The sequence below is a fragment of the Acipenser ruthenus genome, chromosome 18 (genome assembly GCF_902713425.1).
Source record: "Acipenser ruthenus chromosome 18, fAciRut3.2 maternal haplotype, whole genome shotgun sequence".
Taxonomy (NCBI): domain Eukaryota; kingdom Metazoa; phylum Chordata; class Actinopteri; order Acipenseriformes; family Acipenseridae; genus Acipenser; species Acipenser ruthenus.
In genome coordinates, this window is record NC_081206.1 from 3,285,639 (window position 1) to 3,346,586 (window position 60,948).

A 60,948-nucleotide genomic window follows, 5' to 3' on the forward strand; every position below is an offset into this window, starting at 1 on the left:
GTCCAGAGATCAATCTGTCATCTCAAGAAAGATAATTGATTATGCTGTACTACCACAAGGTATGGAAAGAGAAATGGGATGCTTACTTCAAAACTGAATGAATGCCAGTCAATTTTAATCCCTGACTATGGATGTTATTTAAAAAAAAATAAATAAATAAATGAAAAAAGAGTAACAAATAGATTTCTTCCAGACTTTGAAATAAATCTCACAAATCTACTGCCTGGTTTTCATAAAGGAGAATCTTAAGTGTCTGAAGCATAAGAAAGCTGACATGAACATGTCAGCCAGTGTTGGCTGATGGGCTGAACTAAATTATTAATTTGCTTTGCAATCATAGCAGCAGATATTTTCTCTTAATTGGGTAGGCTGTTTTAATACAAGTCCCCATTGTCTGTGCAGCTGCTTACAGATCTACCATGACTGTACTTAAATAAGTGCAGAAATAAAGTGTATAAAACTGACATAGATGTTGAATACAAATATATACGATATAAGCACATTGTGAAGTAACTGTTAATGGTTAAAAATAATTATAAGAGACTCCTAACTAAATCTAAAGGAATAATGAAATGTAATAGAAAAGTGCAAGGAGAAAATTGCAACAAATTCTTCCAATATTTCAAACCCGTGATGTGTATCCATAAAGACAGGCAGATAACAGGTAGACTTCATTTCAACTTCCAAATGTGCAGTATGCATTTTTGACTATGTGGATGAGCTATTCAGACACATTGAGTTTTTTTTTTAAAAATCTGCTTTATTATTTCCTTATGGGGACCATTTTATAACACTGACATCAGAGCATATTGCCAAACGCCACAGCCTGGAGTGATGATGATGCCTTACAGCATCGTAAAGCAGTGCTCAGTTGCAGACATATTAAACAGCACTCTTTCAGTTCAGCTTTGTGGCAGCCAAACATTTGTAATAAGCACAACATCGTTTTTTACTGAAAGTGCCTTTGTCTGGCTGCATTGATGCATGTTGCCTCTGGAAGCGTTTCATTTATGCCAGGTGTACTTGCAGCCCATGCTGCAAGACTGCGCAAATGATGGAAGGCGACCTGAAAATATATTATCACAATTCATCCCCATTTGGGAAATGACCAAGGCTGAATGTCGGAAGAAGGCGGTGGAGAATGTGAAGACTTACAACTCAGCAGTCATTAAAGTGTCATTAAACCTGATACCGTCTGGTAATGCACACAAAGAAGTGGTAGAAGTTGACATTCTTCACATGCTAGATTAGGTTTCATAGGGGCTAGTGTAACAGGGAGGAGGCTGGGCGTGAACCGGCGACCCGGCACACTGCAAGCGAGTGTCTCACACACAATGTAGAAGAGCCTGTGTGCATTTGTGGCTCTAGAGCTTTTAACCTCTTCTCATCTCACCGACAGGGGACAGGATCCACAGCGGCATTGTATCACACAACACTAGCAACTCAGCTTAGAAAGCCTAACAGTAAGTCCTTTAGCTGGTGGAAAACGAATTGATAACTGCTAACTAAAGTCAGAAATAGAAACCCTCTTCAGCTCTAAGAAAGTAAAAGTTCAGCCACTTGAAGAAGAGTGTAAACAGAGAGAGAGATTGGAGAAGTAGCGTCTTAATTGGGAGTGTGTGGAAAGAAGGAGGCGGATTAAAAATAAAAAAAAAACAAGTGAAAGGGAGACGTGATGGCAGGAGCAAGTGGATGAGACGGCTGTCACTTGGACACAGAAACGCTTGAGGCAGAGCAGAACCTATTGCTCTACAAAAGCAGAAGTGAACGGTGCTGATGACGTTGTTAATCCAGCTCTGTTCTATCTTCATTTGCTCACAAAAAAAAGCGTGTAAGTATGAGGCCTGGCTTCCCTTGGTTTAGAGCTCTTGCTGGACAAGATTGCATTTCAACAATACAAATCACAGTGAAAATAATTATATTAAATAATGGCTGCTCTGAGATGTCACCTTTTCTCTGACCACTATGCTACTATCTGACCTTGCCTATATGCCTTTAGTCTATCGCCTAACTCCAACTACCATCACCAGCTATTTCATGCCAGCCTGTTTAATGCCAGGCAAACTATTTCCAAGAAACTGTAACTTGTGACCTTTCTGTTGGTGTGCTTGCGAGAGTCAGCAAGGACGTCTGTCCTTTTTGAAAAGTACAAGTTATTTGTAGTTGCAATTACTCACATAGTACTCCCTGGCCTGTCACTGTTGATTTCTGTCGAAGGATTTATTGTTCTGTAAACAATATATCTTATGGATAGGAGCAGTCGGTGCTGAAGACGTTTTGTAATAAACCTGTCTCACTGATCAATCAGTGAGTGTTGGGGCGAGCGACAAGCACATTTTTTACACTTCTCCCAGCTGCAGGTATATTTGATTTTCATCAGGCTTGTCAGGACCTGTGTAAAATGCTTTCAAGTGTAAAGGAAGGACAAACATTAACAACATTACATACACAATGTCCCTATTCCTGTAGAGCAACACGAGCCACTGGAGCTTTAAAAATATGTATTTATTTTAATAATGCTCATTCTCTTTTCATATTAAAGTGTTTCCATTTGAATGTGAAGTTGTAATGGATTTAAATTCAGATTTAAATCCATTAAACAATCTCTGTGACAGAACCACTGCAGACCGCTTTTTGTCTTCTACTCCAAAAATGGGAATTCATTGGCACCACCAGTTGCCTAGCAACATCCAACATCGGTGTAGATTCCCCAGTAGAAACAATGTAATTGCTAACTTATTACTTCTGGATTGTAGTGGGAACATTGGGTTTCAAGCAGAGCTGCTATTTGTCATAATTATTTCTTTCAAATCAGGCTCAGTGGTGTGGGTGCTGAGCAGCATTTCACAATCAAATTGCTCTTGTACAGCTTCCTACTGGAAACATTTTTATGCTCTACCGTATTCATGAAATATAAAGGTCAGTGGCTGCAGTCAGGCACGCTGCTAGCATAGGCACAGTGAGAGCTTGCCTACTCTGCTTACCGTAGTACTGTACAATACACCACCTGACACTCATTCCCAGGCTTTCCTCAAGCAGAGGCTCTGTGATGAATTGTCAGGAAATGTGGAATAATGTCCAACTGAGACAACCACACTTATTTAACCTGCAGCTTAAACTGGATTAAAACCCATTCCTTCAGAGAGGAAAGGCCTGGAAGGATAGCTAGCCTGCTACCGTTATGTTTTAAGTACATGCATTGCAGTTTATTTACATTGCACATGGTTACTGCACCATTTCAGCATTACGGTAACATGGTACATTAAATGTCTCTAATTTCTGTGTATTTACATAGTAGTTACTTAGTAAATACATGTGTGCTACTACTTACATATAATGACAAGGTCATTATGCATACTTACACTGTATTTAATATGTACATATTTTTGCATACCCTTAACCCTTAACCCTAACTGTTTTCTGATACAATTACATATTGACGTACTTACATATATTGTGCAAAAAGATGTACACATTAAGTACAGTGTAACTATGCATAATAACAATGCAATTATGTGTAAGTGCACATATATTTACAAAGTAGCTACTATGTGAATGCACAGTAATTAGAGACACTTAATGTAAAGTGTGACCCACATTACTATATCTGTATAACAGTTTAACTAGAAAAGGTTTTACCAAAACATATTCTCTGTTCACACATTCAGTAACAACAATACTGGTACATTAATGTCAAATCCACCCTATTCTTCAGTTGCAGGTTTTTCTAAATGGGAGCAGAGGCTGCGTCAATATTTCAGATGAAAAACCTAGTCCAGAGATAAGCCCTAGAAACAGCACGTTTGAAGATTGCTCATAAAAAAGTGACTTTTTTCATACCATTTTAATTTCACATTAGATGTAATGACAAAAGCTAGAAATGATATCAAGAAAATGGACAATATTAAAATGCTTTTTTTGTGCTCTAAGAGTTCTAATAGAGAGAGAGAATGGCATGACATGTTTTATCAGACTGCAACCTGAATACGACTGTAGCAAAATTGCTAATCGTAGTGCCCCCCTACATACACACACAAGGACTTGCTATTCCTGATGCTGTAGCTGTCTGTGTGATGGAGGGTTTTCAGTGTGTGTGTTGATAATGTACAAGCCTGGTTCAGAGGAACGGATGTACCTCATCTGTCAAATACAGCCATTACAAGGAGACTAGGCCCTCAAGTACACTTTCAGAAAGCAAACTGATTTCTAAGAGAGACAGATGAATCGGGACTTATCAGGTAATATATGTTTTATACGTGTGTCCTTTGATGGTCATCATTTCAAGAAGACCAGCACTTTTTAATAGTTAAATTAGACAAATTCAGAAGAGCATCTTTTAAGTAAGTTCATCAATGAAGTGGTAATAAGTACACCAGAATTAGCAGGACATGTTTCCATCTGTATAAATCACAAGCGTTTACAGCCTTATTTTTTACAATTGTCATGCAGCCCCTGTAAAATGACAAGACTGTGCTTACCGTCTGTAGTTAATAAAAATATACCGGTAAGTCTTCACTGACTTTGCCTTGGAACAAACCAACCGTTAAAATAAGCAGATCAAAATGACATCCACATTTCAAATTATTTTGAAATATGAAGAGGAAGAAAAAAAACAAACCTACTGCATATGTAAGATATACAGATATAATACAAATGTCAGAAGCCGGAAAACTAGAGGTCAATGTCAAGAACTTATATAAGACCATGTCAAAATGCAATTCTGTTTATTAGGGTACGAATGGGTGAATGTGGACAGTCTTTATCGAATTCCATTGTAAACTGCCTGCTAGAGAATAACAAGTTTGAACCAGTCTGAATAACGCTGCCCTTGCAAATGTGACCCCACAAAAAAATATTATTATTATTACAAACCATATATTTATCTACGCCTGAACAAAAGTGTTGAACGATGTAGCATTGTTTAGTCTTTGATCCTGTGCACCAGTAGAATACACAAATCTGATTGCTTCTGTGCCTTACACTGGTAAATGAAATGACGTTTTTTTCATGAGGCTGACAAATGTATTCTTGTTAACAGCATTCCGTGGTTCAAGATATGATGCAGAAAAAGCCTTGCTGTCCGCCCCACTGGTATTATCAGCAATCTGCTTGCAAATTGAGCATTGCAGCTGCAAAGCGACCCGAAAATGACAACTAAGGGATAGCTACATTATGTGTGCTCGTCCTCCTGGGCCTCATGGGTGACAGGTTTTATACAGGACAGTGGCTCTGAAAATTATCTGTTAAAGTTCCGCTAAACTGCTCCAACCTACCTGTGCTAGAATATAAATAAGGAGAAAAGCAACCCTATCCCTTAAGAAATGCAATTTCCATTGCTTCAGGGAGTTCAAAGAGAACGCAGTGTGCCTTGCCTGTCGATGCAGCTTATTGTCCAGCAAGGTGTGGGTTAGTTGACTGTAAAATATATAGATGCAAACTACTGATTGCCTATGTGAGGCAAAGGCGTACTGTAAGTATTTTCTTAGCCGGAGAATAAAGGGATCGGCACCTGGTAGTCCACTTTCTGCTCAGCTATCTTAAGCCTTCACATTTCTATACCCTCTCCCACTCAGCCAGACTCCTTTTCTCACTCTACACACAGTGTAATATTGTGCGGGGCAGGCCAGAGGACACTGCTATTCTCCTAGAGGTGCAGATAGTTCATCATACTTATACTATGCATTTAGCACATTGATTTACCGTACTTACTGGTATGTGATTTATCATACTTGACTGAGTGCTTTCACATTGTTTTTGCAATGCTTTGCAACACTTTTCTGCGCCTTCAAATGGCGTACCACAGATTGTGCAAAGGAATAATGGTAGTCGTGAGCAAGCAGTAACAACCAGCATGCAAGGCGTTAAGCATGCTGTGTGAAAATATGCCATTTCCTAGACAGCATATCTCCCGGTTTAAGCAGTTACTGTAAGTAATGATCCTGTGCACAGTGTCCTCCACTGCTTTTAACAGGCAGTGAGGAACAGCAAATCCTCTACCGTCTGAAGAAGACTGGAGGCACACAATATTGCAGAATGATATCAAAGGTGATTTTATAGGAGTGTTATTGCTTCAACCCTTCCTCAGCTTGTAAGCAGTTTTTTTTTATTACATTCTATTTTCCTATTCTTTCGAAGCCTGGGCCTATTAGATGAGCAGGGGGTGATTAAATTACTGCCTGGAAGACAGTGACACCTCAAAGTAAGGGCTACAATGGCAAAGTGTATTACAGCATAGCAAAAGCGTAGGTAAGCATGGGAAAGCCTAAAGAAGTATGGTAAAGCATATTAAAAAGCATACATAGCACAACCATCTAAAAAGCATGGGGGAAAATGCAATATTACTGTGCAGAGGGGTAGTTCAGTATCTCTCATAAAACAGGGAATTTCTGGGGAAGTACAACAGCAAACAAGGGAATTTGCCAGACCAAGTTTTGAAAAGGCCAATTTAATTGCCCTTCTGGAGTCAGTGTGGGTTCTGGGTGGCGAGGGGGCTCAGCATCTTCACAGCAGCAGACAGATTTCTTGAATCAGGCCCCCCTCTGTCGCAGACCTTCTTGGCTCCCAGAAGGCACTGTAACCTTTATCACACACTGACAAGGGCTCATTAACACCTGCTCACTAATGAGTACCCTTATTGTACCAGGGCTGGACACCTTCACAGAAAGGCCAAGGAGAGATGAAATCTAATTACCCTTACTGGGAAAGGCTAGGTTCTCCATGGCCTGGTGTAATATCACAGAGAGAGAGAGAGAGAGAGAGAGAGAGAGAGAGAGAGAGAGAGAGAGAGAGAGAGAGAGAGAGAGAGAGAGAGAGAGAGAGAGAGAGAGAGAGAGAGAGAGAGAGAGAGAGAGAGAGAGAGAGAGAGAGAGAGAGAGAGAGAGAGAGATCATCTCTGCTAAGGGAGGTGACATTTGAATCAGGCATTGGGGTGAAAATTAATTAAAATTAAGGGTCAAGTAATTGAACACTAAGGCTGGGACCAAATCAAAACTTTGACAACCTGCTAATCGCACTTAAAAAAAACTGTATTTAATAGCGTTTTCTTTTTATGACTAAAAGAAATAAGATACTTACAAAAAAAAGAAAACGTGATTAAATACAGTTTTGTTAAGTGCAATTAGCGGGTTGTCAAAGTTTTGATTTGGTCCGGGCCTAAATTAAAAAAATATATTTACCTTGTGCTATACCGTTCTGTTTTGTGTGTTTTATTTTGAATTATCTGACAGTAACAGCTGTAGGGCACAAACCTTAAAATATGTATTCCTGTGCATTTATACACATTCTGATGTATGATTAGTCAGTATCTGCTGTATCACAGTAGAGTGAAACAATACACATAGGCAATGGATGGCACCATATCAGTTTTTGTATCAGGACACCTTTTTTATTCATATCCAGTGTTTTGCCATTGCTGCTAATTCGTAAAGCTGCCTGTGGCAATGTTATAACTTTATCATTTTAGAAAACTATTACTCAACTAATAAAATATCAGAGTGTCATTACAGTAGCTCCCATCTGAAACTACGGATCATAATATCTTTTATTAGAAATGAAATTCACTGTCTGCATAATAAAGTGTACTGTGACACTGAAGCTAGCTGCACTTAATCATTTTAATAAGGAACATTTTAAAGTTTTTATTTTTTTTTATTTAACATAGAAATCACATTTTCACTCAGGCTGAGGATGTCCCCTCGGGGCTACATGGCCCCCAGTCAGCAAAATGCTTTCTTGAGAGCTGATTGAAAGTGAAACAGGGAATATACAGTATAGGGCTGTGCTCTGCAGCTGGTCAGTCTTTGAGCAGATTGAAAAGGAATTAAAGACACCAGTTGCTCTGCAGCCTTGAGGATTGGTGGCTGAATGCTAATGTGTCACATGGTTTAGTTCCAAACAGCTTCCCCTCATGCTGGTGGTAGAAGCCACTGTTTGCGTAGTATTACGATAATGGATTACAAATACAGTATGAGCCTATAATCCTGTTTTTGGTATATCATAATAACTAAGAAGCTCCATTCCACTGGTTGCCACGATTTGAACTCAGAATTCAAGACAGAAGGCCTCATCCCTCCCCTATCCCAGCTAGCTCCTCTGCTCCGAGTTTTCAAACTAAATGACAGTTATGACCGGGAGCACGCTATCTGCAGCACAATTATTCATTCTCCTTACCAGGTTTCTTCTGGTGGCATGAATTATTAACTTCAATAATGTTTAAGGAGGGAGGCTGAGCTTGCATGTTCATCAGTTTCATTCCATTCTGCAGATTTGCTTCACTTTTAGTGACTGACATTTTGGGAAGCAGCAGTCTTTTAATATTTAATAACTGCTGGAGAGCTGAGTCTAATTGATGCTTTTAATTTCAAAAGCGATTCGACTGCTTTACAGTTTCCCAGCAGGGGGGCTGTTTCTTTTCTACATGTTGCATTCTTCTCAAGATGAAAGTTCTACTTCCACATCTGTGATTTGTGCAGTCTTGCATATCCTACCAACTAAATATCCGCTATAAGCCTTCAAATTGATCTAAACTGACCACAGCATGTTTTGCGTTAAAATAAATATGTCTTGATATTCCATTTACACAATAGTGCTACAGCTTTTTTATATCACAATTCCAGTTGTATGCCTGCTGTTTTGTCCTAATTTTCTCGCTTTGCCCTCTTATGCAAAAAGCCTTATGCAAATTTTAATTTACTGTCCACTTTTTTTAGTTTATTAACCCACTAGTTTATAATTATAAAATGTTGTTGATTTTTAAACCCCATTCCAGTGCTATGATCAACCTGGAATTGATAATTAGGGTGTATAATTCACCAGCTAAACATAACAAAAAAAAAAAATGAACATCATCATTTAGGCCAGATTAATCGTTATCCCCGCTCCCCCCGGCTCCCCGCTCATCAGCGACGAATAGTCTGGATCCGCATTCCAGTTGATGAAATGTGTATTGGAAAACTGTGTATTGGAAACAGACAGGAGATAGAAATAGATGATTCCAGATGAAAACGGAGGAATAAGGATTGGGATCAGGTTGGGTCAATGAAGTGGGCTCTACAGTGGTGTACTTGGAAATTACATTTCCTCGCCAGATGTGAGCAGAGCACTTGAATTGCCACGCTGATAAAATTATAGTCAGCGAGCACTGGAAATGACTTCAAAAGAAATTAAATTGCATCCGTGCAGTCCATCTTTTTAGAGAAACAAACCACTTGAATGCGGAGGTGGGGGCAATGGCAAAACAAATTATCCTGCTGCTATCTTGCGCAAATTTTCCTCTGTCAACAGACGTGACATAAAGAGGTTTTAAACAGCGCCTCTAAACCATAAAAATGACACAACTGACATCCGTCACAAAACAAACAAACAAAAATCAATTTTTCATTTGAATTATTTGATTTTTAGCGTGATTAGCGTGAGGCAGAAGTGCATAGCCTATGTGGTTTTTCTTTTGTTTGTTTTTGACGCTCGTCTCAAATTTGGGGCCTTTGGTGCTGGCACTTTCAGTCTTGTCTGCAGTTCCAGCGATCAGAAGCAGTGGAGAACAAACAACATCAAACTTGTTTATTTCATTCTGTTTTCAGGATTATGTGCTCTCTTTCAAAGGTAACCTAATATGAAGTTTCTAGCTGTGCGGCCCGCTCTCCTATATGGAATTAATGTGTGTTCTTGTCATACAAGCCACATTACAAAGCATCCTTACTGTCATTTCTGTTTTTTATTTTTTAGAGTAGTACACAATCCTATATTCAAGTTACATATTCAATAATAAAGTTATTATTATGGAAGGAATATTTACACATGCATTTTAGAAAATAGTGGTAACACTTTAAAATAATGGCTGCAAATTCGCAATGAATTCTGGCCCAATACACATCCTCTGAGTTCTGAACTAATTCATTTTGAATTCAGCCCTGTTTATTGACATGGATTTAATTACCTACATTCATTCAATTTCTTTGTAACAAATGATGTTCAAATAATAAGTTTTTTTTATTCAAACATTTTAAACTCCCCCTTTCCATGCTAGCGTGTTGTCAAACATCAATTCGCAGGTTGTCACTGTACTAATACAGGGAGCCCGGAGGTACTTATGATGTAATCAATATTTGCTTGTTAAATATACAGATAAGTGTCTCATATCCCTCTCCATTCTCAGAAAGATTTCCATGGTGTCTGCAGAATCTTCAATATTTCTGACTCATAGCAACAGGAATAACTAGGCGATAACCAATTTTAAAAAATCTATAGCGTAGTTCTTTCATTTTTAATCTCTTAACAGAGAGAAGATCTCGACTTTTCTACACCCCTGACAAGATCTGGAAGGAAGCATTCCAAACAGAGACATGTTTTTTAAGTTACCTGGGAGTCAACAGCGCTGTTGTACTGCACATTGTTAACACCTCAGTATCAATATGTACTCAAGCACTGTATGCTGTTGTGGCTGTTGATTTAATAGATGTCAGGACTGCCCAGTCCCTGACCACATTCCGGCGCCTCCTTAAGACTCACCTCTTCAAAGAGCACCTGTAGAACTCCTCTGTTTGTATCCTGGGACACTATCACCCTTCATGTAAATGTGCTTTATTTTGCTCTTATCTGCCCCCTATTTTACTGCATTTAATCCTGTACTTCAGAATACTGTAATCTGCCAAGTTTTTAACCTGTAGTACTTTGTATTTAATCACATCCTGATGTAACTATCACTATTTAATCTTATTCTGATGTAAGTATCACTATTACCTGCTGTATTATTGAATTGTGGTTTGTCAAACTTGTACTTTACTTGATCAAAAGTTATTGTATTTCTTGCTCTTATTGTATTTGTGATTGTGATTGTAAGTCGCCCTGGATAAGGGCGTCTGCTAAGAAATAAATAATAATAATAATAATAGTATATGCTTCAAAGATATTCCTATGATGTTTAACCTTGACGCTCCAAAGTGATTGCACATTTTTACTGGCGTGGATGTCGTGGGTGGTATTTGATGTAGCTGCACATTATTCAGTTATTAATATTATTTTACCAAGAATACCTGGTGTGATTCATCACTCTTGTAAGTGTTTGATTTCCATTGGCCAGGACTGCTGGTCAGAGAGACGACATAGCCTAGTCCACAGAGCCACCCTGCCTCTCTGATTCTGGCGTGTCTAATGCCAAGGCTGACCTTGTCACCATTAAAAAGCTATCAAGGAGATAAGGAACGGCAGTCATGGGTGCCGCTGTTGCTGTGTGATTTACTCATTGCCCGCTAAAAGGAACACACATTTTTCTTAATCTAAATTGAAAACTGCTCGAGTAGAAAATAATTTTATGGCTCCATCTACAGAAATGTCAGTGGCGGAATAATTTCCAAAGGCTTCGGTGTGATAGCGTACGAACCCGTCAGAGATAAACGACTGCCTCTATTACAATGAAACAGTGGCAAATAAAAAGAAAAAAGAAAGAGAGAAATCCATCCCCTTCCAAACTTATTAAAGTCTTGTATATTGATTAGGAGTCAGGTTACATGATGCAGTTACACATTGTGAGGTGTGCAGGGAGGGATTATGGGAAACACAGGAGCAGTGTGGGAGCTATCTGACAGAAGAACATCAAGTTCACCACGGGGTCACTTAGTTACCTTTTCTACAGAGGTATTACCTTGAACCTTAGTTTACAATGGTAGAGATCATTTTCAAAGCAATTTCTCCAGAGCAAAGTATGCAACAGAAAACAAAAACACAACAAGTGCATTAAAAAGCCTATTATGTTAAGTTAGTCATTCTGATATGAACCATTTCTAGTCCAGATTACCAAAAACAAAAGTATCGGCTTGTAAGTGTTTCCTGTAAAATGTTACCTTTGTTAAAAAAATCAGTAGATCAACATGTGGCACGAAGCCATCAGGGAGACAGAACGCAGCTTTAAGGAACGCAAATAACCATGAACCCAAAGAGGTCTGTTTTTGATGAGTGCGAAGAATGATCATCTATAGAAATTGCTGAATAATATTGTGCCATTAAATTGATAACAGCATAGTGGATCATTTCAGATTAGGTGATGACTGTAGGAAGTGGACATTTTTGTTTTGAATAACTTAAATAATGGCCAAAGATTCACATGCAATCAAAAAGAATAACTTCCCATGAACAGCGTTTTCTAATGAATTAGTATAGGCAGGGACTATGAAATGCTGTTTCAGCTTTCAAAAAGCATACACCGACTACTATATCAGCTCATTTCTTTCTTAGCTTGTGTTTTCTTTTCTGTATATTGGAAGACACGAACTTCTGTCATCAGGGGGATCATTCAAAGACAGGATCCATTTCAGTGAAGAATATTTTCATTTTCTTCATTCGGGTTTGAAATGGTTTTAGCTTTAGAGGTCTCTCTCGACTGTGTATTCTTCTTGCTTCCTTGCATTCAGTTTGCTATCTCTGAATTCCCTGGACCAATCTGCGCTGAATAGACTGTCTCTATTATACCATGAGTTATCTGCATTGGAGCCGCTGTCTCTAAAGACCCTGCATTGTGTTCTCTACATTTGCAAACTCAGAGAGCACTCTGCATTCGGCTCATGGAGACTGAGAACAGTAATAATGATTCTCTTGGGGATCCTGGTTTGACACTGCACCCTCTCTGTGGTCTGAGGAATTCAATGTAATCATTTAGTGTAATAGAGCTGACTTTCGTTACCTTATAACAATAACAGTGATTTCCATAGCTCCTGTACAGCTCTGCTGTGTAATCATTGTTAATGCACTGATTTGCAGGTGTATGTCATACTAAGGTACCCCTAGAAATGCAGCCACTATCAGAGCTCTCATCATCTTCAGCGCAACTAGGTTTCCATATGTAATTACTTTTATTTGTATACTTGGTAGTTACATAGTAATAATATTGTTATTTCTGCACAATGACACCAGCTCCAATGGAAACTGATCTACACAACAACTAGATGCAAACAGCAACAGATTTTTTTAAGGAATTTTTCTTTTTCTTTTTTTTTTTTTTTTTTGACCAAGAAAACTTTTGGAGATGTTTGGCTACAAAGATTCGGTATAAAGGTTTTAGGTTTTGAATGAGAAAGCTCATCAAATAAAGCATAGCTGTAATTCAATCATTTAATGCTTATACAAACTGAGGTAATATGCCTGCCTGGCCACTTTATTAGGACCTGTCTGCCTGATTGGATTTGGCATCGCCCTCATGTGTGGTCATGTTCTCTGGTATACCCTGGGTGCCTCTGGATGGCCCATCAAAATGCTGACATCTAGCCAACAATGCTGGACTTGTACCCTGATGGTGATGGCTGCTCAAGACTATGCCAGAATGACAGAGACTTCAGGCTTCTTTCATCTTCTGAGCATGTGTGGGATGAACTTGATAGATGCATTCCTCATCACGGTCCTCTGTCTACCTCTCTGCACCAATTGTGTGAGATATTAAAGGCGGAATGGGTTAAAATTCCATGAGACACCTTCCTGCACATTGTGGAGTCTGTGCTTTTTACTTGTTAGTCTTGTAAGCATGTGAATACCAAATGTCTGAATGCACCAGATTTAACTGCCAAACTAATAACTAGCATTTTAACCTTAAATTCAATTTTTCAAATGGAAGCTGTCCTTTTGAAATTGGATATGTACCAGTTTTATTTCTAGTTTGAAAATGTCACTATGTAACTGCATTCAAAGCATAAGAGTTTGTGTGTAACAGAGTGTAACAAACAGCTGGCCACACTTGATGATTTTAAAACGACAAGTGCCTTTAAAAGCCTTAGAAATCGCAAGATAAATGTTAGAATCCCAGACAAGAACAAGAGACTGCAAGAGCATAAGGGATTACACTAAACCAGCTACCTCATTATGCTTTTTTTTTGTCCAAAATCAGATGCAGCTCAGGCAAATGAAAAACAAGCATTTCCTTTGTTCTCCTCTGTGAAGCAACAAAGGTAGCATCAGTCAATGTCCTACAGCAGGCAAGGAGGCAGCTCTCTGATGCGCCTCCCTCGGAGGTCTGCAGTGGAATGGAAGCTTGTGCCTGTCCAGGAACATGTAGGGAAACTGGGTTATTCTACAGCTCTTAAAATTCATTCTAGTGAGGTGAGTTTGATATACCACACCAAATGTGACCATTCACAGAAGCTCGTACAGATAGAATGAATTACACTTGACTGTGAATTGCCGTTCAGGTCATTGAAGCAGGTTGCGATGACATGACCATGAGAGCAGAGCTTAAATCACGAGCCCGAACTGTGATATGTTTGTTTTTTATGGGCTGTGCGTGACTTTTATGTGAGGCTAACCACATCAAATAATACAGTAACTTAAAAGATGTGAAAGCATAGACGAATCCTCTTTCTGTTTGTCAAACAATAGGTGTCCTCTAACCTTGGCCGTATCTCTACACTGCACTGGGAGCTGTGCTTTAAAATCACTCCAATCAGATGGCTGGTACTAATAGCCCAGCTAATGACAGATAACCCTTTTAGAATTAATGTTTGTGTGTTTTCCTTTAATGTACATCTCCATTTACTACCTGAAAAGGGTGTTTGTTTGCGATGATTTATATGTAGATTTCTAACGTCAAATACAACATCCTGTCTCATTGGATCAAATGGACAATTTAAAATAATGGCTGAAAATTACTACGATTTCAAATGGAAGGGCATAGGAATTTCATCTGAACAGTTTATAAATCCCAAGCAGATTTTCTTGGTAGACAATTTAAATTGATACAGTCACAATACTGTATTCCAATCGAAATTCCAGTGGATTACAGGCAGTTATTTAAACGGCTGTTTCCACTGGTGGTGGCAGTTCCAACGCATTCTCAGGAAGATAAGCAGGATGAGACAACCCAATAGACAGGCGCGATCCCAGTAGCTTAACTGATCTTAAACACGGTCCTGAAGAGCCAGGCTCGCCTGCGGGATCAGTTACAGGCCTGGTATATTTCCCTCACAAAAGATTTTAAAGGGGCAATTTCCAGTTTTCTCCATTTGGGGTCCAAGCATTCAGAGTAAAGATGTACAGTAGGGTCATGGAATCTGTGAGGGCAACAGAAGAAAACACCAAGATCAACTCTTGATTCCAACCACAACGAAAATAGGAGAGAGAGCTGGTCATGTACTCAAATTCCTACAACCTTTCCTAAACTGTCTGCGTCAGGCTTCTTAAATATGAAATCAAAGCCCCCTGCCATCACTTCAGCCCCTCCACTAAGCGAATCAAGCGGCAAATAATCTTCCATGAAATAAAAACTGTCAGCAGGGAAGCAGCTGCCGTGTTAAAAGCAACCTTGTTATTGTAGCCCGGAGGAAATGGACTTCTGGATTATTATTGTTTTGCTTTTGTTCATTTGCAAAAGAACATTTTGTATGTAATGGACAGAGAAGAGAGCAGTACATCAGTGAAATGGAAGCTGACAGCTCATTCGGCGGCTGTGAATGTGTTTACTCTGAACCGTGCTCCTCTCATACTTCAGCAGGCTCGGAGGGGGCGGGGGTATTTTGGGTGAGCGTCGCTGCCGGACTGCTGTGCTGGTGTGTGTTCTACAAGGCAGCATCGTGTGAAATGAGCTTGAAGAAGGGCAATCGATGAGTTAGCTGGCGTTTCCTTGTGCAGGGATGTTCAGGGGCTGGAAATCACTCCAGTGTGTCTAGAGCAACGCATGATGACAGTTATTCAGGTCCTTGTTACAGCCTTTGAAATATTTGTCATGGTAACGGATGCATTGGACGCCATGTCCATCAAGGTTTTTTTTTTCTTTGAGTGGGTGGGGGGTGTGTGTGGTTGGAGTGAAAAATGAAAGTAGATTGGTAAAAAATAGATGAATAATAACCATTGATGCCGGTCTACAGATCTTTTCTGAGCGTGTTTGGCAATCAGGCCATATGACTTTAATAGAAAAACAATAACAAAATGTGGGCCAAATAGCTTTGGAGAACTGGGGTGCATTTTCACAGGGCTCTGGAGACAGATGACAACAAGCAGCAAAAAGAGGTGTATTATAGCACCCTTCAAATGTGTGAACTCACAGGAGATTGGAAGATAATGCATCAAGTGAAATTAGGACTAGTAGTAGACTACTAGTGGACGTGTTGCACCTTAAGTGTCCAAGTGGCAAAGCAATAGTAGAAAAGTACTGTAATTATCAGAATATAACATGCATGACATCTGTTGTATAATGTGAATCTCTTTAGTATTGTGCTTCCCTATCAAAAACACCATACAATACTGAATGCACGTTATAGAAAAAAAATTGTAAAAAGGGTTTGTGTTATATTCATAAAAATATGGTACTCGTTATAAAAGCCATTAAAAAGTTGTAAATGGCTGACAGCAATAAACTGCAATTTGTTAAATGAAAACTTCTATAGGTGTAAAACACACTGCTCTACTTTTACACACGCAATCCCTATCCAACGTGGTTTCAAGCTTTTGCTTGTGTGCATCTATGCTTTAATTTCATTTTGCTATCTGATTATCCGTTAATCAGTGCGACTTAAAGACAAATCACAAATGAATTGATGCTCTGTGATAATGAAGCTATTTCTCTGGCAATCAAGTTCTGTACCTTGGGACCAGCCTGGCTCAAAGATAAACCTCCCTGCTGTGCCTCTTGACCTCAGGCAATTCCGAGATTAAAAAGTCTCCAGTATTCTCGTGTTTCAGGACTGTGCCAGAGGCCGATCTGGCACTATCCAGTATTTAATATCTGCCAATGGAGGCTCTCCCAGAACAGCAGGAGGAAATTCATATTTAAAGTGTAACAATATGAACATCACTGCTATTCTGTCTGATCAGAAGTCTGCAGTCTTACAAATACAAGGAGATGTATGTCGTTCTTAGAAGCCGAGGAAGGTTTGATCTGGTCAGTGTTTGGATCGGCACACTCCAAGGAAAGCCAGACACACAGTAGAGGTTTTAGGTGCATGCAACCCATGCAATCACATGGGGCCCCGAGGCAGCAAGCGGCCCCCTGTTGTCGTGGCACAGCTACTACAAAGAAAACCTTATATTCACCTCAAGTCTGCCCCAGAATGAATGACTTGTAAGGGTTTAAAGCTTTGCACAAGTTTATTTCAGTATGTGCCTAAGAATGATGTAACCCACGATTTAAGCTAAAGACATTTAAAAATGAACTCATTTCGACAAACTACAAACAAATAAATGCGTTTCCAGCCAATGCTTAGTCCTCGCCTCTTGCAATGCTCGACCACATCTACTAGCACAAGGGAAATTTGCTGGGCTGCCCTAACATCAGTATTGCCTGTCACTGTAGCGTCTTGCCTGAACATGAAATTAATAAAAAAATTAAAAAAAACTATTTACTTTCTACATTGTCACAGGAACGTTTGACTGGACTAGGGCAGATATCAATGGTGCACCACATTTGCCGAAAACTGGATTATTCAGGTATAATTGCAGACTTTGGTATCGTAGCATTGCTGATAAGAACAGGGAATAGGAGCCCCAGAATTGAGCTTTGCATTGGGCCACCGCGGGACCAACGCCGCCACTGGACACGGTGAAGTAGTGTTGGAGGCTCTGGAAGAGGGCATTCATACAGGAGTCTTTTCATTTTTTTAAGTTTAGTGTCAACTACTGGGTTTCTGAATATCTCCCAATTACGTGTCTGGACTCTATACTACCCTCTTGACTGGATAAAGGCCAGTAGTTGACGATAGTGATGAGCCGTCACAATTGCAGCATAAAACTGCTTCTCGGTCACCTTTAAACACAGCCATGCTGACTTTTCAGGGTCTGATTATTTTAATTACAGATTTATAGCCGTGCTTTGAACATAACAGACAGACAGAACGGGTTCAAATAAACCTTGTCTGTCATCCCAGCTGTGGCGAATCATTGAAATATGACCTGATTGTACCCAAAGTGTTTTAATGTTTTTTTTCTATCGCCTTTGTATCTCTCTCTTTCTCTCTCTTCACATATCAATCATGGACTGTGCAGAGGACACTTCCATTTCACAGGTCAATTCATTTTAATTAGCAGGAGCCCTAATTTTATCACTGTTTAAATTGTGAGAGTGAAGGTTTATAAAAATGTCATTAACCTTACCATTTATTGTGCATCTCTCCTCTTCATCTGTGTTATTTTTGGGCAGGAAGCTTCTGACAAACAGATGGCACAGTATTTTAGGGGCTAAATAAAAGATAAAAAAACAAGGGATAGTTTGACCGTAGCTATCTGTCTAGAAAACGGGCACTACTTATAGGCCTGAGACAATAATTTGTCAGCAAGTTTTGGTTGTTTATTTCCATGTAAACGAACGCTGTTGAAGCAGACTGCCCATTTAGACTTTGCAGACAATGCCAGGGGCTATCCATCAATCACACCAGGAAAGTGAGCTTCTCCCTGCTGCTGGAGTTGATGAAGTGGGAAGCCTGCTGGAGTCAGGTCTGGGGGCTTTCTGAGGAGAAGTCATGCTGAAAAACTCACTGCTGATAGAAATGACTTGTATACGACTGGGAGGCTTTTCTTATGTCTAACCTTCATACCCATTTCCACTGCATTTCACTGCTCAACTCTTGACATTTCTAATACATTGTCTTAACTTTGACAAGGACTGAATCTAAACACCACAGAGCAGTCCTTGATGTTGGTCCACACCTGTGATGCCAACATGGTTTCATAGCATGGTTAAAGATAACCAACAGAGGATTTTAAAATCTTCAAGTAAGAGCCCATTTGAAGCTAGTAAAGATGTAACAACACCTGAGGCCTTCTGCATCCCATGGTCTCCATGGCAACCTCCTTAAAGAAACAGGAAGTTCTCTATGACGAATGCGTTTCTGTAACTGTGAACTTGTAACTTGTCTTGTTTTGTGGCTTCTGTCCTAAGCCAGCCTATAATATAATATAATATAACATGGAAGTACAAAAGCAAATCATTTGGAAATATAGTTAGACATTCAAGAAAAAATAAACACATACACATTGACTACATACTTAAACCTATTAATTAGATGCAAACCACCTGATAAAGCCACTTTCACTCTCTATCAAGCTATCCATCGCTTCCTCCCATCCCCAGACTGATCTTAATAAGCGTACTGGAGCCCTGGCTTTGCTTAGCTTGCGTAACAGAACTCCATCTGCCATGACATCTAACGAGTGTGTCTGACTGACCTCTTCTTCAGTTGCCATGCCCTCCGGCGATCTTTAATGGCTTTGCAGCATGGATGAGCCCATTTAGCTAATTAGGAATACATTTTGACCCCATTAGTGAGCCAAGCAGACTTTTGTAAAAAGGAGAGTTTCAAGATTAACAAAAGGCAATTGCGCTAAATCCTCCTCTTGCTAGATTCGTTTGCAGTTGGCATTTTAATCCAGAGTTCCAGTTCCTTGTGGATCACTGCGAAGGGAAAATTTTATACCAAAGTCGCTCTGCATATTACCAGTCAAGGATCTTGCCTTTATAAATGTGTGTGCCAATCGATGCTGTTCCTGTTGTTGATCTTTGTATATCTGAAATGCAGCACAAATACAGCAAATATACAATACTGCCCCAAGGTTTTGTTACCCTCCTATCCTTCTCAGTGTAAAATGCTCTGATTCACATTGAAATGATTTTTGTCCTACTAATGTGGATTTGATGTACTATATATAGAAATTATTCTCATAACATATTATCAGTTAAGCTGAGAACATCTGAATTTGAAATTATAAGGCAATAGTTAGAAAATGAAGAAATATAATATTCTAACAATCTTTCATTTAATGCTTAATGTTGTTGTTTATAGCTATAAAACCTTAATAATAAAAAAAGAACACTTTTGCTTGGGATCCAAGCATATGCAATTTTTATCCACATGCATTATTTTAACTATGCATTAATCAAGCCATGTACATTTCGAAAATAGTCCAACAAACAATATCGCTCTTAAAATATTTTTTTCAAAAGCAATATAGAAAAATCTTCTTCTTCTTCTTCTTCTTCTTCTTCTTCTTCTTCTTCTTCTTCTTCTTCGGTGTTAACTAGTTAACACTACTGAATTAATTCAAATAGCAAAGATTTCTCTGCTTTATGGTCATCGATCATTTCCCTCTCAGTATGCGAGCAGTATACCGTGAGCCTAATGCATTTCTCTTTAGAGAATACATAAGCATGCCTCTGGCTCCTGATTTTGATTATTTATGACTGCTCCCACACCATGCACTGTGGCTCTTCCGTTCCTCAGCAATCTCCCTCAGTGACCTCCCTACACCCTGTATTACCTGCGCTGATTAACCTGGCTGCGTCTGCCAGCCTGTATTTGATGGAATTGGAGGGGGGGGGGGGGGGGGGGGGGGGGGTTGTGAAGAGCTTGTTAAAATGGATTGGTTTTATCACTTCTAGTTTGTCCCAGTTTGTCACTGTCACGTGACGGGCATTTCAAGCTTATCTTGGTAAATGTGCACAGGAATTTAGAGACAAGAGGGAAAGAAGGAACAGAGAGTAGACCTGAACAGAGAGTAGACTGGAGCTGATAGACACAGTCACTCAGGACCACCGAATATGAAAAAGTGATTCGATGCAAGATTTCTCAATGTTAGTTTTTTTTTTATTGCATATTTAAAATGGATGTTTTCTCAATTTGTTTCTGCTTGTGAGAAGAAAAACACACAGTTTCACCTGCGTCAATGTGCAAATCGAATCCAGCCCTTACAGAACAGTAGCTACTGCATGCAGCATTTTCTTCTCAGGCTGTTCATACATTTAGCTTTCTCTGTATCATTTGGGCATTTATTACACACCCTCATTGGTTAGGACCACAGTCTTATGTCTAATAAAGCTTCTCAAACATGCCTGTGAAAAACTCAAGCCTGCATTTGAAATCACTGAGCTCTAATTTGATATAATCATCAGTGCCCTTTGTGGATTACTGCAATCAGCTCTCTATTCTCGTGTGAAATGATATTGCTCTATTTGAAAAGAAAGCCGCAGAATTAAATTAAATCATTTTGTGCACAGCCAAATACAATCAGGGTGGAATATTATTAAATAAGAACAGGGTCTGGTAGGATAATTACCTTTAGGGATTTCTGAACAAGTCAATAATTCTGTTGAACGGATCAGATTTATAGCGGCAGCAAAAAACCTTAATACCGTTTACTCCATTTCTGTTAGTGACATACAGACGACATATGCACACTATTACTTTAAACAGTGGACAAAGAATGCTACATAATGTGGCCAGGTTCATAGCATACATATTTAAAAGAATGTCATTCTTGCTGTAAATGAGCCCTTGAAAAATGTAGTGTATGTTAAAATCCTGATTAGAACTTGCAGGATGGGGGCCAGTGCACACTCATCGAATGGAGGAGTCATTTTTATAAGACTGGGATTGGGATTGGTTGGCACAGTGTGGCAATGCACTTGTTCCAGAGGCCTGGTTTTATCTTACAAGTAAAATGAGTTTGGTGAATATAATTGGAGACTTGATACAATTGTCAGTCTCTGCTAAAGGTCCAGAAATGACAGAAAGGGAGGCGGGGAAGATTAGGAAACATTCAGCTAAATTCTGTTGCAGTCCAATTTGGATTAATTGTAAACAAATAGCTTAACTGCTTGCTGAGTCAGAAAGTCACATATTTTTGTGAGCTGTATTTGGCTATGGAACACATGCGGCAAATAGCTTGATGCATACTGAATACAATTGCTCATTATATTCTGAATCAGATGTGAAGAGCCTTTGAAGGGTAAGCGGAAAGTGAAAATGCATGGGCTGCCGATTGGCACTGCACAACTATATCTGTTCATCAAACAAAATTCTCCTTTTGTGCAGTGCTCTAATGCGGGACGCCCAGGAGACGCCATTTAGATTCCTTAAAATCCGTCTCTCATTAACATTCAGAGGGACTAAAGGCTAATACAGAAGCAGCAGCCTAATTTAATTTTGGTTCAATCAGTGTTTTAGTGAATCACCTGGGGGGCTGAGGTTATTTAGGAATAAATTACCCCTGTAACAACACAAGTATATCCAGCAGAGTATTCACAAGAGTTTAGCATTTGAAATACTTCAACAGAATGTGTGGAAGGGTGAGCTGGGAAACAGCAAAGCAGCACTGTATTTGTATTGTAATAAAATACAGGGACGGTGTGCCATGCTTCTTACTTGGCCTCCACTAGGGGTAAATGGTCTAGGGGGCGATACCCTCCAGTGTTGTCAATCCAGTACATTTACCATTAACAAATTAATTCCCAGGTTTCAGCGAAGGTTGGGTGATAGAGGAAAGGTGGATTATTCTGTCGTCATGTGATTTTTTTTTCGCCAATAATATTTAGCAAAGGTGCCTGATCCTCGTCCCTAGAATTGGCACATGTGTAACAGGGAATGTTATGAGGTTAAAAGCGCTAGAACCACAAAGGGTCTTTTGCACAGTGGTTAAGATGCTTGCTTGTGGTGTGCGGGATTGCTGGTTCTCGTCCAACCTCCGTCCAGTTATACAATTGTTTTGATTCAGTTTTGAAAATAGAAAATCGACCACAAAACATCAGTGGATGCTTACTTTGGACTTTGCATCTAAAGCAGCACACCACAGCTCACCCCTTTGAACCCTTGTCTTGTTTTAACCTGCTGTTCATTCTGCATATGTTTTTTTCTTTGTGCTTTATTACTGGACTATACAGCCTCAGTGAGTTCCATCAATATGTCTTGAGTGTGATAGATATTGTTTACCTGCTTCTAAATAATTAAGACGCATGTAAGCTGTCCATACATATTTAATTGTAATAAATATTTACTATGTTTCTCTATGGAACACACTGACTGCATCAGTCACAGCAGCACACACAATCTTGTGTTTCAGAATCTAAGGCAGGGCTGTGTGTGAGTGGCTTTGGGGCTCTTTTTCTTCTGTGCTAATGCAGCGTTGGAGAGCTAAGGAGGAGGGGTAAAATCGGAGGGGTTGATCAGGTTCTGTGAGAATGTGTGATGACTAGTTTATCCTGAAACAAGACCCCACATAAAATGCAAGATGAGTCCTGCAATCAGGAGCATGCTAGTTTGAATCCTGGCCATGCCGATTTTGGCTGGGGTCCCATTGGGAGTGCTGCATCGGCAAAACTGGACTAGGGTCAAGAGATCGCGCCACAGAGAGAAGTCACTACTGACAACTCTGTCCTCCAGGGTACAGCCGTTTGGCAACTTCCTCCACAATGGGAATTCTGTATCAAATACAGAGTGTGAAATCAAGCCTTGCTATTGTGTTTAACAAGTGAGGTCAGTGATCTGTGCTGGAAGTTAATCACAGTAGTGTAATCGGGATGGAATGAAAGCTGTAGGGCAATGTTGCCATTAACTGGGAGGGTTAAACGCAGACCTGAATAATCTTACAAAGAGGATAGAATGCACATCCGTTATATAAATATGTATAGGATACATCTATTATTAATATCAGTGAATTTCCCTGGCGTGGAAGCCAAATAGGAAGCCAACGGCATCTTCTTTTCTCCCAGGTTTCAATGACACACTGCTATTGGATGCTGTCAACTCTTGCTTTCGTAACTGTGCCAAGTGCATATGTTGTCTGTGAGTTTGTTCATGTTTGATATACACCTAACATTTTCAACATGTGCTTGTGAGGTAACTTAAAGAGCAACTTGGTAGAAATATTACAGTTATCTTAACTCATGTATTCTTGTTGTAAAGAATGAGTTTGCATATAATTTTCCGTTTCAGTAATCATATCCAGGTAACTCAGGTGGCCAAGCACCCCTGTCTCCCCAACAGATCTCTTAGAAATATTTCGTTTCTAAGTACAACCATTAACAAGTCCCCCTGCAACACATACACTGAGGACACTGAGGAGGCTGTGTGGTCCAGTGGTTAAAGAAACAGGCTTGTAACCAGAAGGTCCCCGGTTCAAATCCCACCTCAGCCACTGACTCATTGTGTGACCCTGAGCAAGTCACTTAACCTCCTTGTGCTCCGTCTTTCGGGTGAGACGTAGTTGTAAGTGACTCTGCAGCTGATGCATAGTTCACACACCCTAGTCTCTGTAAGTCGCCTTGGATAAATAAATAAACAAATAATAATAATAATAATACACTTTGGTGTACCAGCTGTACTTGTGTTTGAGAGCTCTATTAGACCACAAGGGTGCTTTAAAAGGGCAATGAATCACCATCTGGATTGGTATATATTGTTAATCTTTAATCTTAAATTATATTAAAGTTGAACAAAAGTGTTATGCTGATATGTCTGGCAAACAGCTTCTATTAGAAACATGTTTAAAATATTTTAAGCACAACTTTAAACCTGAACACATTAATGTCTGCTGTCAAAAAACATGAAAAGGTATGAAGATTTGGAAGAAATTAAGATTCTAGTACAGTATCCCATAATCTCCCTAAGAAATCCATTATTATTATTATTATTATTATTATTATTATTATTATTATTATTATTATTATTATCATTTCATCACCCCATCCCGCTTTTATTATGTATGACATAACTAAGTCAGTGCTTGCTCTTTCTTTGTGAAAGCTTCAATGGTATCAACATCTCCAGCACAGTTCACAGCTGTTTTTACTGTCAGTAATGGCCTCCTTAGCCCTGTGTTCAGAAAGCTAGTGCATGAACACTTTACAATCTCATCCTGTTTGCGTGCGTGAGCCAGGCACTGCTGTCAAGAGTTCCCAGCTGTTGACACTGTGACAGGTCCACTGTATCTGCCCGACAAAGCTTATCAATTCAGAATGACACAGTTTAAGTAGGATTTTCTGTTTGTCAGACATGGCGTTCTACAAATAACTTCAAAACAGGGTGATGGGGTAGTGATGTCAGAGGCTTATTAAAATAATTTCTAACAGCGCAAGGATTTGGGATCAAGCTGAGGAACGGCATTTAAAACTTAAATTAACTTAAATTATTATGACATTTTTTAAAAGTTCCCTTGTGTAATAAAATGTAGGAGGAAAAACGATGAGGTCAATTCAACTAATCAAAACAGTGGCAGATATAAATGAGGGTGCTTTGGGTCACAAGCCTATGAACATCTCTAACAGTGTCTCTTTGGAGCTAGAGAGTGTCCATGTAATTTATTTAAATGCAAGTGTTTTACGATACAGTGTCTCTTAGATCAATTGCATTTACCCCCAATCGATCTTATTCATGACATTTTTATTGATTTGTTGCACGCTTATACCACAGCGACCCCACTATTTGGAATGTGTTATTAGGAATAACTGTGACTTCTTATTTTTTTAGTACCAATACATCTAGATATATGTTCCCTGGGCTCCTTTCCTTGGTTCTAAGGTGTATGAGGGACATTTTGGGAGTACTCATGGATGGCCAGAAGGAACAAAGAACATAAGAACTGTACTGCTGTTGCTGGCAGAAGGCAAACGAGCCATTTTGATTCTGTCGGACCAGCACCTGCCAGTTCTTGTATAAACTGCTCTGCTTTCCGCAATGTGCATTGCCATTTCTATTTTAACTTCCCCTCCAGAGGACCCTCATAAAATGCATATGTCTGTTATGTGCAAATGTTGGGTGGGATCAAGACGAATTAAAAAAGGCAACTGTTATTCTGCCTGTCGGTCAAAGCGTTTATTCCCTAGGTAGTACCTGTAGATAATTGTTCACAGCGACATGTTAAGTGTCCCTGGCAGAATTCTAGGGCACTCTAAAGAAAGACAAGGTCAGTTACCTCTAGTAATATCGGGTATGTTATGAAATGAAATATTATTTTTGTGCATAAGGTTGCTTGAAATATTCTGCAGTTACAGTCAGACTTGGATTAAATCTAAACTGTGGTGGCTAACACCCATAGCAGCTATAATGACTCCATAAACTCAGATTGAATTCAGGATTAGACTGTCACAGGTGAATTGAACAGGACACAATGAGCAGATGAGGCTCTGGGAGTTTCTTCAGTTTGTCACACTGTATAAACACAGACTGTCTGAGCAGTGACTGCAGTAGCCTCACTTTGTGAGGGGTATGTTGTTGTGGTGTGTGTGACCATCTTGGATGAATTCGTTATCGCTACACTGGCACTCATTGCTCCCAAGAGAAGGCCATTTGTATTCCCACATAATTAAACTGCCAGCACTCTCCATTTTTACAGCACAGTTTAGGAGCGTGCAAAGGTATCAAAATTACACTTGAAAATACCATCACCTAAGCCTTCAGGCTATTGTTTCTGACAACGTTTCCCAGGGGAAGCTGGCATCAGTTCTTGCACTTCAATATTTACCAAGGCTCCTGGAAGAAACAAAGACATTCAGAATGGTTTTCAATGCCTTGCTGTATATATAAAACCTAATGACATTTCAATATGGACGTTATCTAAATACAGTACAGTACAAAATGGTATATCATATGCTTCTGGAGTAAGCTTCCCTTCTTTCTGCTGCTGTTTCATCTCAATTTTCAGAAGCTAAACCCTCTATTTGAACCTAATTGTCCTTGGAAATGACAGTACAATCCTTTTCCAAAAGGTATTTTCAAGAGTACTCTCTGGAAATGTGCCCAGTTCCATTCTTCCTGTTTAAGAAGCAATTGGCTTGTATCGAAAGAGTAGTTCTTTCCAGTCCCCTTCCCCTCACCTTCATTAATAATGTATTTGCTTGCCTCTCCCTATAATCATTAGACTCAGTCTTGGGTTCCATAAGTGCTGTCCATCCTTCTTCCCTGCTGACTAAGAAAGGTCAGCGTTTTCTTAAGAACTGTCAATCTTCCCCTGCCTCAATTCTGTATTTTTTATTTAACTCTACATGGTAGCCTATAAGGTAAAAAAAACCCAACAACAACAACAACAACAACACATCATTGGAGAAATCTAGTTTTTAATTGCCAAAGTCGACAAGCCCACAGTGTTCCAGTTTACAGTGCAGTGCTGAGTACTTGTGTGATTAGGGATCCCCAGAAGAACTCTCACAGTACCACAGTCTTGTTGCAGATTTATTATCCCAGCATATATTGTGTTAATAGTCAAGAACAAAGCAAAACAAACGTGTTATGTGAGGAGAACCCAATTATAGACGGACACATCTATAGCAAGAACAGTGTCTCAATGATGTGCCCTGCTTTCCCCTTTGGTTATATCTGTTCTCGCTCCATTGTAAAATATAAAACTCCTGCACTGTAAATGAAGTATAATGCACTGTAGTTGCAGCTGACTATAGGAGCTTTTTAATGGTGATTTCCATGTACGGCAGCTCTTCTCACTGCAATAAACAAAGCTCTTTCCTCTCGACAGCTGTGTTGCAGCTTTATAGGTGTCAAGGCACGTTAAGATCAATATCATTTCCTCTGCATTATTTACGATAATAAAGACTTAATAAGAATCTCTACTACAGTGAAGTACAGACTTTAATAGATAAAATCAAAAAGGGGTGGAGGAAGAAATCAATTAGCTTATGTAAAGCCAAGGACAGATTATGCAGCAATGTGTTTTGAAAATATTCAAATCCCCTTTTAGCAGAACAGGGCAAAAATCCAACAACAATTATCAGTTGGTGCTGAAATAATTACTGTTTACATCCATTAATAATAATAATAATAATAATAATAATAATAATAATAATAATAATAATAATAATAATGAACACATAATGGTCTATCATAATGATGCAATTTAATCAAGGGATACTGGAAACAAGGTAAACCACGAGAACCAAACTTTAGTAGTTGTAATGTCACCTGACCTTTTAATGATTTTCTCAGACCTCTGGAGACAATTGTTGTTTACTTTGTTGACCTGTCTTCGATGGTGTCATAGTGTACATATCTTCCACTAGTGTCTGAATGTTATAATAATATATTTAATTGAAATTAAGTTATTTATGTATTTGAAGGTCAGTTTGCGCGTTTTTAAATAATAAAAACATTGAAATCCTAGTCAATTCTATTTTTAATTCTTTATGAATATTTTTTTTAAAACCACTGAGAATCTGAAATTGCAGATTGCTCTAAACTTGTTAGTGTGTATATACAGTACCGTGAACCACATATTACCTGAAATAGGTTGACTGCGACGTGCATGGAACTTCGTTGTACGCTGTTTGGGTGTGTGGTAGATTTGCGACAATAGGACGTTTTAATTTACAGCAGTGTGGCAGCTCGTTGATTCAATCTGCCTGCGGGAGCTAAAATCTGTACATTTTGGAACACAGACTTTTCATTTATTTATCTGTCATGGATGTTGGGGAACTGCTGAACTATCAGGTAGATATGAACGCCGTGTATCTGTGTAGTTTGTTCCTGTGTTTTCCACAACGTCTAATGGAAAATTCTTCCCAAATGCCGAGTAGGCCTCCGAGTCCTCGGGTTTGATTAGGTACTGTTTCCCACAGTAGAAACACTTCCTTTGTGGAAGTAGTTTCATTTGGTCGCATGCTGTGTAAACCGTATGTTTAAACTTTAGTATTTTTTCTTTCTAATTCAACAGTATAAGGTAATATTTTAAAACTAGAACCAGTAAACAAATGGGAGAAATTTGCATGCCGATACATCGGTCTTAACTGGGATAAGATATATTTTGAATGAAACGCTTTAGGCCCACCGTTTCATTAAGAAATAAAGTTATACTGTGACTATAGGGATTTAACTGGGGTTCTACCGGATAGATTTACAGTGTGGGTCTATAAAGTGCATACATTCTATAAATATATTACTGTAGTACATTATTAACAAATTCCACATGCATGATGAACCAGTATCCAGGACTGCACAAAAAGCGATGTATGAGAAAATATCGCAAGAGTGATGACTCAAGAGCTGTACTGGAGAACGCATATCCGAAGGAATTAGAATGGTCAGGTCAGAACAATTTAATGTAAACACCCTGAACACGAGTTGCATACAATCCGTGCATCCTGGCTGCCCATGGTTGCATCCCTAGAGTGTGTTTGTTGATGCAACGCATATATTCAGCAGATCGCTGGAGCTAGTGCTGTACTTGAGCAATGGTGTGGGTCTAAATAACTACAGCGGTGCAGATCTGCCGACAGAACACGCTGTACAAGAAAGCACCCCGTGTGATATGTCAGATTTCGTTATGTGTCAGGATTGCATTGTTGCTTGTCCACAAAAAACAATGTCTACGTTAATTTGTTTAGGATTACTGTGTTTTAAAACAATATTAACAATATTAAGAATAACAACACAACAAAACATCTGTAGAAAGATGGCAGATAGCAACATGTTTCATGTTGGGGGGTGTGTAGTGGGAGTTTTTCTACTGGGATATAGACACCCAATTGTTCACATTAGGGATGTTAATAGCATAAACATTTGACCATTTCCCCCAAGATGTGCATGCCAAATCTAGGTCTGGTCTTTGAAATCAGTTGTTGACAAGCCTCAACTGAAGTGCAGAAACTACTAAAATAAAAAATAAAATCCAGTCTGCCAGCCCACCCTTAATGATGCCTTTGGTAAGCTCTGTAAATCGGCTTAATGTCTGAATGATTATGGAATCGTGAATGTCACTGCTACGACATTGTCAAGTTTCTCACTGGTACATTGACTATCAAAGTTAAACCCAAGCTGTGGGATGCCTACAGTTGTATAGTAACCCTCCTGCGGGGCCCAGGTTTAATTTAATTTTCGTAATGTTAGTAATGAATCGAAGAGGACCCTCGTAGATACTGAGCAGGAGTGCAGACAGATTTCAGGGACAGCTTTCTTTTTTGAGGGAACAATACCTTTCCGTCATCAATGCAATCTCAATCCCTACTGCCTTGTGAGAAGTTCCACTTTGGGTCGATGAAGGTTTGTGTCGTGATTTGCCTGCTACAGGAGCGAGTGCTTGCTGGTTGGAGGGTGTTGTGAAACTAGCCGCTGCAGCTGGTCTATAGAATGCTCATGTCTTGTTGGAGCCACATTGCACTGAATAGGGCATAGAGTGGCAGTACTAATGTGGATTAAAGTTAAGGGTTTAAATAGAGCATGTTGGGAGGTGGTTAATGCCTTCCCACTATATGCTAGAACAGCCTTTAGGGATTTGGAGCTTGCCAGCATTGTGCAGTATCTTTATCCTCATAAATAAATTAGTTTAAGACGGATGGCAATTGCTGGCTATGCAAATGCAATATTTTCTCCCCCCTGCAAAACACTCTATATATAAATTACTCTCCTGGGGGGTGGCATATTATTCAATAAGCCAGTTTAAGAAAACTAAGTCATGTTATTGGTGTTTTCTAAGTAATGCCAGCAATCGTGAGCTTGCTATCTTGAGCCTCCAGGCTTCAAACTGAACAGCAATCCCACTTGGAAATGAAACTGTGATTGCACTGTTTGTAGATACATTAAACTGAAAATTGGATATAAAATTGGTTTCTAATGAGCTGGCAACTTGCTCCCTAACTTTATGACTTCACTGCGTTTTCTGTTTATCGGTACTTTTTCCTTTTCGTTGTGTTAATTTAGAGTTTGGCATTTTCTCAGCGGAAGGACAAACATTGTTCTGTTCGGAATTAATGGAAATTTCCAGTATCTCGGTGGTACTGAGGTTGTGTTTTGCTGTGTTTCAGCTGCTTGTAAAGAGATCAAGGTTTACTCTGGTTAAAATTTCTAGTGGCCAGCAAAACATTATGACTATGCCAAAAAAGACAAGCAGTTATGAATCTTGCCTGTGATTTGTCATCGTCAGTAGGCAATATTTTATTTTTTATTTTATTTTATTTTATTTTATTATTATTATTATTATTATTATTATTATTATTATTATTATTATTATTATTATTATTTTTATATACTGCTGCTGTTTTCGTGGCCGTGTTAAAATAAAACCAAAAATGAATGCAGTTTCCTGAAAATGTATCCAAATAAAGGGCAGCAAACCGTTTTTTAATACAATAAAATGTACAGTTTTGCATCCTGCTTCGTATTTGATGCAGTGCCTGCATGTTGAATTGGCCCTTCCACGTTTCAGTGACTGACGTCTAGGTCTTTCTTTCTATATCCCTGTCCAGCCGGACCGTGGCACAAAGCGTCCCCGCAAAGATGAAAGGGAGGGGGAGCCGCGAGGCAGACAGAAGCTGGCGGGACCGAGGGAACCTGGCTGGCACCAGGAAGGGGACAGCCTGGACAGCGAGGACAACAGCGACAAGAAGAAACTTTTGGAAAAGCTCATGGACCATGATGAGGATCTGGAGGTGAGGAATCTTGTATGTTATGTAAATAGGTTAGTAATTGCTAACCCTTTGCTAAAAATAGGCAGGTCAAATGTATGTGTAAACTAATTTAATTCATACTCCGTATTTCTTTCCAATCTTTTCTGTATACAGTTAAATACCACAAACATACAGTTTTAGCACAAATACACATTGCCGTAATTGAAGTTACGGACGGCCTCCAATGATGGCGTTTTTGATTGGTAACCAAAATTACTAGTATCTTAAATGGGTTATGCTAAAGTTTAAACGTTTAATATGTTAAATGGAAAACAATTTGCCAGGCTATAAGGAAAGAGCTTGCAAATCCTATGCACAGAGGAGGCTTAAAATGCTGTTTTCAGTTGCCACTTAATATTGTAGAGGTATGTGTTGTCAGTATTACTACAGCTATAGAGAATGATCTGGTTATTTCTATGCTTGTCTTGTGCAAGATCCGTTCAGACGGATGCCTCTTTATGGCTACAGAGATGTGGGACCATTTCAAATGAGAATTTCCTATAAAGAAACATATTACATGTTCTTTGTGTGCTTCATTCTTAATTTATGAGCGCCGTAAAATCAAAAGGGAAGCCACAAAGATGTTTTAAATTCACTCCACGAAATAAAGCATGCAGAAGTTTCTTAATCGCTGTCCGTAACTGCTTCAGTGATTCTTTGATAGCAGACTTTGCAGTTTCAGGAGATGCTGCTTGTCAGAAATCTTCTCCATTCAGTTTTACCACTGCCAGGACGGCTTTTTAAAATGGAACTGATCTGCAGACATTTCAGATTAAGAAGATTGTAATTAATGTTTGGAAGATTTTTTTTTTTTTGTTCAAATCAATGAGCCTTCTGCAACCAGGAGGTAAATATCACTAATACAGAGATACAGATAAGTTAACCAGTTTCTACATGTTCTTATTGTAGTCTGAACCTGTGGATGAAAGCTCTGTAAAGAAGATGATTCTGACGTTTGAGAAGAGGGCCTATAAAAACCAGGAACTGCGGATTAAGTTTCCCGACAACCCTGAAAAGTATGTACAGCCGCTGAAGCACCTTTCACTTCTCTCTTGACTTCACTTCACTCATTTCCCATTTAAAAAAAAAAAAAAAAAAAAAAAGTTTCCTGTGCAGTGTCCCTCCTTCCTGACTTGTATCTATCATTGGTTTGTTCTGAATACATTAAAGCCACCCCAACTACTAAGTGGCAGCAAATTTCTACATTTCTATTGGTGACTCCACTTGCGAGATTTAAAATGAGATTACAATTAGAAAGCTTGTTTGCGGCATTTAAAGCTATTACAGATGGATTAACAGAATTGCAAATCGTGGCGAAATTCTCCTAAAACTAGTATAGATATCTAACTCCTGCTCTTTCTGTTTTTCTGGTCAGATTCATGGAATCAGAGCTGGATCTGAATGATATTATCCAGGAGATGCATGTGATTGCCACCATGCCGGACCTCTATCACCTGCTCGTCGAGCTGAATGCAGTCCATTCCTTCCTCGGGTTACTTAGCCATGAGAATACTGATATCCTTTTATTCCTGGAAAAAAAGGATTTACAGCAACGTTTGCATGGTGCTGTTTTAAATTGTCATCATTCCTCTTCAGCTAAACACCAAACGGTGCAAACTGTCATTCAGCAGCTTTGATCTTGCAATATTTGCACTACTTCTGAATAAATGGTGTTTCTCCTAAAACATCTTTATAGCATTACTGCACTACTGTATTGTTTGTATTTGATTGCACCGTTTCCTTAACGTCCATTACATGTAGCCATCGGAGTGGTAGATCTGTTGCAGGAGCTGACAGATATTGATACGCTTCAGGAGAGTGAGGAAGGGGCTGAAGTGCTTATCGATGCTTTGGTGAGTGCTGTTGCCGTCTTCAGTCTGCATTGCTGCAGCTCAGTCTGCTACACAGTAATTACTCCAGAGGGTTTTACATTTGGCAAGAGGAAATACTTGGAAAACCTAAACAGAAAAAAATATTAACTTTGCAGTAATGGAATATAATTAATGGATATAGGTAACATGATTAAATCTAATTTCTTTCACATCTGTGTAAAAATAAAAATAAATGAATAAATAATAATAATAATTGTGTTATTTGTTCTATCTGGTGCAGGGATGGAAATAAGACTCCTACTGCATAGCAGTTTTACCTGTTCCAGGCTTTACTACAAGCTTGATTTGCAACAGTGTACAGGTAACAAGCTCAGTTGTTTCTTAATAAACTCCTAGTAAAACCAGTAATGGATCACACTGCTATGCAATGGGAGTTTTATTTCCATCCCTGTGGTGATTTTGTACTGTAATGATTACTTCAGGGTTCTCAGTCTTTTCATAAAGGACTTCATCTGAGCTGTAGTGCTCTGGTGCACTTTGTCATTGTTTGCAATGTATTTTCCTGTTTGTAAGGCTTGCGACAGCATCAGCAATTTAAGGCTATTGCAATTCAGCACCCACTACCACACATCACAGACATGTAGTGTGCTGTCCTGGGTTAATTGTAAAGGTCTTAACTCTTTGTATCGGGTTGTGTCTACAAATTGTTTTAATTAAAAGGCCGTTTTGCTTCAGCTGACAAGGAGAATACAGATAGCAGGGTTCAGGTGGTCCAAGGTGGTTTGTGGAAACTAACCTATTGTCTAAAAGCAGCTCTATTTTTTTATTTTTTAAATTAATGGTGCTATCCTCATGATACAAGCTAGAAACACAGTATTGAATGTGTAGTCCTATAATATACAGTATATAAATACATGTGCCTGGTGTATAAACAGCTTTTCTAAATGTACTTTTTGTAACACTTTGCAGACGGAAAGATTCTTGTGTGATATAAATCTGGCTATTCTCACGTCTGTGTATAGACTTTTCAACATTCTATTCTTTTTAAATTGACTGCAATGTGGTTAGTTTAATCTTGGGAATTAGCTGTGATTTACCGTATTCCTTCGAATTTCAAGAGGCCTTTTTTAAACAATTTTTTTCTTCTCAAAAATAGCCTGTGTCTTAAATTTGACTACAGTATGGTGATGCGTGTATTAAAATCACCAAAAAAAGACGTGACTACCCTAACAAAGATGAATCATCCATGACATACAGGCAGCCATTTCCAAAGAAGCGTTATTAGCTTCCCGAGGCATTCGAAGAGAAGCTTTTACAATTTCAGTGTTTCGTTATTAGGCTCGGTTATAACAAGCAGGTACCAGCTTGGACAGACCTGAAATGCTGATTAGACATGCCAAGCAATACCACAGTTCACAAACTGGGAGAAAAACAGGTGTGAGTAATCACAACTGGAAATGAGAAGCAGCACATAACTGTACGCTCTGTGTTATAGCAGACAGCCACAAACTGCCTCCATATGCGCAACTGAGGTTGTATCGTTGTAATTGCATATTTATTTCATGTTTTATTTTTCCCTCAAATTGAGGGTGGGAAATTTGGGCTGTGTCTTAAATTCGAAGGAATACGGTATATATGTCCTTAAATATTATTAGCATGGTGCTGGAAGGCTCCAGGGCATATTGTTAATACGTTTCTGTGCTGCACTGTTAGTCTTGTGGCAATTGATTTTTAACTGCAATACATGCTATTATACTTGAAAGCCCCCTCCCCATGTCAGATATTAAAATGAGATTATTTATTTATTTCTTAGCAGACGCCCTTATCCAGGGCGAGATTAGCGATTAGCTGTGCATAACAGCTTGTTGAGTGGACTGTGGCATGTAACATCTTAACCTAGCAGGTGTGCTTTTTAGTTGGTCTTTCTTGGATTGATAGGTCAGGGGTTCCCAAACTGGGGGCTGCAAGATGGTTTCAGGGGGCCCGTAGCACACAAGCACTCTCTCCCAAATGACCGTGACAAAGCCAGGGGTTCAGTTCATTCACACGAATGCTGCAGATAAGTCCTTGTGGCTATTTCGAATGCAACATTGACAACCGCTTGTGTCTGTGATAACAGTATGTACCATTTACAACAAAAGGGGGGTGATTGTAAGAGAACAAAATAGGCAATTATATGAATGCACTTTTATAATTATAATACATTTTTTAAATGAAAATAAATAAATACAGGATTTCTGCCACTGTGTGTTTTTGGTTCTTGATACTTTTTCATCTCCCAACATAAAAATAAAATAAACCATAGCGCCCCGCTTACCTTTACAGGCAGGTTTATGTTGCGTTTACGTCTGCTAAGAAATCAATTTGCAATCGGACGGTATTGAAAGCAGTAGTGCGTTTACTGGTACAAACGAATAACCTCTCTCACTAAAGCTATCAAAAGAAAGTTGGGGGACCCCTGTGATAGGTTATTGTTAAGTCAGTATTCTTTAAGGTATTTTAGAAGGACAGAACAATCTCTAGAATGGGTGTCTATTTTCTGGTTTTCCTTTAGATATTTGTGAAAACATGTAATATTATTTTTAGAATTATTATTATTAAATAAAAATAGTAGTCACTGCGACCAGATACAGACATATACTGGATGTCAAATTTAAAACATTTTTTAGAAATGTACTTGACATTTGAGATGATTCATCTAATTTAATGTCTCTGAAGTGTTCTTTCTGCTTAAAGTTTAGAGATGACCGTAATAAGTGATGATTTAGGGGTCTGTCCCATGACATGAACAGCATAAGGATTCCAGTTCTGTGTCCGGAAGGAAATAACCAGGCACGGTACATATCCAGCACTGTGATGCATTTCCCCTGTTTCAGGTGGAGGGGCAAGTGGTGGCTTTACTGGTACAGAACATGGAGCGACTAGATGAGCAGGTGAAGGAGGAGGCAGATGGTGTCTACAACACACTTGGTAAGTAAGAGAGCATACACTCGAACCCCACCAGTTTAAAATGTAATTTAGGAAATGCAGGGAGACGCACACAGTACAAAATACAGTTTATCCCTGGAACGCCTTGGTAGGCAGGTGTATTTTAAGTGACTTCTCTCCATCAGACAAAATGGAGATTTAGTAAGTAAACTTGATTGAGGCAGATTATACAGCAGCAGTGGGTTAGTTTTTTGGAGGCTAGTTATGCTTAGAGGACACTTGGTGATTTTTAAAAAGAAGATTAAAAGCTTTAATAAAACGTACAATGCAGCTTCCAGCCTGGTCTCTTTCAGTCCCCAGTCTCCCGTCCTCTTACTGAAGCGTTATCTGGATTCAGGGACTGAACTCTCAACTTCCTCTGCTTCAAAGAAAAGACAGTGTGTTTTGCTTGGGCTGAACCTTCCCTGGGCTGAAAAGCAGGCAACAAAGCTTTCCTTGGGATGAATTCATGTTTAAAGGTCAGCTCTTTTCATGCAGTTGGGTCTTGCGGAGCCTGTGGAATAAATTAGTTCTACATTCTATATGGGATTCCAACAAGAGGATTTCATAAGCGTGACTGCCGCTATTGCCAGTGTTAAAAGACCATTGAGGCTGAGCTTTGTCTGACCAGGATTTTATTACATTTCTGTCTGCTTTATATTGTTTTGGCTTTTAGGTTACATTAATTATGACCCTTGTGTTCATCCTAGATTTATTATTATTTATTTCTTAGCAGACACCCTTATCCAGGGTGACTTACAATTGTTACAAAGTATCACATTACAGAATATCACATTACAGATAAGAGCAGTTAAAGTACAGTAAAATCAGTAGAAAATAAGATCAAATTAAAATAACAGCAAAATAAAGAATACAGTAAATAATTAAGAGCAGTTAACTTTTTATAGTAAAAATATTTGCTTATACGAGTAAAGTCCTTTAAGAGCACGTAGTAAGTACGGTAAGTGGATGGGAACGATTTCAAATAGAGCAGTTGTGAGGTTTACAGATGCTGTTTACAGATGGAGGTTCAGCTGTCAGGCAGCTTTGGAAGTTGGAAGTTTTTGTTTTGTTTTAATTTACTTGCGATCAGTTTATAGTAGCCGGGAGGATGAAGGATAGTGGTATGTGAAATTCCTTTTTATCTGATGTACAATTTTTTTTTTGTTTAATATTTCCAAAGGTATAATTGAGAATGTGGCTGAATTCAGACCTGGAATGTGCACAGAAGCTGCCCAGCAGGGCCTAATGCAGTGGCTGTTAAAAAGAATAAAGGTAGGATTTTGTTAGTCCAAGAACAGTGGTGGTTTTGTGGAGTGGTTTCCCGTATTGTACGTATCTGTTCCTAGAGCAGCCGGCAAACTATTAGGCAACATGGCCCTGATGATTGGGCAGCAAAATGATGTATAATGATCTTGAGGAGATCCTCCACCTCCTTGGCATAATGGACCTTTTAGCAAGATGGTGTCTCACCATTGAAAGACCACTCTAGTTTTGTGAAACTGTGTGTGACACAGTAACTTAACATATTGTTTTAAAATTTTTATAGATGTTTTTTAAAAACAAATGCTAAACAATTTTCTTTCCAACAGGCAAAAATGCCATTTGATGCAAACAAGCTGTACTGCAGTGAAATCCTAGCCATCTTGCTCCAGAACAATGACAGTAAGAAGACAATAAGCTAATAGCTGCAGTGTGTTGAAGAGATTCAAAAGTTTAACTGCACTTTTGTTGTAATTCATTGAGAATGTGTGCCATCAACTAGTTATTACTATTAGCCTGTATATTATAAATGCTCAGTAACTGTTGACAGAGAGTCCTGTGTAGATATTCTGTCCGGCTTCTATCTGGTTCCCACTCTCACCCAGCCCCAGAGAACTCAATCTTCTTGCTCTATGCTAGTTACTTTCTTCCTGTGCATATTTTGTACTGTTGATTTTGTGTTGCTTAACCAATGTTAAAAGCTTCTTATCCTGACAACCTGGCTCCTTTTTTTCCCCCTCTCTGTTTGTTCTGCAGACACCAGGGATCTGCTGGGAGAACTGGACGGGATCGACGTGTTACTGCAGCAGCTTTCTGTAAGTACCTCTTGTGTTTCTCCTCCCTGAGGCACCAAACTTGTTTCTCAACTTGATTAAATAACTCGATTGCCCAAACCAACTTACTTTCCTTTGTTGCTTGCATGTAACCATAGAGATCTGTTTGACTAACCATAGGTATAAATGCCAACATATATTCCAGGTGCATAATGCGTGTGTCTTTCATGAACTGCATCTCTCCATCTCAGTAGTACACTACAGTAAATAGACCAATAGACCTAATTTATAACAGGACATTGATGACAATATTACTTTCATCTCTGGCATTGCAGACCTATACAGGCTGAACAGAGGTACAGGAGGATCAGAGCGAGCATATCGTAACTAAATAAATAAAAGCAATGCAGCACAGCCATGGTTGATAAGAGATAGCTGATCATGTATACTGAGCTGACAGGGCACAGGGTCAGTGATGCATTCCCACCTCTATTTTCCAAGCACAGGTTCTTGGAGAGAGCCTTTTAAAAGTACACAAAAAGGGGTTTCAGCATCTTTTTTTTTTTGAGACCCAGTACAGAACTGCAGTAGCATAGCAAATCGCTTTTTTAATTTGCTGTTGCAATCAGCAGATCAGAAGACATTCGCATACAGCAGAGGTTTTCAAAGTACCTTGAGTTAAAATACATGCCTCATACATTCTATTGTGTTAGGAAGCAACATGAGAGGGTCGTGTTATTTGACTCTAAGCTGTTCCACATCAGGTTCACGTTCCACGAAAGGTGTATTGAATCCTGATCAGATTCCTAAGCAATCCATTCCAAATGTTAAATTCTCTCGCCTAGGAACAGATGTTAGACAATAATAACATAATAGAAACTAGTATGTGGCAATGCATTTGTAGAAAAAATAAATAAGGCTAATTAAAACATTTGTAATGTAGCAAAACTGGGAAGTGATCCAAACTGCCGCATCTGTCTGTTTATTTTATATATATTATTTTTTTTTTTTTTAAGGAAAAGCTGGTTTTTTTTACTTCCTTTTTTTAATTGTGTACCTTCTGAGTTTAACGACCATTACTTTAAACCCCTTCCAACTTATTTTTTGTATGTCTTTTTCTAATATTATGTAACAAGTCAAGACGTATGCGGAATTTGTAAAGAAGTAATGTTGTTGAGCTCATATAACAACATGATGGTTTTCTGCTGTGTGCATGATCAGTCATGAAGAGATGTTGGTCTGCGTACTATTAATCAGAATGCCTGCCACAAGAAAGACCTGCCCTGATTGAAATGCGAGCTGCGATAGATGAAATGTGTTTAATTTGTTTGGTAAAGGAATAGCAGAAGCAAGTACATTCATTGATGGCAGCACAAGGGCTAATAAAGTATGAGAGTGTATTTTCTGTCAGCTTCTGTAAATGGCAAGCTAAGCCACCCCCTATTTAGATTAACCACCCTGATGTATCAGTTTCACAGAAATACAGTAATTTGTTTATGTGTAGGTAGAGTGTGTCCTTTCTAAGATAAATATGACCAGACTACACTTACAGTAATTTTATACACGGGTTAGGACTATATCAATTTATTTATTTTTTGTATTATTTCTTTTTTTAATATATAAAGTAAACCTTTGATTGGATTTGTCAGGTGTTCAAGCGGCACAACCCATCCACCGCAGAGGAGCAGGAGATGATGGAGAACCTCTTTGTCTCTCTGTGCTCCTGTCTCATGCTGGCATCCAATCGGGAACGCTTCCTAAAGGGAGAGGGTCTGCAGCTTATGAACCTCATGCTAAGGTAAGGTGCATGCAATAGGAGGGAAAACAAGAACAGTTACTTTTACATGCATCCCTTAAACACTTCATTAAAAACAAATTGGAGTAAAACTTATTAATCTAACGTTTCAGCAAGTGTTTTCAATACAAGCATTTACTTAGATTTCATTTACCATATTTTATATTTTTAAAAAAAAACAAACGTATTTCAGAAGTATTTGTAATTAATGTGCATCTGTTTTCTTTGTACTGAAAATAATAAACAGGCAATAAATAGTTTAATTCCAGCAAGTACATGTTTTGCTCTTTTGAGCTCTTGTGGGATTAGTCATCCTACATTAAGGATGTTTTTATGATCAGCCTTACAGAGACATGAATTAACCTTGTTTTTCACTTGGATAAAATGAAATCCGTGTTGATAAATTAATTTTGAATTAAAGGATGTTGTCAACGTGTGATTGAATTCGAGGGTTATATTACAGTCTTCCAGAATCCATCTAGAAATCTATTGTGAAACATTTTGGTTGGTTGTAAAGCAGCATATCGACACACTATAGCAATATGAATCTGACTTCCAGTATTCCATTACTGATTCCGGACAGAGCCCCACTTTCCAGCAGGGATTACAGAACTGACAGTTTAATCAGCTACATCCTGACAGAAATCAGCTACTTGACCTTAAACAGAGAAAAAAAAAATCACTAAAAAACACAGCCTGCCACTCCAATCAAGCCTCTGCTGTTTTTTTTTTGTTTTAAATGTCTGATGTTCGCTGAATAAATATTCCTGTAATCATACTTGGGAGACCTCAAAATCGATAGACAATTATAGTAAGGCTAAATGTTTCTTAAGTTGTCCATAATAATTGAAGCCTGCATGCTGCTCTCCTAATGTCTTGCATTCTAAGTTTATTAAAATGTGATGATGTTTCTAACCTACTGGAAGGGTTCACCTCACTCACCCTTTCAGTTTGCTAACCAATTGCAGAAACCAAGGATGTTTGTTCAGTAATGTCAAATGGCAACCAGGAAATAACTCATTAATCAAATGCTTCTTATGGAAAACATGTAGGACTGGGTCTTTTGAAGACTATTGATAATGAAAGGACTTTGCTTTGGAAAGACAACAGGAAAGCCCAGTGAAAAGAGGTGAAAATGGGTACAGTGGGCTTCCACATGCCATTCTAGACTTTATGTGTGTGTGTGTGTGTGTATATATATATATATATATATATATATAAATATGTATATATATATATATATATATATATATAATATATATATATGTATATAAATATATATATATATATATATATATATATATATATATATATATATATAATATATATATAATATATAAATATGTATGTATTTTTGTTCTGTATAGCTTGAATAATAGCTCGAATGCATGATCCTATAAAAAATGTAACATCGGCACCAAGGCCATGTCTCTCTTTTTCTTATGTTACGCACAGCATTAATAAATTAGTGCATGTAATATCAGAACAAAACAAACTTGAGCCCAGGGTTCCTGAAAGCTCAGTCAAGGAGCCTAGAGTGACAATAGGACAGATAGCAAACCTAGCATAAACCCTTTCTACCTAGCACTGGAAGAAGAGGGCTGTATTGCCATCAGATTGACTGAGATAGGCTCTGCCACACACTGAATTACTTGCCTCGGGTCTTATCTGGAGCCCTGTATTCATGGTAACGAGTTGTCGCCAGCTTCTAAAGGTTGCCCTTGATCAATAGAAAAACCATAGGTCAAATACAGTTTCTCCTCGGACAGTTTCAGTTAAAAAGCCATAAGCAAGCACATTTTTGAAACATTAATAAGTAAATAACCATTTAACTGAAAATATTCCTGATAAGACACATTATTTTTGTGGAACGTGATTGGCGTTTGAAGCCAATGGGGCAAACACCAAGTGTTCTCTGATCCTAGAGGTTTGCCCAGGTAGCATTGTTAGAGGTGATTGTTTCAACCTTGGGTTACAGTAGGGTCAGTGTTGCATCCAACCAATAAGGAAAATAATCCTCCTGCCTTTTCCACCAGTACCAGTAATTAAGCTGGACATTCCTAACTTAAACAAGATCTGACAACTCAGTTTGGCTGTCCTGGGGAAATAAATTCTTCACATATTAACTTGGTGTCACAGGTGTGCTTGTTGCATTGACCTTGTGTGAAAGGAAGGACATGGGTGGAGTTCAGACAGTGCGTATTGCAGTGTTTTCAGTAACTAACATTTACAAGGAACCTGGGTTAACGCCATAGATTCTAGATAATCAGAACAGTTTCCCCCAATGCAATGAAATGCAGTTATAGAGCTCCCTACTTAGTCAGTGGTACAACCCTCCTGTAGAAACTAATTAATCTGAGGCCTGAATCTGCTTAGTCTTGGGAGGACTGAAAATATTTTTATCCAAAGGAGAATGGATGTTGTCTTTGTTGTGTCTAATGCACACATAGTGGTGGGTGGGTGGGGGGGGGGGGGGGGGGAGTGCTCGCATTGGTGGCATAGCAATTCCCTCTCAGAATGCGTTATCTCTGTTTTGACAGTTCTGGGTTTTTAAGATAATGATTAAAACTTGTATGTGTAAAGGTTGTTCTTCCTGAGTGCTCCATAAGCTTAGCCCTTTCTCCCTGGATCCCCAGACACATGGTATTTAAATCCCAGCTAAGGGCAACCTGTATCTTTCACTGTCTTTAAAAAGAATATAAAATGTAAAGGTCAGGAGCAGTCACTATTTTTTTCTTCCCAGTAAAAGCCTTTATGGCAATAACCTTTTAAAGTTACATCACTTTAATACAAGTTAGTATTCTTATGATATAAGCGGATTCACTTTCATTTTTTGAATTTAATTAAAAATTCAACTTCTAGTTTTTTTTTTTAATGATTTTAGCAGATTTCCTGAAAGAAACTTGCTTAAAAATGACATTGATAGTATGCCTCCAATTTCACTTTAGCTTACCGTACTAGTTATTTTTATCTGGCTCCCATAGTCTCCTTTTCTGAGTCGCTTGTGTGTTCACCCCCACAGAGAGAAGAAGATGTCTCGGACGAGTGCCCTCAAAGTGTTGGACCATGCCATGATTGGCCCAGAGGGGTCAGATAACTGCCACAAGTTTGTAGACATCCTGGGGTTACGGACTATCTTTCCCCTCTTCATGAAAACCCCCAAGAAAATGAAGAAAGCTGGCTTCTCTGACAAGGAACATGAAGGTGAGTAAATACATATTTGGTAAGCTTGACTGGAACTGTACTGTTAGCTCTGTGTACCTTTTAAAATTATATTTTCTAGCTATCCAGATGTGAAAGCCCCCCTCCCCTCCTCCAGCATAATTGCTGTGTGATTAAAAATAGTGATCTTCCTCTAATGAATGCTTTTTGGTTCTTCCAGCCCACCCAAGGTGAACAGATTAGCTTCTTCTGTTGTCTCTTTCCTCATGCCTGGGACAAAATTAATTAACCTCAGACGTGCAACAACAGAAGAATAGAAAGCAGAGATAAGGGCTCTAGAGCAGCATTCTCTGTTGGCCTGGCACTGTCAATCTACCAGGCTGCAGACCGATTGAAAACTGTTTTGGGTGGGCTGTGCTCTGCTATGACCTGAAGAGTGTGGTTTCTGAATTCTGGGTTGGAAGATTCTAAATGAGTAAGTCACACACGTTTGCACCGTGAAATGTCAGGCTGGTAACATTTAGTTTCAGAATCGTTGCAAGTGCTCTGTCCATTGAAGTGCAATGTCTTGTCCTGGGTTCCTCTGCCTGTTATCCATACTGGGGCTCCTCTGGGTAGCAGCCTTGTGGTAATCTTAACTCGGTAAGAAAACACTTGATAACTAAGATTTCCAGGAATTACATTTACTTTGGTAAAGCCCTTATTATTTCTTGTTTTAGGGGAGAGGATTATATTGAGGAATCAACTAAAAAAGCAGCTTTGACCTGAGCATAGAGTCCTTGTCGCTTTTCTAATCGCGTGGGTTGGTTAAACAGTGGCATCTCTGAAGCACTTTCCTGGTGGAGTTACTAGACCTTCAGTTCCTCCTTTTGATTTATTAATTGAAGAGAAAAAAAGTGTTGCTTAAGAAAGCACAATGTTCTCTTATGGATTCATTAATTATGAGCAGCCGCAAATGAGGATTAAAATAATTAGGAAACAAACCACTCTCAAACATAAGAACATAAGAACAACATTATAAACAATAAGTTTGATCCCCACAAAATCCCTTCTGAAATATAGAGAGCTTAATGGCTGGAAATAATAAAACCATGTTTGCATACAAAATTAAGTAATTAAATTGACTTGTATTAAAACAGCAGTCAGCACATTCAGACATCTTTACAGCACAGCTTGTTTAAAATGCTGTATTAACAGAAGGAATAAAGCAATGTTCTGTTCTATATACAAATACATTTCAAATATTGTGAAGAGTGGATATCATTGCAGGTATGAAGGGTCACCCTGTATTATGAATTGCAGTGGGTGCTGATGGTTCATCTCTGGGTCAGAAGGCCAGATGTTCAGATTTTCCATAGGAGAACACTTTTCCAGAGCAGTCTTTTCCTGTAGGCTTGTCCATTAGCATGTGACTGAGACACTTCTTCTCAGAGTTTCCACTGTGCAGTTTCATTGGCTTCATGCTGGGTTTGAATGCCAGAGACACGCATGGCACACACTCGTTTAATCAGCATTCCTCCCTGTGACTCATGTCAAATGTAATTAGAGATTGTCAAACACGGGCATCATTGATCAAAATGCATCCCAATGGACCACACAAACATTAATAATACAATAAAAAAAAGAAAGCTGGCTTGTGCTTAAATAACAATTTGTTTAAGCTGCTTACGGACCGTTTTTCTTAACTGAAAATCACTATCTGTGATTTGAAAAATGTTAGTGTTTTTCAGATCATTTTTCTAATCTTGTTTCTGCAATGAAAACTGCATATTTTAATTAAAGGATCGTGGCAACTAGTAAGACGTGACGACAACAGTCCAATGTAAATGTATCATATTTACTTATAATGCATGTGGGTGGTTGTAAAACATTTGGAATTACTAGTGTTCACAGCATTTTAAATCTTTAAAGTACAGTTACATGTAATGTGGTCCTTGTGGTATTTAAATGACAAAACTACTGCTGTGAATTATGTATCTTACAATAAATAAAATATTTAAACGTAGGCAACAGCATCATCAACATATCCTTAATAAATTAGGTACCAGTAATTCAAAGAAACAAGCCATGAAATATATTGGTGCTGGCGTGCAGTGCATTTCCAGTACCAATCCATTTTCCAACACAGAAAGATCTCCCCTTCCCTCAAGGTCACATTTATAGCAGAAGTCAACTGTAATGGTTTCATTATTTTATTTGAGCAAAACTAGGTGACACGCAATGTACTTGGTAATGTTGCTGTCTTTCCTGCTGCCGAGGTGACTGAGCTGCACAGGGCAGGACAGAAGGCAATGCAGTTCTCTTCCTCGCTCCTTTCTGGTTTGAAAAACTCCCTGACCCGGAGCATCTTCGTGTTGACGTGAGCTAATAAAACACAGAGCTGTTTGCAAGAACAGTTTTTAAGTCCTCCATTTGTTTATTTTACCAAAATTACCACTCAACACTAGTCTAATCTGAGGATAATGTTCTAGCCTACTGCTGGTTCCGCAGCTATATGTGTACATGTTAACACATTCATTTTGATTTAACCTGGAAGCTACTGGTATGTCCCCTTTCCTGTACTTTTATATTAGAAAATTAAGCAAAAGGTCGCGCTTTAGGTTCTACATTTTTGCTTCTCTTTCTTAAAATCTACAAGATTCAGCAGCCTGTTGACGACCACTTCTTCATGTTCTGTATTGGCAAGGACCTCTTCTTAAAACACTCTCTCAACTAAAACCTTCAAAACCAAAGACATGTCTGGCTGGAAGACTTTCACCAACTCTGACTGAAATCCTGTTCAAATTTCAGGCTGAAGTCATTTATCCTTTAAATAAATAAACACTGCAGAAAAAATAATAAAATCGACAGTTGCAGTTGTTGCTAAGCAACCTCACAAATCATTAGAAATCTCCAAGTTAAATAATTAAAGCTCTCAAGTTATATTATTCAGTCTAGCGGTTTGTGCAGGAGGCTGTGTGCCAGGAGACCTTGGTTATGAATCTCCACTCAGTCACTGAATAAATGTATGACCTTGGGCAAATCACTGTACCTCTTCATGGCTCACTCCCGCCAGCTATGAAACTAGGTACTGTACAAGCAAAACTCAAAGCAGCATCTATCCACTCTGTTTTACATAGGGAATATTGAGTTCTATAGAGTTGAAGCTACAGTAGCTGGATTAGCCTGTGCACTAGACACTGCTGTTGCGTGTTTTTCCACCACACCTGCAGTACCTTGTACATTAGCAGGCTGTCCCCAAAGGACAAGTCTGTCCTTGGGGTATTAGTGATAGTAGATGGGATTAAGGCAGGTATAGAACTCGCTGTCAGCTGTTTAAATATCCAATAACGTCCAAGTCTTGTTACAAACTACCAAGACGAAGTGTCTAGAACATGAAGAAAAAATGTCTTGCGTGTTTTAATGGATAGTGTGACAGCAGGAAAATGAATTTCTTAATTCTTAAAATAAAAAAGTGAGAACTGGGTTTCTATTTTGTACCAGAAACAAATGCATACACAACTTTAATGTCAAGTAAGCATATATGGCACAAACATGTCCCATTTTCAATACAATACAGCTTGAAAGAAATAGAGATACAACATTAAATCAATTTGTGCCACTAACTAATCGGAATAAGCAATACTAACCAGAAACTGTTCAGAACAAGTAAATGCAAGGAGATTTATATGCAGCCGAGTGCCTGTTTGTTAGTTTTAATGAAGAAAAATCTGTGCACAGATTTCCATTGTCCCGACTTTCTATTAAGGATGTCAGTGGATTCAATTTAGATGCATAGACTCCTAGTTTGCAAACCTCTCAGGTTTGCAGCATCAAGGTCTGGAAAAGCTCCTAGACTGTGTAAAACCAGTTTCTTTGTCTTAATCATATGGCCACATGGTTCTCTTTGCCAGGCTTCCTCGAGAGCAGAGGGCAATCATCAGGGAATTGGGTACGCTTTCGCCCCGCTCTTCCAATGTGGACTGTAATGTGTCATTTGTTACTGGTAAATGTATCCACCATCTGCATTCTTAATGTACTGCAAATTTCAGTCCCTGCACAGGATTTAAGGACATGATGGGAATGCTGTGGGAAGTTTCCTATTCTCTGGCTAGCAAAAGAGTCTTTCTGGTGGTGGTGCTGGGGGGGTGGGGGGGGTCTTGGTAGATTTTTGAAGGTAAACGGTTGTTCCTGAATGGGAGACATCAAGACTTGAATTCCTTGTCATGCTATTGAATGGGCTGAGTGTCGACCCCTACTGTGTCAGCAACACTAGGGTGTTCCTTGGAGGCCTCAAGTCCAAGTACATACCAAACCCAACCTTCATGCCTAATTTAAAGAAGGTATCTCCATTCAAGCAATCGTGATCATGTCCACAAATACATTATAGATACCCGGTTGTTTGTTAAAGAAGAGTATAAGAGGTATAACGGTTCATTGTAGCCTTACCTGCTTGAGGACAGGGCTTCTGCAGGAAGCAGCATATACACTTTATTAAGGACTATCCTCTGTTGATATCACCAAACAAACAAATTCATTAGGTAAACCAATACTGAATTTGCTGCTGCTAGCCAGTTAATGCTACTGTCTGTACAGAAGGGTCTTTTATAACCATGAAGGATGTAATTCAAGTACAAACATGATGGGTATAAGAGCTGACTGTAACAGCCTCAGTTTATTGAAAATTGATATGGCCGCCTTTCACTTGCCATATGTCACCAATCCTAATAAAGTAAGTATTTGAAGTAATGACTTGGGCTTCACAAGGCTGTTCAGCATCAATCAAGGAAAAGTTTAAAGTATTTCCCACTCCTGTTTTACTAAAGATTCATGCTGACCTGATGGTACTAACAATGTTTTTCCAACACTGCTGTGCTGTGAAAGCAGACTGACCCAGCGTCCTGTTCTTCCCTTTTTTTTTTTTTTTTTTGAGGGAGTAAATGGCGGTGTTTAAAATATCAATGTGATTCAAATCATGCATATGCTGTACTATTATAACCATCATAACCCTTTTCATAGTTAATTTACCATTATAATATAGTACATGCAAAAGCAGAATAAATGTACATATTGTTGTTGATTAGTGTAAGGTTTTTAATATTTACTGGTCTACCCTTGCAGAGCATGTGTGTTCCATTATTGCCACAATGCTGCGGAACCTGAAGGGCCAACAGAGAACGCGTCTCCTGAGCAAGTTCACAGAGAACGACTGTGAGAAGGTAAGCTGCCTTTCTGAATCTTCAGGTGTTTTCTTACTCGTGCAATCCGCCAGTTTACCTTTCCAAACTGAAATATATATGAACAGGCTTGTATGTACTCATAAAAGACAGAAACATACAAATTAGTCATAAGTAAATGATGTATGTTAGTTAAGTAAGCATTTAATTAATTTTGTGTTGTGTTGACAACTGGAATTTTAAATGTGGCAGAAAATGAAAGCCTTAATGGTGGTTTATTATTATTCCCCCAAGGGTAAAACTTGCTTTGGTTTCAGTGTATTTATCTCACCTGCACGCACTTGTGCCATATTAAAATCTCTACTGTAGGCAAGAGTCTGAGACACTGCAGGTATTGATTGCCCTAGGATAATGGCTTTCCTATTGATCACTCCAGCAACCCTCATTTGTAACACCAGAAGTGGAATTCACTGTGTTTGAGGAATGATTGCCACCGCTGTCTCCAATGTGCTATATTACAAGAGCACTGCTTGCCATCATGCAGTATTATCTGCCACTGTGAATATGCTATTGCAGGAATTCAATATTTGCAATACCTCCTGTGTGATCCGTACATGGTGTGCTTGCAATATCCCAAGTCACATTTTAAAGTAAGAATGATTCAGAAGCATTGACAGGCACATTGCCCTTTGTCTTCCCAGTTTGTTTTCTTACTTCCTATTTGAAGAGCCACAGGGCTTCAGGATGCTTTGCCAGCCCTTCCTTTCCAGGCAGCAGCGGGTCCTTGGACTGTAAGCCTCCATCCCAGTTCTGTATCAGCAATGTGTGTTTCTGGCTTCCTTTCACTCCCAGGTCGACCGGCTGATGGAGTTGCATTTTAAATACCTGGAAGCAGTGCAGGTGGCCGATAAGAAGATTGAAGGAGAGAAACACGTAAGAGACCCGTTTACTTTGGGGGAGCTGAGACCACAAATCTCTGATGGACAGGTTTCCCAAAAAGAGTTTTGTGAAGCTACATTTGGATTATCCAAGGCATATTGTTAAGAGCTATTGGGTTGAGACTTACTCTGAAAAATTGCACAAAACTGAATGTATTATGTGTATAAGACATGGCCATGCCAACATGGTATAGCCACAGTAGGACCAACCAGCCCTCTGCCTAGATTTTACAAGCTAAATTGATAATTGTCCCATCTTCAAATACATGTAAAAGATTCTAATGAGCAGTACTTTGTTATTTATTACACCAGTGATGCTAAAGGCTGAGGTGAGACATTAGTGCTTCATTTCACCCTTCCCTGAATGGGTTTCTGTAATGGTGACTGGCATAATTGGTGCAGCATTCAAGGTGGTAACAAGCTTTTCAGTGCCCTTTGCAGAACACAGTCATTGTGCAGTCAGTGAAAATTGATTGCATGGGGTACTGCAATTCTGACAAGACTTGTTCATTTAAAATATTTGTTTTATGTATTTAAAGAAGAGACTATTATCTGTTCAGGGATACAAACATATTTTGCATGCAAGGGTTGGACTGTAGAATATATTTTAATACAAATCATCCAAGAATATTAACAACAGTTTGCCTGATGTCAATTGGCCGCATAGTCTAGTTTATAAAAACAAGAGATATTAAAATTCAAGGTAAGTTGAGTAAAAATACTTTGCAATAATGTGCAAAGCTGCCGGGAGCAATTAATGGTGTAGCTAAGCTTTTCCCAGTAGCTTTTTCACAAACCATTTTACTGCCACAGAGACGTTTTATTATTATTATTATTATTTATTTCTTAGCAGACGCCCTTATCCAGGGCGACTTACAATTGTTACAAGATATCACATTATACATTATTTCACATTATACAGATATCACATTATTTTACATACAATTACCCATTTATACAGTTGGGTTTTTACTGGAGCAATCTAGGTAAAGTACCTTGCTCAAGGGTACAACAGCAGTGTCCCCCACTGGGGATTGAACCCACAACTCTCCGGTCAAGAGTCCAGAGCCCTAACCACTACTCCACACTGCTGCCACTTTTTTTGTAAGACTTATGTAGCTGTCTGTTGACCTTCACAATCCTGAGACAGTAACCAAGTTGTTTTTAGACAACTGAAAAAATAAATGAAAATTCTGCCTTCTGCCAAAAGAGAGCAATAATCATGTAATTAAATTGCTTCCAGGCAAACAGGGATTTAGAGAGCTTATATTAGCCATACAGCAGAACAGAGAAAGTCTTAAGCCCTGGATATAGGTGAACAGATACTGCGTAGTCACACAGATGGGGATAGAGATACACGTCTATCCAGCAGAAAATTAATGCGATTGGATTCGGAATGTAGCTTATGAGATCTGTGTCCGATATTGGGTTGCTTTCCGAAGGAATACCACCCGGATACATGAGCAGGGGTGGTAATGCTAGGCCATTGATCCTCCTGTGGGGCTGTGGTATATGCATTTCCCACAAAAAAGGAATGAAGTGATAATTAAAACTACATGGGCTGCAGGTGATAACGTATATACTGTAGGTGCTAGGGTAAGCAGTCTACTGTACTTTTTAATTATTGTACCTTGCCACTGTGGCCTCAAAAGTAAGAATAGAACTGAAGAAACAGGAGTCTGGTATTGGGGGTAGGATTGTACTGCAGCTGCACTGTTAAGGTTTTGGTCACGCACAGATTCAAAAAATCTATTTTGGTTCTTAATTCTCAGACCCCTGAGACTGCACTCTGTACTTCCACTGCAGGAAAGAAACACTGAATTAATTTAAACTTTGGGGTGCAGTTAGGTAATGTGCAGAGGAGTAGAAAGCAAACTTTCCTTGTGAATGTTTTCATTAAATATTAAAAGAGCACGGTGCCTGGAGTTTAATTCAGCTTGAGTGTATGTGATTCTTCAGGTGTACACTCTTGGCATAAGAATATTGAAAGGGATTATAGTTGAGCTCCCTTAGTGAAAACTCCAACCTTTTCAACACTAAGTAATCCAACTTTATAATATAATTTTAAAATGTCAAACTCTTGTTTCATGGAAAATATCTGCCTATAAATATGTTTCTGGATAAATATGTTGTGCAATATCATTTTGTAAGCAGCTGTAACATTTTGGTATAACTGCAGTTTGCACGACCCACAAATTAACAGGGTGGTTTATGAAAAACAGTATAAATACATGACAGATGTTAAATCTGGAAGGTTGTCTTCAAGGCTATTTAGCAAGAAACCAGTAATATGGTAGCAAAATAGCCCAAGCTTTGTAGCCAGTTGCAGAGGAAAAGAGACAGCAGCTCTAAAGGAAGAGTGCTGAGATTGCGTGAAATTGATTAGCACCAATGGCAAGTAATTACTGCCGCAGCTCTGTTAGGTTAATAAGGATTTCTGCAGGTCTGCAGGCTCTGAGTAACTACTGCCAGAAGCTTGAACATCTGTACTCCTAATAGTGTTGTCATAGCACTGCCACTTTTACGGTGTTGGCACATTTTGAATGCAAACATTGGGAGACGTAATTATAACTCACAGGTTTTATGGAATGGCAGTAAAAATTGTGTTAATTTCTGAGATGTAAAACTTGGTATGTTCTGGTAAAAAAAAAAAAATAGCATGTCTTTCACTATTGCTGCAATAGTGAAAGACATGCTGTGTGCTGTCGGGTAGAGATGACATGTTGGTCATTATTGCCAATTCGCTCCAAAGTGACTCTCGTTGCTAATTCCCTGATTCTCTATACCTCTAGGAGTGAGGAGAGCCTCAAGCTCCAAGGGCTTGGGTAACAAACAGAATATGTTTTGTACATTTACAACAGGGCTTGTACCACAAGCTTTTAAATGAAAAATATGAGTGCAGGGGTGTGTACTGGCTGTTTTAAAACGAAGGCAATGTTTCTTTAAATGCTGGTTGAGGCTTTATTGTGACTGATGTGATTTTATAAAATATGGATTTTGTTGTGTGTTCAAATGTTGTTCCCTGCTGCATTTGTAATTCAAGATAGATGGTGATGTGGAGGAATGAACTGAGCAGTGCCTCTAATCCACTGTTATGTTGAAGGTCAAACTCGCAGCAAAAATGTTTATAACTGGAACCAACATTCTGTGTACTGTATAAAAAAAATAACAAACAGAATAATAACATAGGTTGGAATAAGTTGTATTGATTATTTATTTAAAAGAGATTTTTTTTTTTAGTTTTTGTGCCTGTATCTTTTTTAAATGTGTATCAAGTGTATAAGATTCCTGGTTTTCAGTTAAAAAATAATGAAACGCCCCCAAAAGGAGAACCTCTCAATTGGATTGTTTTATATAACCAGCAAACGGCAAACTCTGTCTCTACAAATGTTAATTATGTGCAGAGGAAAAGATGCATTTAACGGGAATAAAATATACCTAGTAGAGTAGAATTACAATAATGTGATTGTTTGTTTCTGTTTCTTGTGTTTTTTGTTTTTTTTTTGTTTCCCAGCTAATTCAAATTGAAAGAATATTCTAACATGAAAAGCCCATCTCCTAGCCCCAATATGGCGTGGTATGTTTTTCCATTCACACTACAGACTGTATAGTAAGGCATAGACATGTCTGTTCTCTGACTTGTCCCAAAAAGGAGAAATTGATATTGCCAGGCTTTGAAAGTCGATTCCCGTTTTCTGCTTACAGTTTAATATTCTAATGGCTCCAGTCATAATCACAAATGCCTCCCTCTGTCTATCGCAGCATTTTTACATTGCTTCCAGGAATATCAGTTGCATGGCTTTATTCTGTTCTGCTTTTTTCTTGTTTCTGGAAGTGCGGGCCCTCACAAATAAACTGATGTGACAGGCCTTGTAAACACAAAGTGCCAAGCACAAGGAGAGAGCTGATAAAATAAGGCAGGGGGTTTAATCCACTGTGCGTCAGCCTGGATTTATTTTCTTTGAAGGGTGGGCGGGAGATGAGATCCCCAGTAGCCTCCTGCATTGCTGCTAATTTAATATCGCAGCAAGTAGGCACAAACACTATAAAATGAGTCCCATGCATCTTATCTGGTATCAGGCAAACCAGATATCCTGGAAGAGCATGTGTTAATTGACTTACTGTGCTTTTGAGCCACCACAAAATAAGCCCCCCTTTCTAAAATACAGCTGCAAGCAATGCATTTCAAAAATAATTAAGATGAAGATAAAGTAAGTCTAACCAGAGGTGCTTTAAACATTGAAGTATCTCTGTCTGTCATTAATGATGTTCAAACAGGTAACGCATTTTATGCAGTATTCAAATACAACTGTAAATAAGGAAGATATATATATATATATATATATATATATATATATATATATATATATATATATATATATATATATATATATACCATAATACTTTGAATTAGCGCCGCTGCATTTATTTAAAATTGTTGTGATGCAGTTGTTTATCATAACAAAAAATATTATCTCTGAATATTGGTTTGATTTCTGTTAAAACTATAATATATCCTACTCGGTTATTATTATTTTTTTTTCTCACTGTAATTTACCTGCTTGATTGTAATTGTTTACCTGCTTGGTGTCTCTGTAAGAGAAACCAAAACTAAATCTTCTCTTAGATAGTAAGCACATTTTTAATATATATTTTTACAGGACAGAGTAATTCCAATTGAGTAAAAAACAAAACAACTAAACCCCCTAGGAAGCTCTAAGTTCCTCTGAGTTTAAGATTTCCCCATCCAAGCTGAGGACGAGGTAAACAGACAGTCCTTGTTTTATCCCGTGCGGTGTTGGCACTTAACTCTGCTTGGGGGAAAAAAATAAATAAAATAAGACATGAAGGACTGCTGTGCTGCAAGTAGTTAATCTTAGGTTGTCTTTCGGGACTGAACCATGAAATAAAATTTGCTTACTAAGGTGTGTGCACGTTTGTATTACATGGTGAATTGAGGCTGCAGTCTCTTCAGGGGCGTCACATGCACATAGCCAGAGTTGTGCTTTTCTTTCTTTATTTTTTGAGCAGGGGTAGAAAAAAAATACCTTTGCTTCTTTATTGAGAGCGGCGTCTATTAAAAAGCTGATATCTGAGTGAGGCGTTAATTAATAATACGTGTGTGTGCATATAAGCGATGTGTGAGGAATGTCTCACGAAAATGGGGTAGGCCCACCGTTGTCCAGGATGTTATATGCACCCCTCATGTGGAAAGAGAATTTTGTTTTCTAAAATTTAATAATTTACCCCTTTTTATATACTGTCAGTATGCATAAACTCCCACCCATGTCCTTCTGCCTCTACAGTACTCTATTGCATGTTCATTTTGCAGAATACCATTGCACCAAGGCCTTGCCAATTTCCGCCTGAAAGCTTATGACCTAAAGGGAGAAGCTATTTCAATAAGAGCAATTATTTTTTTGCAAAAATGCCAACTGTCGTATACCTTGTGGGACAGCTGCACAATAAAAGGAAGTGTCCTTCTAGCTGAAATCTGCCAACACTGAAAACTGCTGTGATGTTTGTTGAATGGTGACAGGGTGCCAAAGTGCCAGGTCTTTCAGCTGAAAATCAGCCAAACTGGAGCGCTGAAATCCCAGAACAGAGCCTGCTGAGACTAACCCCAATTTTATTTTTTAAACCGCGTGTCCAATCTGAAGAACAACGGACACCTGACTGGATGGCTATGAAACCTAATAAATAAAGCAGCTCTCAACTTGTTTCTTGTCTGTTGGATATGAATAACAATGAGTAGTAATGAAAGGTGTTGACATCACAAACTATACGCCAATTAAGACGTCTCTATCAACAATGTTCTGCCCTGTCGTTGCATTTGCACATTCCAATCCCTGTCATTTAAAATCCAGTATTGCTTTTTTGTTAGCTTGTTTTTACTTGGTTTGTATTACTATTATATATTAAATGGCAAGGTAAGTGCTTATACAGGCATCAAGTTTAGCGCTTTCATGCATAACATATTGAAAGTAGCTGAACAAAATAGTGCAATATAAAAAAATAAAAATAAACTTGTCAAGTCTGGACTACAGCATTAATAATGAGGTAAGGATGTTTGTTGTTTTAAACTTAGAGGCTTTGCTTAAAACTTGAAAACCTGTATTTTTTAGGAATTAAAATGATCACTGGCAGGGGAAATGGCAGTAAAGATGTGCGAATGGATTAAGCGACACACAGATGGATGAGTAAATAGATGAAATAGGCAATGGATGCATATATAGATGAATAGAGATCTACATGCATGAATTCATGTAATAATAAATGGTTACATAGATTGATCAATATAAAATTGGATTCACTAATGGATGGTTGGATTGATGGATTGGTAAACTACAGCAGAAAATAATGAATTGCTTGGGTGTTTTTTTTTTTTGTTATCTTCTCCAGGATATGGTGCGCCGAGGCGAGATTATTGAAGACTCCATGGAAGAGGAATTCTATCTGCGTCGCTTGGATGCTGGGCTCTTTGTCCTTCAGCTGCTCTGCTACATCATGGTGGAGATTAGCAATGCCAGCATTCCCCAGGTAATTAGAGAAAGCAGCCAGCTGCTCCCTCAGATCTCTAGAAACCTGTTACAGCCATGCACTTCTCTCTTACTGAGTTTGTCACTCTTCTGACTTGAGCAATAGTGATTAATTCTACTCCAGCCAGCTACTTAGTTTTCATTAAGCCTGGTCACAGGCAAGTGACACAGAGTGCAGTCGGCCTTTCATCACCACATGATATGCAGAAGAATGGCCTAGGAAGAAAGCTTTGACACAGAATGAAAAATGGGTGGAACTGAGGACAATGTGCCAGTTTGTTTAAATATTAGTGAACGCTTGGAGAGCCCGGAATAGAGATTGTTTCTGTTTGGCTGTTGTAAAAAGATCAAACGGACATGGGAAGCCTTAGGAGGATGAATGTTATTTTATGTATTTTGTTTGATAATTGCATGCATTTTGTATTTTAGCTACAACAGAGGGTACACCAGATTCTGAACTTGCGAGGCGGCTCAGTCAAAGTTGTGCGACACATCATGAGGGGTAAGTCTTTGATTTTTTTTTTTTTTAAACGAAAGGTAGTACTCAAGACGTGACTTTCATCAAACAGGTAGGTAAGGTAGACCACATTCAGAACTTTAAATAGACAGTCAGAGGAGTACTAGAATTAACTTTAACATAAATGTTCTAAATTCTAAAGGGGGCTTTAATCCTTTGTTGGGCCAGCTTGTCAATGATGATGAACAAAATGCAAAAGAGCTATTGTCCAAGACTGGCACTGGAGGTGGCTTTTTGAAAACAGTCTTGTACCATCACAGTGTTTTACAGCTTGGCACCTTACCCAGCCACTTGTTTTTCAAAAAGCCACATTAATATAACCAAGGGAGCTGTGCCAATTCATTGGCACTGATGAAAACGAAACAGTGTAATAAAAACCCATCTGCTGAAAAACACGAAGCAGAGCCAGCATTTAGCTGTTGACTGTTTTGGCTGAAATTGCAGTCCTTTTTTATATTCTGTGTTTTCATACATTTGCTGTGTTTTAGTATTTAAAAGCAAAACCCATACATATTTATGGAGTTAAACTGTAATACTGTAATTCTTTGACTAAGGGCCTGGTTTAATTTATGTTGAGGAACAATATGGAGCAATTGCATTTGAGAATGCAGAATGTCTCTGGATTCCAGTCATACCAGTGAAGGTTGGTTGCTCCCTTGCAGAGGGAAAAAAAACTTTATGTATATTCTGCACCAATGTATCCAAAGCTGCATTGAAAACTGGTCAATTTGAGGGAATTTTAATCCTTTGCGGTCCATTTATTTATTCAGTGCCTGTCAGACGCATCAGGTCTAATTTATTTTCACACAAGCTGTTTATTTTACACGCACTGTTTTAAAAGTAATTTTATTCACAGCAAAACAGGTTTAAAAGGCACTGCATATCAACATGACACCGAGTACTGAATCTCCAGCCCCGCCCCACCCCTTGTTCGCTGTATTGATCACATATCTCTTCATAGTCGTGCATACTGATAAATCATCTCTTGATCACTTGATTTATCACCAAACTCCTCAATAATGCTATCCAAGTCATTATTTTATTACTATAACATCTCAAAAAGCTTGGCAAATGTCCATGATTTCCTTTGAGCGCTGGATGCGGAAGCAGCTGTCTTGTTTATGTCCGTGTTGTCTGTGGTGAAGGGACTATATGTATTGCTCCGTTCCGCCTCCATTTTTTTTCCCGGCTTCTCTTGGCCTCTCTCGGCCATTGAAAGCTTTTCTCTGCTTTTTCCTGAGATAAACCGACTAGGGACCTGAGACTGACGCCTTTTTGATGATTTTGGACCTGGTCTGACATAGGACCGCAAAGGGTTAAGGGCATCTGAAACTTTCTTTTTCCGATATCTTTGGTCTCGCTGTTATTTAGCACCCATCTCCATTGGGGAGATTGCTTTTGCTATTTACAATTGTGCACATATTCTGTCAAGTGTAAATCGTCTCGCACAGCTCCTTTTTTCCATTTTCTTTTACTACCCATGTTTGTATGGCAGTCTGCCCGAAAACAAGACAATCTACAAATCCTACAAGGAATGGAACATAGTGCTTAAGATGCTACTGCAAGGAAATAGATTGTAGGTTAATTAAGTGTAGACTCGAACGCTAATGAAGCCCTGTTGATTGTGTTACTGCCTCCTCCACATGCCTTGGCCAGACACTGGGGAGGTGTACCCCAAGGAAAGGCTCCTCAAAATCATAGTGTTTTCAGTTTCCCTGGTAACCTGAAACTCCTAGGTACCCCTGCTGTGCCATCAAATAATTTCTCACTGCCATTGCCAAAACAGGGGAATCTCAGATTGTGTTTTGTGTGTGTATCCTGTATAAGAGAGTACAATACAAATTACATCCCAGTAAATTATATCCCAGTTGTGCCCATTGGGGACAGAAAGAAATGCTTTGTCAGCATCCTCTTCAGAAACACTAAACAGAGTGAAGGCATTTGATATTGGTCCAGATATGTATTATCCCTATAACGTTATAAAGAAAGTCATGACTGTAAATCAAATACAAATCCTCAGTACTGGTTTTACAGCATTATAACACTAGAACTACACAAACCTATCAGTTGTTGTTCTTCTAACACATTTGCCAATCCTTCAAAACTCACAAGACATTGACCAAACTGAAGCCGTGTGCTGTATGAACATTTACGACATTGAGGCTGCTGAGATTTTCTATTTTATTTTCCATGACAATTTCACACCACGTGTCTCGCCCCTTTAAACTCTCTTTAACCTATGTTTCTACCAACTTCAGAGCCAATGACCAGATCGTATTTATTATACACCTGGTCATGCGACACACCCTATAAATTGCGGTTGAATTTACATTTACATGGCCCTCTGAAACTATGCATGTCTGACATTGTTTAATTTAAGTGCAAATCCTTTTTCTGGATGCTAACCCCCCCCCCCCCCCCCCTCTTTTGTAGCCAGTTTTTCTGCTGCTGAAAATGTTTCAATATATTTTCACTCAAAATGCTTCTGTGGGTTGAGTGAAGTGTGTGCCTGTTCTTCTTTGCTTTATTGTTTTTCTGTGTAGTAAAGAAAGCATTATTAGATGTTGCCCATCATCATGGGGATTGCTACCTGTGGACATATTATGCATTCAGGTTTAAATAGTGGAAATCTCAGTATATGGAAAGCCTAGTAGGATTAAATGCTTCGGTACCAAAGGATTTTAAAATGCACGAAAGCCTGTGCTGTATGAATACTTATGACATTGAGGGTTGCTGAGATTTTTATTTTCCATAACAACAAAGCTTATGTTGCTTCCTTTTGACATAGTCTTGGACAGCTGCCCTTTTTAATATGTATGAGCTGCCAGAGTAGCAAGGAGACTTCTGCAGGTTTAATTGGACACGACTGTACTGTGCAGGCACTTAAATGGTGTGTGTCATATAGGGACTAGTGTAAAGCAGGCTTGGGCCACAAGGGGTGAAAATGAAAAACACAGCTTAATTTACAAGTTAATTTTTTTCACTGCATGTGTTTAAACAAACCTGTATCCTTCAAAACAATATGATGGCATGTGTTTCAAATCTTCAGGGATCAGAGAGTGTGACTTTAAAATACTATAGATGCATGCTTTGTAAGCAATAAGCATGCTAAAGCATTAGTACTAGAAGAAATTCATTTGAGAAGCTTCCCAAAGGAAACCATTTCTATCTTGTATGTGACCTTACATTAAGAGCTGCCAGACTGAAACAAAATGTAGAGAATGTTTAAGAAAAATATTATCGTAATTATACGGTTCATTAAATCATTGTTCAATTGATGAGGTAGATGTTTAGCCTCTTGTGCAGAACATGTGCCTACCTAAAGTAGACAATCATTGTTTGGGGCATACAGAGTAACATGGTTATATTTGTACGGTGCCAGTAATGCCCTAGCAGGATTTAATATTGTGGTGCAATGCACTAACCAATGACCCACCATTGCTTTTTAACCAGCTCTGGATCACAATGTATTGTTACTGTTTCAGAATTAATATCTATAATTCATATTTTGCAGAGTTTGCAGAAAACCTAGGAGATGGAAAGAGCGAAGAATTTAAAGAAAACGAAAGAAAGATGATTCTTGACTTACTAGAAAACTTTTAACCTATCGTACTTAACTGTGGAACAAGAGTTTTGAACACCTAGATCAATGGAGAAAATGTTGCAATTCACTGGTACCTTGCAACGATGTATTCCTGAAACAAAGATCCAGCCAAACTTCTTTATTGTCATCATGGTTTTACTGTACTTCTTGATCTGTATTCAAGCAGGATGTTGATGCTAATGCCTGTAGTGACATGTTATGTAATAGCATTCAAGTGGCGCTTTAAAAAAAAAAAATGTAAAATGTAATTCAGACCCTTGTTTGTTAAGTACGTGTCTTTGACATACCTACTTAACAGTTTTTTTTGGTTTGTTTTGTGGATGTAAATTACTTTTTATATATATAAAATGAATCTTTGTTAATAAAGACAGAGAGTCTATTAAAGTGTATAGGTGAAAAGCAGTGATGTGTGAAATTAAAAAGATTGCATTTCATTTTGTACTGTGTGTGTGTATTTGTCACACGCGTCTATTGCTGCAGTGATTCTGCTATTTTTGTATTTTTAGATTCTAGTACATCCTATATAGCTACAAATGTCATTTGAAGAAAAAAATAAAACTGTGATTAGCAATTTTGAATGGTTCTGATATTGAGTCTGACTTGTTGCAGTCCTGAAACATGGACTTAACCCCAATATGTCTTAGCAATCACAGTCATTGCATCTTCGTTGATTGTGACAGAGCCATTTCACTTGCTGAGAAATAGTAATAATTATAACGGACCAATTGTAATAAATTGCCCTAGGTAGAAAAGTGACTGGTTAAATGTGGTAGCTGTGACCTTTTACTATGGTGCTAAAATGTTCTACTTGCCTTTTTTGGTCACAAGATCACCAGCTTTATCCCCTTGTCATATTAAATGCCTAGAATTGACAGGCTGCAGCTTTACCACTGAGACTCTCTGTCTGGAAAGTATCAAGTTCCCTGGTAACAGGCTGTCTTCAGTTCTTAACTGAGCAAATGCAGGGCCCAGGTAGGTGTCATAGGTTAATCTCTCTGCCGACACATCCAGACATCAGCTTCAATTCTGTCTGCACCACTGTACGTTCTAATCTGATGGGGGAAAAATCTGTGAAGGTGGTTTCCCAGCTAAGTGTAAAGTCGCCTGTACGTTTTATCAATTTATCCGTTACCAATATGATAATATAAAAATATATTCTGGCAAATGATACATTTGGGAAGTGGAGAAGCTACCCATCCAGAATTTTAAAAAAGGAATACAAAAGACAGCACATAATTCCTAACCCGAGTATGGATAAAACCAAATAATGCATTGTATTGTT

At 38.7% G+C, this 60,948-nt stretch overlaps 1 protein-coding gene across 1 annotated transcript; it reads left to right on the forward strand.

The window, feature by feature from the left end:
* The first annotated feature begins 27,973 nt into the window (after positions 1-27,973).
* Positions 27,974-60,100, forward strand: LOC117431926 (beta-catenin-like protein 1). Its single transcript, XM_058990849.1, has 16 exons — positions 27,974-28,169; positions 30,920-31,102; positions 32,030-32,136; positions 32,496-32,635; positions 32,876-32,973; positions 35,829-35,922; positions 37,103-37,194; positions 37,512-37,584; positions 37,939-37,997; positions 39,605-39,753; positions 42,773-42,954; positions 48,013-48,110; positions 48,921-49,001; positions 55,409-55,546; positions 55,975-56,047; positions 59,577-60,100. The coding sequence occupies exons 1-16, from the start codon at positions 28,140-28,142 to the stop codon at positions 59,663-59,665; spliced, it is 1,686 nt and encodes a 561-aa protein (XP_058846832.1). The 5' UTR covers positions 27,974-28,139; the 3' UTR covers positions 59,666-60,100.
* Positions 60,101-60,948: the final 848 nt, after the last annotated feature.

Excerpts from the sequence above, each read along its gene's own strand:
- LOC117431926 (XM_058990849.1), top strand. The coding sequence starts at position 28,140 with ATGGATGTTGGGGAACTGCTGAACTATCAG. Across the intron at positions 28,170-30,919 it reads GGGAACTGCTGAACTATCAG|CCGGACCGTGGCACAAAGCG; the intron begins GTAGATATGAAC and ends ATCCCTGTCCAG. Across the intron at positions 35,923-37,102 it reads TGGTGTCTACAACACACTTG|GTATAATTGAGAATGTGGCT; the intron begins GTAAGTAAGAGA and ends ATATTTCCAAAG.